Source organism: Coregonus clupeaformis, chromosome 33 (assembly GCF_020615455.1).
Source record: "Coregonus clupeaformis isolate EN_2021a chromosome 33, ASM2061545v1, whole genome shotgun sequence".
NCBI classification, from domain to species: Eukaryota; Metazoa; Chordata; class Actinopteri; order Salmoniformes; family Salmonidae; genus Coregonus; species Coregonus clupeaformis.
This window is the reverse complement of record NC_059224.1, coordinates 5,940,462-6,012,550: the sequence shown is the minus strand read 5'-3', so window position 1 is coordinate 6,012,550 and position 72,089 is coordinate 5,940,462. Positions and strand designations below refer to the sequence as shown.

The 72,089-nt window shown below is 42.6% G+C and overlaps 4 protein-coding genes across 5 annotated transcripts in view; all 4 read left to right on the top strand.

Moving 5' to 3' along the window:
• The window catches only part of LOC121548562 (homeobox protein Meis2-like), a 20,811-nt gene extending 12,767 nt beyond the window's left edge, over positions 1 to 8,044 (top strand). Inside the window, exons 8-13 of one of the 2 annotated variants that reach the window (XM_041860034.2) lie at positions 1,550 to 1,689; positions 4,251 to 4,327; positions 5,742 to 5,800; positions 6,268 to 6,357; positions 6,527 to 6,627; positions 7,698 to 8,044. In XM_041860034.2, coding sequence (XP_041715968.1) covers positions 1,550 to 1,689; positions 4,251 to 4,327; positions 5,742 to 5,800; positions 6,268 to 6,357; positions 6,527 to 6,585 — 425 coding nt within the window. In that variant the 3' untranslated portion in view covers positions 6,586 to 6,627; positions 7,698 to 8,044. Of the gene's footprint in view, positions 1 to 1,549; positions 1,690 to 4,250; positions 4,328 to 4,428; positions 4,612 to 5,741; positions 5,801 to 6,267; positions 6,358 to 6,526; positions 6,628 to 7,697 lie in introns of those variants that run through there. The other variant, XM_041860035.2, reaches the window with a different exon arrangement.
• A 24,231-nt stretch (positions 8,045 to 32,275) lies between these two features.
• Positions 32,276 to 40,469, top strand: LOC121548561 (zinc finger protein 770). The gene is made up of 2 exons (XM_041860033.2): positions 32,276 to 32,402; positions 36,305 to 40,469. The coding sequence occupies exon 2, from the start codon at positions 36,333 to 36,335 to the stop codon at positions 39,804 to 39,806; it is 3,474 nt and encodes a 1,157-aa protein (XP_041715967.2). The 5' UTR covers positions 32,276 to 32,402; positions 36,305 to 36,332; the 3' UTR covers positions 39,807 to 40,469.
• Positions 40,470 to 57,722: 17,253 nt separating this feature from the next.
• Positions 57,723 to 61,239, top strand: LOC121548560 (actin, alpha cardiac muscle 1). Its single transcript, XM_041860032.2, has 7 exons — positions 57,723 to 57,830; positions 58,513 to 58,657; positions 58,966 to 59,290; positions 59,463 to 59,624; positions 59,746 to 59,937; positions 60,201 to 60,382; positions 60,823 to 61,239. Exons 2-7 carry the CDS (start codon positions 58,529 to 58,531, stop codon positions 60,964 to 60,966), a joined length of 1,134 nt encoding a protein of 377 aa, XP_041715966.2. The 5' UTR covers positions 57,723 to 57,830; positions 58,513 to 58,528; the 3' UTR covers positions 60,967 to 61,239.
• Positions 61,240 to 61,936: 697 nt separating this feature from the next.
• LOC121549217 (gap junction delta-2 protein-like) lies at positions 61,937 to 64,687 on the top strand. Its single transcript, XM_041861069.2, has 2 exons — positions 61,937 to 62,552; positions 62,998 to 64,687. The coding sequence occupies exons 1-2, from the start codon at positions 62,476 to 62,478 to the stop codon at positions 63,851 to 63,853; spliced, it is 933 nt and encodes a 310-aa protein (XP_041717003.2). The 5' UTR covers positions 61,937 to 62,475; the 3' UTR covers positions 63,854 to 64,687.
• Positions 64,688 to 72,089: the final 7,402 nt, after the last annotated feature.

Here is a 72,089-nt window from a genome sequence, read left to right as displayed (position 1 = left end):
TTCCCATTGAAATCGAATGAGGACGCCAGGCTAATAATGCCAGTAGGAGAGAGATGCTGTGTGCATGTGTGTTGTGTGGCTGTGTGTGTGTGTGTGTGTGTCACAGTGTGAGTCAGACAATCCAACACAGACAGACTGGAGGGGGGTGTGAAGATGGAAGGGGTAGGGTGGGTCACTGAACACATGGGGGGCTTGAGGGGGAATGACCGCAACCCCGCAGCCCCATAACACCCCCCTCCATCCATCCAAACATCCTTAGCACACATAGCCCTGCTTTCAACTTCACAGGTGAGGGGGTTTGTTATGTTGTTGTGATGTCATACCTTAACCATGAGGTCACAACTGTTCTTTTCGTTATTGTGACTTTTCTTCCTTTTTTGTCTACAACTAAACCATTTGTCTATAAAAATATGAACGCAACATGTAAAGTGTTGGTCCCATGTTTCATGAGCTGCAAAAAGCTTATTTCTCTCAAATTTTGTGCACACATTTGTTTACATCCCTCTTAGTGAGCATTTCTCCTTTGCCAAGATAATACATCCACCTGACAGGTATGGCATATCAAGACACTGATTAAACAGCATGATCATTACACAGATGTGCTGCGGACAATAAAAGGCCACTCTAAAATGTGCAGTTTTGTCACACATGTCTCAAGTTTTGAGGGAGCGTGCAATTGGCATGCTGACTGCAGGAATGTCCACCAGAGCTGTTACCAGAGAATTTAATGTTCATTTCTCTACCATAAGCCGCCTCCAACATCGTTTTAGAGAATTTGGCAGTGCGTCCATCTGGCCTCACAACCACAGACCACGTATAACCACGCCAGCCCAGGACCTCCACATCTGGCTTCTTCTCCTGTGGGATCGTCTTGAGACCTGTCTGTAATAAAGCCCTTTTGTGGGGAAAAACATATTCTGATTGGCTGGGCCTGGCTCCCCAGTGGGTGGGCCTGGTTCCCAAGTGTGTGGGCTAATGCCCTCCCATGCCCACCCATGGCTGTGCCCCTGCCCAGTCATGTGAAATCCATAGATTTGGGCCTAATAAATGTATTTCAATTGACTGATTTCCTTCTATGAACTGTAACTCAGTAAAATCTTTGAAATTGTTGCATGTTGCGTTTATATTTTTGTTCAGTATGAATAAAAATTCTGCTGCCTGCACATTGTGTCCGGCCACGGCTCTAACAGTCATTACTTAATGTCAAACGTGCAGCCCTGCTCTAACAGTCATTACTCATGTCAAACGTGCAGCTCTGATTGAATTAATAGCTCAGAATTTTTTATTGAGCTCTGTCACTACAGTATATGACCCTCTACATTATCCAGAACTGTAGCAGAGTGTGGATGAGGTGGTGCAAATGTGTGAAGATGTGGAATCTTCTGTTGCTATGCTGTTGCTATGCCCTAGACCTCTGCTACCCTTTCAGTGTGTGTCTCTGGCGAATGGAGGTGGTGTGAATGGAGGTCAAGTGAATGGAGGTGACGTGAATGGAGGTGATGTGTCTAAATCAAAGAGTTCTCCTAACATATCCGTTCTCTTATCTCAGGAGACGGCCTCGACAACAGTCTGGCGTCGCCGGGCACAGGAGACGAGGACGACCAGGACAAGAAGAGGCAGAAGAAGAGAGGCATCTTCCCCAAAGTGGCCACCAATATCATGCGAGCGTGGCTCTTCCAGCACCTTACAGTAAGACAGCATGCCCAACCTAGCGTCTAGCTCCAGCCCGAACCAGTCTCCATTACTGGGGTGGTTTTGGTTCATGTACCCCAATCACGTCTTGCTCTGCGCAAAGTACACCCTCATTTGCAACCTGTCATGACTGTCATCCATTTAACCATGAAGCCTATGTTTTGTACGTATCTTGTGACTCTTCCCACGTTCCCCATGCGGGTAGGCCAAGTACTCCTGGGGGTATTAGTAATACAAGTTACTGCATCCAACACAGGGGCTTCGGTCTGTGGCTTTGTAGTCCTTCACCGAACGGTTTTCCCTGTGATGTTTTCTTTGTAAAAAAAACTGTAATTGTGGCTCTAGGGAACAGTGTGCTGTAAAAAAGACAAGTAGTGTATGTTGTCTAACTGCAGCCTCTCCGTCATACAACACTTGTTAGGAATGATACCACTTTACTGAGCGTCTGAACTACGTTTTACAAAAACAGAATAGACTACTTTCCCAGAATGCAACTCCTCTGTTCACGCTCAGAAGGACTATCTGACAGTCCAACGACTTCCAACCAATCAAGTTTCACCTTTTTATCTCCGGGCCCAATACACGGCGTCACGGTCTCTAACTCCTCCTCCTCCTCCTCCTCCTCCTCCTCCTCCTCCTCCGGTTTTCTACTTTTCTCCTCTCCCAACTCTTAGATGTTTTCATATGTCCTTATTTGTTTCCTGGGTGAACAGCTCTCACACATCTCCTGTACAGGCAGGAATCCTTTCCTCTAACAACCTTTAGATTCGACAGATAGAAAAATAAGAGGGAAAGGAGGGCTAATTGAATGATCCCCTCTCTGTTCGCTGTCTCTTTTCAGCCTTACTGGTTAAGCACAAGTGTTTGTCATGGAAGGATGTGCCTCGTGAACACGGTGTGAGGGGGACTTTGGCCCCTCAATGTCCTCTGAATGGTCCCATCGCAACATGTGTGAATTGTGAAAGGAGACGGATTATGTTTCGTCCCGACTTTACCGTCGAGGCTGGGGTCTGAGGAGGGGAAAGGGGGTCTTTCTCTAGATAGTCTTAGCCTTCAGCTTTTGTGCCCCTGTTCTGAGAAGGAACTCTAAAGATCCTCCTCTACAAAGGTACAGAGAAAGCAGCAGTGGAAGATTTAGATTCATTCTAGGATTCCTTATTGTCCCATTAGATTCATTCTAGGATTCCTTATTGTCCCATTAGATTCATTCTAGGATTCCTTATTGTCCCATTAGATTCATTCTAGGATTCCTTATTTTCCCATTAGCATGGCCAGAGAGTAACTGTTGGTTTCCATGCGAGCCATGCTGTCTGAAGACCTCCACCTACATGCTGATTGAGATAGATCTTTGTGAAGCTCTCTTAACGCCAATGTATTGAATTAGTTACAACAAACATACACTGCATTTAGCAAAAATACAGCTATAAAAAGCTGCTCTTGTTCTACCATGAGGCCCTATTGGAGCTCAAAGGAATAAGTATTGTTTAACCACAGCTCAATGACAGGTGACCTGAGTAAAGTAGCATACCTGATAAGGGTTATACATTGGAGCGAGGCCTCAATGTGACAACACTCTTTGGATTGGACTGGAGACATTAGCAGAAGGTTTTATTTAGGAAGACAGAGAGGTTCTGCTGGGTTGAGGGAGGAGCACTGAGCCATCCGTCACTAGACTGTCAGCCACCAAGCTGGGAGGTGACCATGACGATCACTTGTGGCAACAATGGCTTTTGTCACCACCATTGCGGTTTATGTGTGTCTGTGTGTGCGCTGTGTGTTTGTGTGTGTGTGTGTGTTTCGTGCGTGCGTGCATGCATGCGCTTGTGAGCTTGTATGCGTGCATGTGTGCGTGCTCTGTGTGTGACTGTGTGTGTGTGTGTGCTCTGTGTGTGACTGTGTGTTTGTGTGTGCTCTGTGTGCGCCTGTGTGTGTGTGCTCTGTGTGTGACTGTGTGTGTGTGTGTGTCTGAAAGGCCTGTTTAAAAATGATGTGCTTGGGAGCTCATCCCTCACCCGGTGACCACAGGAGGTGGCTGAGGCCCTGACAGCGCCCACCACCCTGTACCCTGTAAATGGGCAAACTCTGTCTGCAATCTGCCGCCCTCCTCCCTCTGACACACCGCCAGCAGCGAGGCAGGGGACAGGGAGACAGGGGGACAGGAGCCGGGCCCTATTCAGGCCCTAACAAAGGTGGCCATTGTGTTCCTTTGTATCACATCTGATCATTTGTCAAATCATGTCAAATAATGCCACACGCTTTGAGCCCAAAGTGGTTGGGGGCCAATCAGTGGTCAGTCTTGGTTGTTCACTTGTGCTTATGCTAACTAGAGAGATAGACTTGTGTGTATATTAGCCAAGGGTCACTGTGGATGTGAGTCAGTCACTGGGCGTGATTACATTTCCTGAGTTTGACTTTCCCTTAGGGTGTGAATGGAAAGACCCTGGTCGTATGTGCGGTGTGTTTCTGTCTAGACATGATCATTCTAAATGAATGCAAGCTGGGTGTTTATTTATTTTTTGACTGAAGATGTTGTTTTTCCTGTCCTCCATCTACCACAGCACCCTTACCCTTCAGAGGAACAGAAGAAGCAGCTAGCACAGGACACAGGCCTCACCATCCTGCAAGTGAACAACTGGTGAGTAGCTAACCCCCAAGGCCCCACGCTAACCCTAACCCTTGTGCTTCATTCTCTCCTTTCTTTCTTCCTTTTCTTCTTTCCTTCTTACCTCCTCCCAGGACTGGCTCATAGTCTCCTGTCTAAATCTATGCTACAGCCATGTTTTTGGAGAAGCCAGCACATTCTAAACTCAGCTCTTTGGAATTGGAACTAAAATGGAAGTGTTATACATACTCAATCTATCTTCACCGTCTGGTGGACACTCTGAAACATTAACAGGGAGATGTATCCCCCCTCCCCCCCCTCCCCCCTCCCCCCCCCCCCTCCCCCTCCCCTCCCCTCCCTCCCTCCCCCTCCCCCGCTCTCCCCCCCTTCACAATCCCTCAGCCTCATTTTACATGTATGACATGATGGATTAAAGCATCTTTAAGGCCCGACAACTCGGCCCCTTTGTAGATGGCTTAGCACATTTTGGGAAGGGGGGTGGGGTCCAATGTAATGATCACAGTGGAAAGAGGAACATATTTAGGGGAGTTTGGGATTTGGTTTCGAGGATACATTTCTGGTGTCTTATCTAAAAGGCATCGTTTTACTTGGAGCTTACACAGGGTCAGGTTTGGAATAATTGATATGACTTTGGCTTCTCACGATTAATCATCCCCCATCCCAGAGTCCATGGTAGGGTCTTCTTTAAGTGTATCGGGTTCTCAACACACCTAATTACATAGACCTGCACCTCTAATCCCGAGGAGTTAAGAATTCTATAAGTTTTATTCATGGCTCTACTTCAATACACTTATTAAAGCAGGCGAATGCTTAGCTTACCTATCTGTCTGTCCTGTTGGGTAAAGTGGTATGTCTCTGACCGAAATTGGCCAAACGTTTAGCTTTATTACAGCCTGAGGCTGAAGGGGCTAAACCCAAATCAATAGATCTGGTAAGCTATGTGGCTGTCTCCTAATACCCCAGATCATGTCAATAAGAATAAGACTGATTATAAACCTAATCCTTGAAGACACGAGAGATTGGAATGCTAGTAAAACTGGCGTAGGAAATTGTCAGATTCTGTTTGATTGTGTATAGTTATCTTTAAGGAAAACTCCACCCAAACACTATATATTTTTATTTGTTTCATTAGTCCGTTGTTGATATAGTCCCAAAATGTTTTGCATGTCAACAATCAAGTTTTCAAGATATTTAACTTTCAAAATACAGAAATCTGGCCCGTATGATGCATTTTGCATCATATGATGGACAATGGACTAATGAAACAAATACAAAAAGATAGTTTTTGGGTGGAGTTTTCCTTTAAGCAGACCAGGGAGATAAATGCAAAGGAGATCTAAAACCAAGGAGAAGCTTCATGGACTGTACATTCCATGTTGGTTTGAATTTTCTCGCCATTCTCTCTCACTTCTCTCTTCCTCTCCAGGTTTATCAACGCCAGGAGGAGAATAGTACAGCCTATGATTGACCAGTCTAACAGAGCAGGTAAACCACTATTTCAATTGGTTTATATTAATAAGATACAATGGCAATGTTTCCCATGTCATGTTTTTAATTGTACTATACTGCATGATTTTGTAATGTAGATAAGGATGTTTTGAATGCCACTTTTATTGTAATGGTTTATCTCTTCTGTCTTTTGGCTTCGACACATACTGACCCATAGAAATATAATTATAATCTAGTATTATATCTCTATACTGACCCATAGAAATATAATTATAATCTAGTATTATATCTCTATACTGACCCATAGAAATATAATTATAATCTAGTATTATATCTCTATACTGACCCATAGAAATAGAATTATAATCTAGTATTATATCTCTATACTGACCCATAGAAATATAATTATAATCTAGTATTATATCTCTATACTCACCCATAGAAATAAAAGTATAATCTAGTAGTATATACTGACCCATGTCTGGTTTATGTTACATCCACAGTGGGCCAGGGGACAGCATACAGCCCTGACGGGCAACCAATGGGAGGCTTTGTACTCGATGGACAGCAACACCTGGGGATTCGGCCTGGTGGTAACTAAGCAACCTTTATTCTCACCCTGTTATCTGTTCCTTTCTACCAATGTAGCTTAGAATCTGTTTATGTTCTGTTTGTCTATTCATGGGTTATTATTGTATATTGTTATATAAACCTGTGTTTGCACCATGTAATTAGTTCCCCTCTCTGTCACTCATTCTGCAGGACCAATGGGTGGAATGGGAATGAATATGGGGATGGATGGTCAGTGGCACTACATGTAAACCCTCTCCAACCGAGGCAAGCCTGAAGAAGAAGATGGAGAAGTAAGCACTGCCTCAATCTCGCTCCCCTGTTAAATGTTTCACCCACAAGTCCCCCTCCTCCATTGTTCCTCTATCCCTCTCCATCACTTCATCTCTCTCTCTCTCTTTCTACATTTTTCACCCTCTCACACTCATCTGCTCTCCTTCTCACCCCCTTCCTCAATCGTTCCTTGATCCCTCTCCATTCCATCTCTCTCTCTTTCTAAATGTTTCTCTCCTCTCCATCCTCCTCTCCTTCTCGGGGCCCAATCTGATTAAGTGTGGGGTTCTCAACTCCCTCGGTCCCCCTCCAGCCCTATCAGCTCTCTGGCCCTGCTGACAGTTCACAAATCAAGACGTATCGCCTGCCGGAGGCACTGGAGCTCACCAGATTTTATTTAACACCCACACTCCACTGCTCAATGAGCCACGCTATAATGACACTTACCTTGATTAATTGAGCTCTTTATATGTAAATAGGGAGTCCTGTGTTCGCCTCAATCTTCACCGGGCGCCAATTCCGCCAACACAGCTCCTTTTCCCTTCCCGACAATTCCCTGATTTTGCTAATCAAGTCCAAAGAGCATGATGGTGATAGCAGCGAGGGTGCACCACCTAAATTTATAATACAGTCCACATAGAAATATCTTATTCACTCAAGCTGAATAATAATATAATTTTGAGACTATTTCATCCAATCATTTCTCATTGAATGATCATTGACCGGTTACTGTAATGGCATAATACAGGAGGCTGTTCTCCTCCCCTAATTTAATCTGTGGTGAGACCGTATGCTGATTGTGATGGCTGTACACTTACCCAAGGGTTCCATGTGGGGTTGTTTTGCAGTAAAATGCAGTTATCCCATGCATAATGGAGTCAGAGCCATAACATTTGTCTATTAAAAGATCCCTTAAGAATTACACCACTGAACCAGCAATGTCCAAATGTATGTACATGCTGTAAGGCCTATATCTGGCTCTGTCATGTGTAGCATTGTCTTTACCTTATAAGATTTAGGTTCTGTATTTGCAGTGTGTTAGGGTATGTTTGTAAAAGAGACTGACCCAGGCTTCTTCTTTGTGTTACAGGCCTCCATGGTTTGCTCAGGGAAAATCCTGCCACTTGGTCCAATGAGCGCGTGACTCCGCCCCAGTCACACCTGTACCCGTCATCGGACTACGCCCACCTCACCTCCCCACTGGAGCATAGAGGACCACACCCACATCTGCACAAACCCTGCCCACATTGACCTTTAATAATATCATGCCTGGAGGAAGAGGAGGATCTACTAATAAACAACAACAAAAACAACAACATTTGCAGACAACAACAATCTTCCAAAATTAAAAAGACTTCTGAATGAACAACGGAAGCTAAAAGGACCTCAACAACATTTTGACACATTTTTTGTTTTGTTTTTTAAATTATTAATTTATTTTTCTACAATGGTGGACCATGGGGACAAGAACCTTTTAGTCTTTACCCAAGATATATTGGCACAGCCCGCACACACACACACACTAACACAAAAACACACACTTCATCTTATGAACACCCCATTTGAAAACAACCACTGGAATATCGTAAAACATTATGAAGAGTTTGAATAACTGTTGTGGTGTATAGACTTTTGCTTTTTCATTTGACTGTTTTATCCATGTTTGCGCTTTGTGATCATTAGTTTATAGAGTGAGAGTTTATCACTAATCCCACCCCTATGTGCTGTGGAACAGAGAGAATGAGGGAAAGAGAGCGAGAGAGAGATTGCCTCAGAGTCTGCAGCCTGGAGCTTGTCTCCGATGCTGCAGACTGCAGCTCCATCCAGCTCCCAACAAAAAACCAAGCCCTCTTTTTATTTGTATTCTGAATGTTGCCCAAATGCTTTTATTGCCCATGCACTGAATGAATATCATATATTTTTTATTACTCTGTTTTGATTTGGATTGTTCTGTGTTCTCCTGAAATCAGACTAAAGAGCTGATGGGTTGACTTCATACTGGTAAGGTGGATCCTGGACCTACTTCCATTTAGATCATATTACAATAGTTTTATAGCACACAGGAAGAAGGGAAAGGTTTCTGCACTAAATACCAAAATAAAAACTAATATTAAAAGTTGACCTCAGGAGTCTTTTTTCAGCACCTTAGAGAGAAAGAAAAGTTAGAGCTTGAGTTAATACTATAATATGATACTGTGACCTAATTCAGTTGGATAGTTTTTGGTTTGCTGTTTGGGCAATATTTGCATATTAGCTACCTCGTGCTCTACCGATAGTAGATATTTATTAAATATTGGACATCTTTGTAAAAAAAAAGTTTTCGTAATAACAAACAACAATTCGTATTCACACATGAGGTCACGTTACAGTTTTAGTCGATATAGCACGATATAGGACGACCGTTTCTTATTGATTGAGGCTGGCAGGAATGATGGATGACCGACCAGTTTTCGAAATACACTGAGATAGCCAACTCTGAATCCCAAAGCCACACTCGGTCGTTTTTATCAAGACACCATTTTAAAAGAACAATAGGCATATGCCACAAAAATAAGTGTGGGAGCTTCGAGAATTTAATATATTTTCAAATAAGTTGGTATGATGTCACTCCCCCGGCAAAAGGGAAAAAAATACATTTGAAGCTGGGTCTTATAGCCTAAAACAAAACATGGATTGAGATACATTCGTTCATATATCGATTTATTATGAGACTCGTTGATATTGCTGTATTTTTCAAGGATATATTCGTTTGTCTAGTTTGCTGTGGGCTGCTTGGATCATTTATCAATGTCAGCCAGTATACCGATCTTGTGTCCTGCTGTATTGATGAGGAGAATTACATTATTAAGAGAGGAGAGACTCATGGGCCAATGGTAAATGTGCTATTATGAGTTAGGCATACAAGTTAGGCCTATTCATTTTTATTCATATATACGTTTATACATCTATAAATGATTCTTCTTCTTCTTCTTCTTCTTCTTCTTCTTCTTCTTATTATTATTATTATTATTGTTATTATTATTGTTGTTATTGTGTTATTTGAACGGCATCTAATTATTTCAGTTGTTTTTAATATTTCTCTTAATATAGGCATAATCTGTAATAATCATGCCTTTTGAAACAGTTGCTATTTTTGGATTTAGCCTATATTTTTATCTCTCACCGAATAGAAATTCCTCCACATCAGTGAATATTTTAGATAACTCATCAAAGATACCATTGGTTTTGTAAGATTAAATGTAAGATTGCATTTAAGAGCTTTTTGCGTTTTTAAAATCTAATTAATTTCAATATTCTAGCTCTGATAACTGCATACAAAAAAAAAATATTTTCGTTTTGCAACGGTATAGCTAAAAAAGAAAACTAAGGGAACTTGTTTTCTCGAAATAATATTGGTGTCATCTAACCTGCATCGTGCGTCGCATCGCCATGGGTCGGTTGATGGCAATATTTTTTCTGTCAAATATAAAAACTGATAGTCAAAAGCAGTGGCGGCTGGCCGATAGAGGGGCGCTAGGGCGCCGCCCCTTAAATAAAATTATTATTTTTTAAAAATAAAAAATAATAATAATAATAAAAACATCAGTATGTCAATATTTGTGTGTTTGAAATATGGAATGCACACAGTAATATGTGTAAGATATGATAGAAAATCATATTCGCAACCTTTCCTCTGCCTGTCAAACGCCTCGTCAGCTCTGGGCGATACAGAAAGTGCCCCGAGGAGGCGGGTCTACGTAGCAGTTAAGCCAATTGCTAATTTAAGATATGAATGTATGACATAAAATGTAGCTAATCAGCGATTTTAATTCGAATCCAAGGAGGGCGATTATTTTATCGCCCCCAAGCTCGCCCCTGATAAAATAAGGACCGGGCTCCAGTGGCGCCATTTTTACTAGACGACAATGGCGAACGCAAAGCGTTACTCCTCCAAGACCCAACCCTAACTCGGTGAAATCTCTCCTCCAAGATCCGTTTGAGAGGAGAACTTTGTCAGAGAAAGTTCGGGTGAAAGAGCTGGGCCCAGATCAACCTGACCTCTCAATCAGACAGCAGGCTAGCGAGAAAGGGAAGCAGTATATGCGCGGCTTCTCCCGTAGCTGGTACACCAGGAAGGCTTGGCTAGCTGGGTGCACTGATGCTAATGCTTTATTTTGCTTTCCGTGCTTGCTTTTTTAAAACGACGGGGTCAGATTCAGCATGGACAGGTACCGGAGTGAGGGATATGAAGCACCTGTCAGAGAAGGTAAAGAAACATGAGAACACCAGGGCACACATGGACAACTCTGTAAAGCTAGCTGTATTAGGAAGGGGTGAACATTGCTACGCAGCTGGATGACGGCCACAGGATTGCGGTGAGGAAACACAATGAGGAGGTGGATAAAAACAGGCACATTCTATCCAAAATTATCGATTGTGTGAAGTTCTGTGGGGCTTTTGAGTTGGCCTTGCGTGGGCACGAGGAGACTGACTCCTCGGACAACCCCGGCATTTTCCGGGGCTTAGTGGATTTTGTTGCCTCCCTCGACAGTGTGCTGGAGGAGCACCTGAAGACAGCTACCGTTACACAACACTGTGTACGAGTACAGGGATGACCTCCTAACGTGTTTCCAGACCATCAGAGACTCTGGGAACGTTGATGCCCCCGACTGTCAGAGAGGCGGGGGCTTTGTGAGGATGCTCGAAGACGAGGCTTTCTGTTTTTTCCTGGCACTGTTCCACAAGATCATGCCAAATGTGGACATGCTTTTCAGCCAGCTGCAGAAGAGGAACATCGACCCTGTCTTCATTAAAGCACTTGTCCAGAGGTTCACAGAAAGCATGCTAACAATCAGGTAAATAACTATATTTACTATTGGCTGATAAAGATGCTGTTAGAAAGATGAATAGTTCACTTACAACAGTTTAAAAGCCTAAATGTGTCTGGTCATCAAAGTGAGTGATTATCATAGAGCCGTCACAATTATATTTGTTTTAGTATTTTAAAAGGAAAGAGAAGACATTTACATTACATTTTAGTCATTTAGCAGACGCTCTTATCCAGAGCGACTTACAGTTAAGAGTGCATACATTTTTTTCATACTGGCCCCCGTGGGAAACGAACCCACAACCCTGGCGTTGCAAGCGCCATGCTCTACCAACTGAGCTACACGGGACCACATTAGTTTTGGCAAGATCTGAAAAAAGAAGTTGGTGGAGTGCAACCCTCAAACATTGAAGAATTACAGCAGTTTGCTGCTGAAGAATGGGCCAAATTGCCAGCAGAAAAGGTGCAGCAAGCTCATTGATGTCTACAATAAGCATATGTTGGCAGCTATCTTGGCCAAAAGCTGTGCAACCAAGTACTAGCTCCAGGGTGCCAATAATTTAGTCCATGACATTTGTCTATATTTTCTAAATTACAATTGTAAACTTAAGTTTACAGAAATATAATTAAAGGTGTGGAGACCCATTTTTTCCTCTCATATTTCAACTGATTTTAGAAGAAATAGGGAATTATTTAAGAAAAGCCCAAGGGTGCCAATATATTTGGACACAACTGTATGCCTTCAGTCTAATTGGAATGTATGGCAGTAGAGTTGTTTGTATTTCTCCCTAACCAAAATGGCTGCCATTAGGATACCATTCAGGATTTTTTTTTCACCTGTGTTACCCACGACAATCACGCCAAATGAGCATTGCATTTGTGTGCTCCTTCAGTGTGAATGCGCAAATTTGATATGGGTCACATGTAAAACTGATACATAATTGATACAGATTTACGGTATGTTGCCTATATATTACTATATACCGGTATTGATGCACAGACCAGTTTGGGTTTTTACTTTACCTTCTATAACGGTATTTCAATGTTTGGTTTGTTAAATGTGGTAATGCCACTCCGCCATGTGTAACGTCCGTTTTTCTAGTTTACTCCGCAATTTGGGTCGTCTCTCTCCCTCTCTCACCAAGTACCACCCCGTCACTCAAGGAGCGCAGTTGTTGTTACTCGACCACGAGAACAAGTGTTTGTCCAAAAAGACACAATCAGACGTTGATAATAATGCAGGAAAGTACTACACAGTTTGTAATAATTATTCAGGTGTCCACCAGGTCAATTTCTAGAAGAGGCCTAGTTGTTATTGAAGATTAACTTTATTGCTAAGTGCACAGCAGAACAAAATTATGTTGCATCCCTCTCACAAATGTAATAGAAAAAGGCTTTAAAACGTAATAACATCAGTTAATTATGTACATCACAGGTTAAAAGCAGTTACTAGACATAGTTTGTGTGTATATACACACTATCTGTCTGTCTGTCTGTCTGTCTATATATATATATATATATATATATATATATATATAAAGTCACTGGTTGTGTGTTGAGGGGGGAATTACAGTGAGCTAAGAAGTCTGATTGCAAGTTATCAAATTAAACTTTATTTTTGGACCCAGGGCCTCAATTCCCTCTTTGTGTGGGGACAGCGCATCTGACGAGCAGCAACAGCCCATCAAGCGACGGAGGATGCTGGGACCAGGAGAACAACAGAGGTTGGCTATAGAGGTAAGTTGTGATGTAATTGTCAGTGTTTCCCCATAGAACTTTTTTCAGGCCTGGTAGTATGTAGCCAAAACCCTGAACAATCAGCACCTTGGTAATCATATACTTGAGTTGGACATAGGCATGTGTCAGTCAGGATCACTTGCATCAAAATAGCTTAATTGCAAATTAAAGCTGATGATGTATCTTTTACAGGTATGTGATACCATCCTGAGTCATGCCAAAGAGAGGTTCTCCTTCACCCAGCACCTCATCAGCGCAACACTATTGCACGGAGAGTTGTTCCCACAACACAGTGTGAAGTTCCCGATACAGCGCTTGAAACAACCGTGGAGGCGTACCCCATGTTGAACAAGGCCAAGCTCAAACCGAACTGTCCCTCATCTATGAGAACAGTGAGTTCAAGGCTTGTAGTGGTGCAGTGCCCCTGTACCAGTTCTTCATGGAGAACAACCTTCAGAGCACTTTCACAGAGACTGCCAGCCTCCTCAAGATCCTCATCACCACACCCATGACAACTGCTGAGTCAGAAAGGTGCTTCTCTACACTGAAAAGGATCAAGACCTTCCTGAGAAACAGCATGACACAGGATCGCCTGAACGCTCTGGCCATGCTCTCCATGGAGAAGAAACTTGTCAGGGACATTCCTGACTTTAATCAAAGGGTCATTGAGAGGTTTGCCACTCAGAAGGACAGACGGGGCAAAATTCCTGTACAAATAAGATGACAGACACACACACACAGAGCAGCTCTGGCCGCATGTTTCTTTGTATATAGTTGACCTTAGCATAAAAAATCCAGTTATATATGGTACTCTAGAAAGTCTTAATAGTGTCTTTGCTAATATTACTGTATATATGTTGTTTTGTATCAATTAATTGTTGCAGTTCTGGAGCACATTAACAATTAGTCACATTTAGTATGATCATAAAATACTGTATGCTATTCTTCCAGTCAAAGGTTTGAGTTCATCCACTTGATATCCATTTCTATATTATACATCCTTTTATACAGTGTAAGATTTCCTATAAACTTTATAATAATTTCATGTTATTGTCCACTTTCCACTCTGTTCTGACAGCATGCCTGTTGCGTTGCCTGTTTACTACCAATGGTAAAAAGTTCACTTTAAATGCAAATGAAAGGCTTGGGTTTGTGTAATATGTTTTTGTGTAAGAATGCCTCAACTTTTTAATATTGGCATTAAATAATTACTGAATGTTTCACTGAGCACTGCTGTCCTGCAGTTTGTGTTAAAATATATCGCGATGGTTACAGGAAAAAAAAAGTATGGCACAGCCCCACCGAGAATATTTTTCACCAGCCGCCACTGGTCAAAAGAGCAGCTTGTAAGTCTAACATTATGGATAACATTTATTGTTTTTAATTTATATGTCAATTAACATGTTCAATTGATGTATAAAACGACAACCATTTCAGACCAATGGCCTTAGGCTAGTGGTTTAATCCATGATATGGATATGTCTTTATTTGTTAGGCTATTTCATTCGTAATTTGATAGTTGTAAATTAACTTGATATAGGCCTAATTAAATTAATTTCTAAAAAGAAAAGTTCAAGCGTTGCCTCCTTTATAGTCGTGTCATTAGAATTCTTATAAACCAAACCTGCTTCTCCAACAACAAAAAAGTTTGGACGGTTGAATATTCCAAGACATTAATTATTTAAATTGAAGATGATCATGAGTTCAAAGCCACAACATAAATATAAATTTACAGTCGACATACAAGCTAAACCCATGGTGATAAATTCTCTGCATAGGTCTAGTACCCCATGCATTTTCGACATGAACTGTACACAAAAGCAAAGAGCATAGTAAAACGCATGCAGCCTTCGCCGACTGTATATAAATGCGTTTTGAAGGCTGCCGGAAACAAGCGCCTATCCACATGAAATATGGGTCATTCCTCCCGCAGAAAGCAACATCACGTGGGAGAGAACTCTAATTTTCAGAACACATCCATTCTCTGGCGCGTGGAATACTGCCAACTCTTCTGTTCCGCTAAATGGAAAGTACCTGCGCCTCTACAACCGAAATAAGTGAATAATGAATTAATTCTAATAGGCCTGATATCCAGTTAACTTATACAATATAGATACATTGACAAACATGAACGAGAAGATAGATGCATGATATGTCTGGAAAACAGTCACTCAGAAAATGAACACCATGTTTCTCTGTTCACTGTGTTTTCTCCAACAAGTTTGCATGTGCAGAACAACATTGAACAGTAGGTGCAAGCTCTGTTCAAAATGTTCTGCATGCTATAGCCACGATCTTATTGTTGCCCTCTGAAATGGCTCCCCCTCTCCTAAATGTTTTTATTCCAAATCACCAAATGTCATTTCTAATCTGAGGATCTCTCTCCCTCTTTGCCCCGCTCCTCAATCAAGTAATGGAGGGATGGTTAAAGGGTGATGCCGGCAGTTTTATTTCACCCTATGGTCACAAAATCGTAGCCTACATACCCAACTCATCTTCTCAGTCATGGCTTCATCCTGTCAAGGCAGCAGGCCAGTCACACATGTCCCAGATACAGGCTGACATCACCCAGAACAGGCTGGGGAGGTTTCCAGCCACAGGCCCTATGCTGGTAGTCATACAGCCTGGAAGATGCTGTGAGAATCTAGCCTCTGGTGGGAAATGTGGTATTATCCACAGGGGGTCAACACGTTTACTGCGGTGACCTGTAAGCAATAGAAAACAGTGCTCAGGGTTAGGGGTTATAAAATACCTGTTTTATGACCAAAAAGGTGACAGTTCTGTTTTTTTCTTCTAAATTGGTGACACTGTCATCTACCCAATATACCATAAAAATAGGTCACATTTTTATGGCAGGATATTTCAATAGATGACAGTATTTATTAATGATTGATGTATTGTATTGATTGATGTATTGATTTGAGCGGTAATTACAACATTCACCCCCTAATCATTTCATGGACTACTGGGCTAACACTAGTAGTATCCCTCCTTTTGTTAGAGGCATATAATTACTCCGCACCCCCTTGATCATTTCACAGACCCTCTGATCCCAGGTAAGGCAATATGAGTAATAGCTACAGACCCCTGAATCAGCCTTGTCAAACACAATCTCATATGTATATCTCCTCTCTCGGAATCTCCAAAGGTTTTCTTTGAGACTCCCTGCAACATTTATAGATGTTTATCCCCCGGTTCAATTCCCTGTCTGGGAACCTTGGGATTTAAATTTGGGATATTTGGGATAAGGAAAATCAGGTGGGGCAGCAGGAGGCCTCTCATCTGTTTTATTTACAGCAATACATGCCAGAGGTCAGGGGTCAAAGTTGAGAGAGGGGCCAGTAAGGCAGAAATAGGACGGTTTGGCTTGGATTTGCATAGGATGGTGGATGGTGATGTTTGATGTGTCAGCTCTTCTAAACATTCTCTCTGGTATCAACCTTGATGTGTCATGGCGCTAAGCAGGGACATACTATTACATCATTCTGTATCGAATGGCGATCTCATATCTCCGATGAAACACTTTCCCTTCAGAGGAAACACAGCTTGTCGGTAGGTTTGGGAATTTGTAACACTACTGTAATCTCTCAACAGCCATTTTATTTGAGAGAATGGTACTACAGTGACTGACTATTGATCACCATGGTTACTTGAATGTCCTGTTAACTTCGCTATTCAGTACATGCTGTTAACTTTTCCACTGGATCCGGAAAAAGGACAACAGACAGGAGTGCATAATATTGGTATTTTATTAATGTCAAATATTCTGATGAGAACACAGGTCCTCTGTAGCTCAGCTGGTAGAGCACGGCGCTTGTAACGCCAAGGTAGTGGGTTCGATCCCCGGGACCACCCATACACAAAAATGTATGCACGCATGACTGTAAGTCGCTTTGGATAAAAGCGTCTGCTAAATGGCATATTATTATTATATTATATTGATTTGCTACCTAACAACAGTGTAATGTCTCTGATGTCATATGTGTTTATGTTTATATTTACAGTATAAGTCTCTTGACATCAGCATGTTGAGCCATCAGACACCCATCCTCTCCATTTTAAATTATGTTCTAGAATTCCTCTCATCCTGTCCAGCCTCTCCCTCAAGCCCTGTCTTTCTGCGTCTGGGATCTTTGGACATGAGAGTTTTCACTTGGATTAGGGCGAGAGAGAGGAGAATTCGGACAGGCACGCTGAACAGTGATCTAGCAACACTGGACGATGCTCTGAGAATCAAAGTGACAAATGTCGTCCCAGGTTATTCACCTGACAACTTAGTTTCCACTGTTGTCCAGTCTATGTGACAGGCCTCACACTGTAGCCGGCACATCGGAACCCTACTTCATTCAGACACATTCACCACCTATTTAATTGTCCTCAGCAGCTCATGATTAGCCTGTAAAACTACAATATCTAGCTGTAAATCTAGCTGTAAATTACTATAGTTTTCATTTTGAATTAACTTCAGGTACTATCAGGTCAATGAATGTAATTAAATGATAAGCTTATAAATGTTTTACATCTCTGTTGATAATAAAAGTAAAGCCATAGTCTGCCCTTTCTGGGGTAATATTTACCTTCAGTAGTAACACTTTAATGTGATAGTATATAATGCTAATGTTAATGTAACAGAAAATAAAATACATTAGTAGCCTAATAACCGAGTCTAAAAAAAGGTTGAACATAGGTTTAAATGAGCAACCAATGTGTAACGTAATTAATCGCACATGTGGAACAGTCTGAATAAGGGAAAGCATTGACAAATGAGATATTGTATGTCAGCACAAATTAATGACAAATTAAAGGTCAGAGGTCAAAACGGGACCTCAAAACGCACACATGATTTTGATTAGCCGGCCCCTATGTTTGACTACAACTGTCACAAGCGGTCAAGTCATCGGGCAATCACTGAGAGGCAGAGAGTACAGAAGTGAGATTTGTTTAGGCATATTGTCTAAGGCACCATGACGAAAAGACAAATGAATACTACAGGGAAGGACTGTTGTTTTAAAAAGCACATTTAGACATTCAGACGTTAGGTCACTATAGGGTTTTACTGACCTGTTGAACATGATTTATTTCATACCTATATGTTCTAGCTTTCAGGTCCTTGCAGATGAAGTGTTACAAAAGTTATGTATCTGATCAGATTATAAAATAGTTGATTAAGCATGCATTAGAAGCAAAGACTTAACACTCCCACAAAAACACAATCGCACACCCTTGAACTGAGCCAGGACCCCCCCCAACACACACACCCAACAAACACACACAACCCCACCTCCCCAACAGGAGTGAGTGTGAGCACCAAGTGACCTCGCTGAGCTCATCTGGTTCTCCATTACAACAACAAAGTCTGGGTCGGGCCTGATGGATGGCCGGGGCAGACAGAGGTAAAGTGGGGCCTCTACTGGGGAACGGTCGGAGTTGAGACAGAGGACAAGGCTCCAGAGGAGGATTGAGCCACAGTGTATTTATAAACAGGAACTTATCCCTCTTAATCCACAGAGGAGTTCATTGCCACCACCATTTCACTCTGAGGTGATATTGACACTAGGAATCTGTGTATACGTATAGTGAATTATACAGTAGGTTCTTCCATTTTGGCTCAAGCTCATGCTGGTGAGTGGGGCTGTTTCCTCTCCACATTTAACATAGTAAATTATATAGCAGATTCTTCAATTTTGTCTCAAGCTTGAATTATGGATTGTTTGCCGTTTCTGTGATCCTGGATGAGTAGTGCTGTACCGCTGGGTTTGATCTCTACATCTTCTCTGGGTTACTCTGCTCCAAGACAGAGTCTCTCTGAGAGGGGTCAGGGGTGAACGACATGCTCAAAAAACATTAGTTCCCCCTCTTTTTGATAGGATGAAATCCCGCGGTGAGAATCTCTCACGGCCGTGTCCGTGTGACAAATGCCTCTGCCCTCCGCCTGCGATGGGATCTGACAGGGTCATCACAGAGAGGAAACGTGCCCAGACCACTCGCATCGCATAAATCTCCACAGGAGCCGACAACGTAGAAATGCAGAACAGTCGTTTTGCCTTTTCACAGAGAGGGCACCATAACAAAACAGGCATTTGTTCCAAAGACATGTTTCTGATTCGGTTTAGTTTAAACTTAATTTCTCAATACCCTTTTCATGTTGAATGTTAATGTTAAAAACATTTGTAACTTAAAAGTCAAGACTTGGGACTACTGAATTTACATGTTGTTATCCATTTTATTTTCAAATCATGAAAAGTATTCTTCTTCTTCTTTACATCTTGGATGTTCTGAACCTTTTGACAAAGAGTCTTTAATATAATCTAATTTATCTCATACAGGTAGTCGGAAGAGTGGAATTCTATCCAAGGACCAAAGTGAGAGTCTACAGCTGCTGAGTGAGAAAAGCAAAGAAACCACTGTAGTTCATGGGTGTGCTCCAGAATGCAGGAGCTATTGATTTGCTCTAGTCAGGCGAGGCCGTTTGATTCTGATTACATCTATCACAGTGAGCCTACTGCAATTACTCTCCAAAATAAACATGTCCGCCGGTCCTTTCGCTGTTTGTAAGGATGGTGAGGACGCTCGATCCTAACCATCGATAACTCATCACACCAATGTCCTGTTGTTATGATACTGTTTTACATGTGAGTCAGAGGTTAGATGAAATACACAGACATACACAGGCATACACAAGTACAGGTACATACAGTACATACATACGTATGCATGCACACGTAGAAACGTACAGTACGTACACACACTAACACACACACATACACACACTAATCTCCTGTGGGCAGATTCTGCATGTAGACCGAAGACTGCAGGGACTGCATGGGATACGTGAGATAGCAAGTTGCAGTAGTTCCGGTCTTTGGGTTTTTGTCACTGGTTATGGACATATCAGGATTGGGAGAAGGTGGTGCTTAAACTGCTTTGCTTCACACACACACACACACACACACACACACACACACACACACACACACACACACACACACACACACACACACACACACACACACACACACACACACACACACACACACACACACACACACACACACACACACACACACACACACACACACACACACACACACACCTACAATGCTTCTAGTAAATGTTATAGTGGGTGGACACATCTTAATTACAGTAATCTAAAGATCACAACGAACCATCAGATTACCCGAAACGGGACGAGCCCCAAACACAGCGTCAGACAGCAGGTGATGAATGAGAGGGGGCTCTGGTCAGGGTCATCCATCATCCAGCCCAGTTCGCCAGACAGCGCCGACGTGACAGGAACGGTCAAATAACATTTAGCACACGGGACCATGTGTTTGGGGGGAGATTATTACTGTCAGAGCTGTAATGGATTAGCTTGATTGCTTGGTCCGGCGCAGGTCCCAACCAATCGGCTGTTGGGCTGGTTATTAGCATAGCTATCAGAGGTCCAGCCAGGCTGCAGCAGGTTGGTGATTGACGGATGGAGGTGGCCGCCCCGGCAGACATTGAGCCAGACTCGGGCCAAACAGCCAGGAGCCAATTATATGGGGAGAAACAGGGACATTCATCATTCAGTTAGACACCTGTCCAGCCAGCACAAAGGAGAGATATAAAGAGAGGAAGACAGAGAGAGAGAGAGAGAGAGAGAGAGAGAGAGAGAGAGAGAGAGAGAGAGAGAGAGAGAGAGAGAGAGAGAGAGAGAGCGAGAGAGAGCGAGAGAGAGCGAGAGAGAGAGAGAGAGAGAGAGAGAGACAGAGAGACAGAGAGAGGAGACAGAAAGAAAGAAAGAAAGAGAAAGAAAGAAAGAAAGAAAGAAAGAAAGAAAGAAAGAAAGAAAGAAAGAAAGAAAGAAAGAAAGAAAGAAAGAAAGAAAGGGGGGGGGGGGGCTGCATCCAGGGACTGAGATGATGCTCATTAGATTGAACAGGAAAAAATAAAGGAAGACCAGGGTTCACAGTAAGAGCACACTGAACGGATTCAAGATGGAGATAGAAACCTGGAGGAGCGTGCACTTCCATAATCTGAAGGTACATAGAGAAGAGTAAAGCTTCTCTTCCGGCTGGCTGGCATGGATGGATCAGGGGCTGTAGTATTGGCTGTGGAATTGGCTTGTGACTATACATTCTCCTTGTATGATGTACTGTATACTGTAATATCATTTTCACACTAATGAGCTGAGCCGAGCCAAACCAAGCAGAGCTGTAAGTTGCTGGAACCATGCTGTACAGGACAATGTGACAGCACAGTTCAGGTTGACACAATAGTGTGAAACAGGTACATATATCTGTAACTTCTACGGCAGACCTCCTTGATTTGCTCTAAGATCCGGGGTGTGTCTGTATCTGCATAGTGTGCAGCAACTCCTCTTCAACACCCCGCCGTGAGGTCGCGCCTCATCAGCCCCTTAGCCATCGCCCCCCCTCTGTCTGACCACAGCACATAAACCCGGAGCTGCATAACACCGAAATTAACAAACGCTTGACATTTGCTCCATGTCCAATTACTCAATATCCAAGGCTGAGCACATGTTTAATCAACATTCATATCCCCCAGGGATCCGGAGGAAGCTCTCTGCATCACCACCCCGGCCACATTAGGCCCCTTCCCCTGGGCCACGACCACTACGGCAGGCAGGCTCCACTGCTTACCTTCATCCAAACACACTGGAGATACCCCTCATCCAATCACACTGGAGACACCCCTCATCCAATCACACTGGAGACACCCCTCATCCAAACACACTGGAGACACCCCTCATCCAAACACACTGGAGACACACCTCATCCAAACACACTGGAGACACCCCTCATCCAAACACACTGGAGAAACTGTCATCTTGAAGTCACCCAGCCAAATCAACCGCATGGGAGTTCAAATAAAATCTGGGGGTAGGTTTAGATTTAGGTATAGGGTTATCAATCCATCCATCTATTACAGCAGGGTCAAACATTCTATCCAAGCCCCCAAAGAGACCCCCATCCCCTGTCATGCTCCAGCAGGCCCTGGCCAGACCTATACCCTGGCGTCCTAGGAGGGTCAAGAGCAGGCTGGACATGGCTATGGAGCGGGCTGGGCAGTGGGCTGGGGAGAGAGCTGGGGAGCGGGCTGGGCAGTGGGCTGGGGAGAGAGCTGGGGAGCGGGCTGCGGAGCAGACCGGACATGGCTGGGGAGCAGATTGGACATGGCTGGGGAGCGAGGAGAGAGCAGGGGAGTGACAGCAGTGCGAAGGCTGATTTCCCCTCACCACAGGGGGGGCATGGGAGGCTGGGAGGACAGATGACTCCACAGCATCTGGGATGTGCTGGCTCAATGCATGAGAGACTTTCAAATATGCATAGATGGTAATGAGCTCTGTGCTCTGACACTAAACCAGCCAGTGTTGACACCAAACCAGAGTCGTCAGGATATTGGATGATCTTTTCTTAAAATATATAGTATATGCCATTTAGCAGATGCTTTTATCCAAAGCGACTTACAGTCATGCATGCATATATTTTTTATGTATGGGTGGTCCCAGGAATTGACCCCCCTATCCTGATATTGCAAGCGCCATGCTCTACCAACTGAGCTACAGAGGACCACCATATATTTTATGGAATCTGTTTTAAACCTTCACACACACACGTTTGTTTCACTATCCTTGTGGCGACCAAACAATTGATTCCCATTCAAGTCCTATTTTCCTTAGAGAGACGGAACACACTACAGAGACAGAAGGTATGGAGCGTAGCGCAGTGTTGCAATGGTCGTTTTTTGTCACAAAAGGGGCGGCTCCTTGTAATACGCTCCAGAATTGTACATAGTTTTGTACAACCTGAAAATTGAGACGTGCCATATAATTACTTCTGCAGCTGTGTTGTCACTTGGTTCCTTGATCTGATCTATAGGCTATATAGACTATTCATCAAAGTAGCCTATTTTGCATTGATAACCAAATATAATCTCATTAACTGTTCAAACAGTAAACCAAACAACAAGAATCCACCCAAAAAGTAATAACTAGTGATTCCAGGCTATTGTGAAATAGTATAACCTGCTGTAGCCAAAATAGCTAGCCATGTGCTATTTTCTCCATGACCAAAACATGATGACATTCTATTTTTAGCTAATATCGGAATGAATACACTAGCTTGCTAAGTTTTTAGCCAGGCTATAGCCACCTAGCCAGGCTGCCAGCTAGCTGCTACTACTACAAGGGAAGACGACTCTTCCTTGCTTTCACAAAATGAAATGACAAAAATGAAAAACCTTTGCTATCGCCCCCTTGTGAATGGGAGTGGGACTGGTGAGGATATCATGTTACCAAAAGGTGTCCGCTACAGTGTGGTAAAGTACTTAAGTATAAATACTTTAAAGTCCTACTTAAGTAGTTTTTTGGGGTATCTGTACTTTACTTTACTGTTTATATTTTTGACAACTTTTACATCACTACACTCCTAAAGAAAATAATGTACTTTTTACTCCATACATTTTCCCTGACACGTAAAAGTATTTGTTACATTATGAAAGCTTAGCATGCCAGGAAAATGGTCCAATTCACACATTTATCAAGAGAACACCCCTCATCTCTACTGCCTCTGATCTGACAGACTCACTAAACACACATGCTTCGTTTGTAAATGATGTCGGAGTGTTGGATTGTGCCCCTGGCTATCCATATATATATATATACACATGTATATATAGAGAAAATAGTACTGTCTGGTTTGCTTAATATAAGGAATTTGAAATTATTTATACTTTTACTTTTGATACTTAAGTATTATTAAAACCAAATACTTGTAGACTTTTACTCAAGTAGCATTTTACTGGGTGACTTTCACTTTTACTTGAGTAATTTTCTATTAAGGTATCTTAACTTTTACTCAAGTATGACAATTGGGTACTTTTTCCACCACTGCACGAACGCATGGACACACATAAATCAACGGAGTGAAGCTTGTAGGAACCTTAACCCCTAAACCTAAACCTAACCCGTAAGCCAAAAATAGCATTTTTCCTTATGGGGACCAGTGAAATGTCCCCACTTGTCCGTATTTTCCTTGTTTTACTATCCTTGTGAGGACTTCTGGTCCCCACAAGGATAGTAAAACCAAACACACACACACACACACACACACACACACACACACTGGAATGGGTCAATTTCAAAACACATACACCCACACACACACACAAAATGGAATGCGGAAATGAAAAACACACACACACACACACACATACAAACACACACACTCTTCCTTCCACTGAGAGCGCATTGTATAACAATAGGGCGATCCATGATTAAACAGAGGATTACATCTGTATGTATGTGGTCTGATATAAGTGGATGTGTCAGCAGGATGATGAATGACCAGGGGAATGCATTGCATCCCAGCAGCCTGATACAAGCAGCCCCCCCCCATCCATCTGAGCCTGCCCCAGCCACAGCCGCCTCATCTGTCAGAGAGAAACCATTGTCTGTGCAGCAGTGCATTGAGCTTAAGGTTATTTCATTTCTTCATTACAAACTGTGGTGATCCTAAACTTCTAGGCTAGGCTAGGCTATACACACACAGAGAGCGAGAGACAGAGAGAGAGAGAGAGAAAGAGACAGAGAGAGAGAGAGAGAGAGAGAGAGAGAGAGAGAGAGAGAGAGAGAGAGAGAGAGAGAGAGAGAGAGAGAGAGAGAGAGAGAGAGAGAGAAACGAACACAGATTGGTATACAGATCACAGTCATTGTAGCCTTGGTGTAGCCACTGTGGTTTAATAAAGGTTTGTGATAAACAAAACAAGATGTTTGGTGTAGGGGAGGATAGCAAAACCTTGACCGAATGTTGTGTGTGTTTGTTTATTAAATGTTTTATTTTATTTGCTTTATTCATTGCATACCTCACATAATCAAAATATAGGTAGCCTTAAGAGCAGCAATATATATATATATATATATAGCCTAGCCTACAAATCCAATCGTTTTTTTACATTTTTTTTTTATTAAATGGAATAGCATTATAGCCACCTTCAGTTGTGCCTTTATAACCTCAGCATTGAACTAAACAACAATCCAAGCTGTATGAGGCCTCTGTGTCCAATAGTCACATGTCATTGTGCATATTGTGAACAGATTTGTCGGGGTTAATGTCCCACTGGGCACACACTGGTTGAATCAACGTTGTTTCCATGTCATTTCAATGAAATTACGTTGAACCAACATGGAACAGATGTTGAATTGACGTGAGACGGGTCATGTTTGGGGACTGTGTTTCGCACAGGGCAGCCAAACAGAGAAACAAAGACAGGGCAATCGTTGTCATTCATTTTAGTCAGTGGCCCAATCTCTGTCGCTGGCCAGCCTGGCCTCAAGGACTAGTGGTAACATAGTAAAAGTAAATCCGTGACACTCAAATTAGTATGATATGTTACGCAATGTATGGTTACATAAGACAGAAGGTTAATTAACCCCTAAAAGTATAGGCCTTAATTGTTCTAAGATGGTCATAGCATGGACAAATGACACTATTGGAATGGGGGCGTCGCATCTCCTCGGCTTCATCTCCCGTTAATGTCACATCCATCACAGGCCAAGCCCTGTCCTGCCATGTTGGGAGAAATTAGACCGGTCGTGGACAGGAATTATTGTAGGGACAAGTGCAAGTTGATACTGTCTGGATACATGTAGGCTAGGTAGCGCCTGGACAAAACAAGTGTCCCTTGTGAAGCTGTCAACTGTTTTTTTTGGGGGGGGGTAGATCAGCTTTAATATTGCAGATAGATTGTAACTTACATCAATGTAATTGTCTGCATCCCTTCCAATCCCCCATTTGTTTTTGTCTCGCAAATATATACAGTTGAAGTCGGAAGTTTACATACACTTAGGTTGGAGTCATTAAAACTTGTTTTCCAACCACTCCAACATTTCTTGTTAACAAACTATAGTTTTGGCAAGTCGGTTAGGACATCTACTTTGTGCATGACACAAGTAATTTTTCCAACAATTGTTTACAGACAGATTATTTCACTTATAATTCACTGTATCACAATTCCAGTGGGTCAGAAGTTTGCATACACTAAGTTGACTGTGCCTTTAAACAGCTTGGAAAATTCCAGAAAATGATGTCATGGCTTTAGTAGCTTCTGATAGGATAATTGACATCATTTGAGTCAATTGGAGGTGTACCTGTGGATGTATTTCAAGGCCTACCTTCAAACTCAGTGCCTCTTTGCTTGACATCATGGGAAAATCAAAAGAAATAAGCCAAGACCTCAGAAAAAAATGGTAGACCTCCACAAGTCTGGTTCATCCTTGGGAGCAATTTCCAAACACCTGAAGGTACCACGTTCATCTGTACAAACAATAGTACACAAGTATAAACACCATGGGACCACGCAGCCGTCATACCGCTCAGGAAGGAGACGCGTTCTGTCTCCTTGAGATGAACGTACTTTGGTAAATCAATCCCAGAACAACAGCAAATGACCTTGTGAAGATGCTGGAGGAAACAGGTACAAAAGTATCTATATCCACAGTAAAACGAGTCCTATATCGACATAACCTGAAAGGCCGCTCAGCAAAGAAAAAGCCACTGCTCCAAAACCGCCATAAAAAAGCCAGACTACGGTTTGCAACTGCACATGGGGACAAAGATCATACTTTTTGGAGAAATGTCCTCTGGTCAGATGAAACAAAAATAGAACTGTTTGGCCATAATGACCATCGTAATGTTTGGAGGAAAAAGGGGGTTGCTTGCAAGCCGAAGAACACCATCCCAACCGTGAAGCACGGGGGTGGCAGCATCATGCTGTGGGGGTGCTTTGCTGCAGGAGGGACTGGTGCACGTCACAAAATAGATGGCATCATGAGGAAGGAAAATTATGTGGATATATTGAAACAAAATCTCAAGACATCAGTCAGGAAGTTAAAGCTTTGTCGCAAATGGGTCTTCCAAATGGACAATGACCCCAAGCATACTTCCAAAGTTGTGGCAAAATGGCTTAAGGACAACAAAGTCAAGGTATTGGAGTGGCCATCACAAAGCCCTGACCTCAATCCTATAGAAAATGTGTGGGCAGGCCTACAAACCTGACTCAGTTACACCAGCTCTGTCAGGAGGAATGGGTCAAAGTTCACCCAACTTATTGTGGGAAGCTTGTGGAAGGCTTCCTGAAACTTTAGACCCAAGTTAAACAATTTAAAGGCAATGCTACCAAATACTAATTGAGTGTATGTAAACTTCTGACCCACTGGGAATGTGATGAAAGAAATAAAAGCTGAAATAAATCATTCTCTCTACTATTATTCTGACATTTCACATTCTTAAAATAAAGTGGTGATCCTAACTGACCTAAAACAGGGGATTTTTACTAGGATTAAATGTCAGGAATTGTGAAAAACTGATGTAGGTCTATGTAAACTTCCGACTTCAACTGTATATATATGCATATACATACATTCACATACACATACATACATATAAATACATATACATACATATACACTGCTCAAAGAAATTAAGGGAACACTAAAATAACACATCCTAGATCTGAATGAATGAAATAATCTTATTAAATACTTTTTTCTTTACACAGTTGAATGTGCTGACAACAAAATCACACAAAAATTATCAATGGAAATCAAATATATCAACCCATGGAGGTCTGGATTTGGAGTCACCCTCAAAATTAAAGTGAAAAACCACACTACAGGCTGATCCAACTTTGATGTAATGTCCTTAAAACAAGTCAAAATGAGGCTCAGTAGTGTGTGTGGCCTCCACGTGCCTGTATGACCTCCCTACAATGCCTGGGCATGGCGTATGGTCTCCTGAGGGATCTCCTCCCAGACCTGGACTAAAGCATCCGCCAACTCCTGGACAGTCTGTGGTGCAACGTGGCGTTGGTGGATGGAGCGAGACATGATGTCCCAGATGTGTTCAATTGGATTCAGGTCTGGGGAACGGGCGGGCCAGTCCATAGCATCAATGCCTTCCTCTTGCAGGAACTGCTGACACACTCCAGCCACATGAGGTCTAGCATTGTCTTGCATTAGGAGGAACCAGGGCCAACCGCACCAGCATATGGTCTCACAAGGGGTCTGAGGATCTCATCTCGGTACCTAATGGCAGTCAGGCAACCTCAGGCGAGCAGCTGGAGGATGTTGCAGGCAGCAGAACGTTCTCCACGGCGTCTCCAGACTCTGTCACGTCTGTCACATGTGCTCAGTGTGAACCTACTTTCATCTGTGAAGAGCACAGGGCGCCAGTGGCGAATTTGCCAATCTTGGTGTTCTCTGGCAAATGCCAAACGTCCTGCACGGTGTTGGGCTGTAAGCACAACCCCCACCTGTGGACGTCGGGCCCTCATACCACCCTCATGGAGTCTGTTTCTGACCATTTGAGCAGACACATGCACATTTGTGGCCTGCTGGAGGTCATTTTGCAGGGCTCTGGCAGTGCTCCTCCTGCTCCTCCTTGCACAAAGGTGGAGGTAGCAGTCCTGCTGCTGGGTTGTTGCCCTCCTACGGCCTCCTCCACGTCTCCTGATGTACTGGTCTGTCTCCTGGTAGCGCCTCCATGCTCTGGACACTACGCTGACAGACACAGCAAACCTTCTTGCCACAGCTCGCATTGATGTGCCATCCTGGATGAGCTGCACTACCTGAGCCACTTGTGTGGGTTGTAGACTCCGTCTCATGCTACCACTAGAGTGAAAGCACCACCAGCATTCAAAAGTGACCAAAACATCAGCCAGGAAGCATAGGAACTGAGAAGTGGTCTGTGGTCACCACCTGCAAAACCAGTCCTTTATTGGGGCTGTCTTGCTAATTGCCTATAATTTCCACCTGTTGTCTATTCCATTTGCACAACAGCATGTGAAATTTATTGTCAATCAGTGTTGCTTCCTAAGTGGACAGTTTGATTTCACAGAAGTGTGATTGACTTGGAGTTACATTGTGTTGTTTAAGTGTTCCCTTAATTTTTTTGAGCAGTGTATATACATATCGTTTTTTTAAAATATATTTCCCTTTATCACTTTCCAACCCCACCACCCCTTTCCCTAATTGGAGTAAACTAGTGAACAACAATGCTCAGGCCTCTACTTCTAGCTTATACATACTATATAAATTTTATGGACACAGACAATTTTACAATAATTCTATTTTGTTTGTTTTTACTCCTGAACTTCCTCTACCCTCAACCTCTCCAATCATTTTCATGATGTCCATCCGGTTTGCTTATATATGACATATCTTTCTAACTGTTTTCTTTCACAAAAGCTCTCAACCTATAACCTATATACTTATTATGAACACAGTATGCTTAACATTAGCTGTCTTGTTGTTATTAGTTGTTGTTAGTTGTTATTAGTCCCATCCTTCAACTCCATTCAACACCTCCCATCTATCTCTTAACACCATCCATATTGGATTTCTATTTGCCATATATTTTTCAACTGTACTGTGATGTTTTACAAAAGTTCTGAACCCTTCTATTCTCATTGTTTCTACTGTCAATCCTTTGGTCCTTAAATTAAACTGGTATACTTTTTTATTTATCACAATTTTCTTTAACCAATTATGTTCTTTAATGCAGGGCTGACAGACAAGTTCCTTACTTTTTCCCCCTTCCACTTTCCTCTTCCATTTTTGCGGTAATGCTGCAATTATTTGGTTGTAATTTTGGGTAGAGCAGACATTTCCATATCTTTTGTTAGCTGCATGTGCGACATAACTCCACCAATCCTACCTATGATATCATTTACGAAGATAATACATTTCTTAAACATTTTTACACGTTTTTTATCAATTAGTATATTTGAGTTTAACCACAATATTTGTTGCATTATTCGTTCTGTTGTTTCTGGATGATTCAATTGAAATTGCAACCAACTTTCTATGGCTTGTTTTAGAAATAGTGATATTTGGGAGATTATTTCCTTTTCAAATAACTGTCTACTGTCTTGGTAGAATTGTTTCGAGACAAATTTTGAATTAGTGATTGTCTTTCCAATTACAGAATGGTCGCTGGCTATGACGGTAATCAAATACTACAAAACTGTACAATTAGTAACAGTAATAGCATCTAAAGCGATGGTTACTTTCTGTGCAAAATTCTATTGCCTCTCTCCAGTATTTTGAATGAGGCAATGCCTTTGTCTGTAATTTATCTGTGTAGCACTCACTGCTCTATGACTTACTACTGCCACCTGGTGATGAATATGTGTCCTCATCTGTGGGTTGATAAACCTGTAAAAAAAAAGACATGTTGTACATCCCTGGTTATTCTTTGAGGCAAGAGATACACATCTCATGTGTTTACTTCGATGAGATAAAATGTGACGTTAAATGTAGTAGAAAACACACACACACACACACAAACACACACACACAGATACACACACACAGAAACACACACACACACACAATAAGCTCATATCAGCAGGCCATGTCAATTACCATGTACAACCAACCACACAAGAATGTAATATGAATGGAATCGTCAAACTTATTCTGTGACAAATGGGAATAACTCTGTACCAGAGGAGCGTGGGGTTTTGGACCAGAGGAGCGTGGGGTTTTGGACCAGAGGAGCGTGGGGTTTTGGACCAGAGGAGCGTGGGGTTTTGCATCAGAGTCAATAGAACCCTGCTTGAGGAGATGGTGCAGCATGACGTAGGTCTGAGGGAGGGAGCCACTCCTCAGTGATTCAATCAGGCAGCCTGCCCCTCAGCCAAGTGCCAAGATCTGCCCATCCCTGTGTGTTATACCGATTAGCTGCACATGCATGATGAGGGATGAAGGAATTTGATATCATTTGCATCATTCCACAGAGATGCAGGCTGAGCGGGGAAAGCAATGGATCCAGGCTTGTCATGTCCCGCGGGCAGGTTGCAGAGGGAGCGGAGCAGGGAGATCTTTTTCACTGTAAACCAAAATCCCACCTTGAATGTGCCAACAACAACAACAACACAACACGAGAAAGAAAGATATGTCTGTCTGAATATACTGACTGACTGCTCATATGTCAGGTTGAAAGCAAAATTGTAAAGCTATGTGGTAAAATCATCGCTCATAAAAATAATATGGTGATGTGATGTTTAAATGGCACTTCCTGCAACATTCTGTATTTTTATTTCCCCAGAATGCTAATTAGAGTTAATTGGACCCCTCATTAGCCATGGGGTTTATGGTATTCCAAAAACAAAATTGCACAAATAAATAAAAACTATTAAAACACACACATCATCTCACCACCCCTTTACTGTTAAACACCCTGAGAACTCCAGAGGCGTTTGACTACTTACACATTCTCACACATGTTATGACTGATTTGACTTCCAGCTCATTGCAAATGTTCCACAGTAGTTAATAGTATGGCTTTGACCCCTTTAACTGTCAATGGGATAAATGGCTTCTCAACAGAAGAGCTGAAAGGCATTGGCTACATTTCAATGCTACTGTTTTGGATAGTAATACATATCTATTCTTCTGAAAATTGTAGGAAAATGGTAGCCTGGTTACCAGTCTGTCTTCGCTCTCTTGCTAACTCCTTATGGAGTTGTCCTGCCAAACATTTAGCTTGAAAATGGACAACGGAGTAGGCAAAAGCACAAACAGATCTGGGACCAGGCTAGGAAAATGGTGCATGCATCACCCAAGGCATGCTTCTAATATATTATACTTTATTGTCACTGTGAACTTTCAGGAGTAAATCAGATTAGTCTACTGAATATTTTATAGTGCTGTCACAACAACAAAGGCAGGACTTGGGGACACCATGCTCTGCCTTTGTATCATTTATGAGAGATAAGGCCAAAAGGTTTTTAGAGCCACCCTTTTAGATTGCTTTTCTTGTTTTTTCTATTCTAACCTATTATGTTATATTCTATATAATATTTAGAGTAGAAGAATAGAATATAATATTATGTTACATATTATGTTAATATTATGTTAAAACATTTTTTAAATACCTACCATTAAATCGGCACCATGCCTACCAAGATTATTGCATACAATCAGAGAATCTGATCACATTTTAATTTTAAGAGAAATTCCCCATGCATTCCGCGATGGATGGTAAACCTAGGAACCAACAACTGCGGTAACGTTTCCGCCCGTGCACTTATAATATACGTCATTTGAAGGCTTGTTTTGTAGGAAGTGAACGTTTTAGCATAGCTAGAAAGCAAGCTAAATGCTTCTTTTGTAAAATAATAACGGTATTTGTTACTTAATAGCTTGTGAAGCGTGATTTAGCCATTTATAACGGTTGCCATAAGGTGAGTTGGCAGAAATGAATCGAATGATTTTTGTTTCATAGCTACATTTGTGGGTAGCTAACGTTAGCTAGCTAGCTTAGCTAGCTCTGTTTCAAAAGTAACCAGCCTCCCTTGTTGGCTAGCTAGCTAGCTAATGTTATTCTGTTGGATATTATTTGGTAACGCTTCATTTTAAGGGGTCCTTATTACAATGTAATTACATGTGTAACTACACTGTAACAAGTATAGTAGTTGATCGTAATAACTCATAGTTACACTGTAATAACACGATGTAACTGGTGGTAATTGCAGTCTGTAATTACAGAGGTTTAACAACAAATAAATGATTGTTACCATGTTTGTTACAAATGAACAAGTTTCCACTAAATTCACCAAATTAGTGTCTAGTTTCTTCTCAGCTGCATCCGATTCAGTAATAACTGTCACAAGGTTGTAATCTCTTGTGGACAAATGCGCTGGGTGTCGCGAGATTTAAAAAATGTGAGGCTCAATAGGATCTAATTACCTACCCGTGAATGCGCACACTTCAAAATCTCCACTCAATGTTGTTGCTAACATTTGCCCCCAAAAAGTATACCATCTGGGTTAACATGGTCGAGTTTACAAAAACAGATCAGATATAGATAGGTCAACCTCACTGACTGGGGTCTACAATACGGGTGTCATCCCAGATGGCGGCAGGTAGCCTAGTGGTTAGCCAGTAACCGAAAGATTGCTGGTACGAATCCCCGAGCCGACTGTGAAAAATCTGCCAATGTGCCCTTCAGCAAGACACTTAACCCTGTAAGTCACGCTGGATAAGAGTGTCTGCAATATGATTTAAAATTATAATAACTCATAATGAATGCGTATGTTACCCATTATGATAAACCCATAAGTACAACACAGAGTACATGATATATCTGCATAAGTACAATGTAATTACTAGTTGTTACACAGGATTTAGCTAGTTAAAATGAAGTGTATCTTGAGGGGCACTTGTAATTAACGTGTACTTATACACTGAGTGTACAAAACATTAGGAACACCTGCGCTTTTCATGACTGACCAGGTGAATCCAGGTGAAAGTTATAATCCCTTATTTATGTCACTTGTAAATCGACTTAAATCAGTGTAGATCAAGAGGAGGAGACGGGTTAAAGAAGGATTTTTAAGCCTTGAGACAATTGAGACATGCATTGTGTATGTGTGCCATTCAGAGGGTGAATGGCCAAGACAAGAGATTTAAGTGCCTTTGAACTGAGTATTGTAGTAGGTGCCAGGCACACTGGTTTGAGTGTGTCAAGAACTGCACCACTGCTGGGTTTTTCGCGCTCAACAGTTTCTTGTGTGTATCAAGAATGGTCCACCACCCAAAGGACATCCAGCCAACTTGACACAACTGTGGGAAGCATTGGAGTCAACATGGGCCAGCATCCCTGCGGAACGCTTTTGACACCTTGTAGAGTCCATGACCTAACTAATTGAGGCTGTTCTGAGGGCAAAAGGGAGTGCAACTCAATATTAGGAAGTTGTTCCTAATGGTCCTGACAACCTGGTCCTTATTTTAAGGCTTCTGGAAGTGCCATCCAAGTGGGAGGGTAAACACACTAGTACACCACAGAGGACATGTGATATCTGCATATGTACAATGTAATTACTCGGTGTTACACAGGATTTAGCTAGTTAAAATGAAGTGTATGTTGGTGTACTTACTTGTAATTATTGGGTACCTACAAAGTGTGTTACCCATTCTGACAATCTAATCGTCCAAATTAGAAAATAAACACACTAATACACCACAGAGTACATATATGTAGTATCTGCATAAGTACAAGGTTGTCACTAGATGTTACACAGGATTTAGCTATTTAAAGTGAAGTGTAACTTTATAGTTACCTATGAGCAATTTCTATATAATTACTTATTACTCCTTACCAAGAGAAAATACCTACGAACAAAAGATGAGCTTCTACTTATGTTAACTTTATTGCAACATGTAAAAAGACCTTAAGTTCCTTACAAAATAGTAAGGATTGTTATTGTTAGATTAATTACATGATTAATTAGATTAAACAAAGATAAATGCCTACTCAATAACATAAAAATAACTATTTTAGTGGTGGCTCAAATCTGTAGCTATAGTATGGTGAGTAGCCTAGATAGCTAATTTAGAAAATGTTGATTGTCTTTTTCTTCCCTTTCTAACATTACAATTAGGCCTCACAATGGAAATCGACAACTCTGTCTCTGACTTCATCTGTTTCTTTGTTGTAAGCATTTTCCCATCCTGGAGTCTGAGACCTTGTGGGAATATGCATGACAATTTACATTACCCCTAGTTACAGTATCATCGTCATGATTTCTATAGTTTAGGCATATAGCTAGCTAGGCATAGTTAGCTACCTAGCTAGTTGTTGTATTATCCAGCTAACAATAATAATGTTTGCTAACACTAATTAGTTAGTTAGTGTTTAGCTACATTGAAAAGGAACTAACGTTACTCATAGTGTGTTGACACAAGTTAGTAGCTAGCTAGCTAATGTTGACATGATGGGTGTCTCTCACGTAATACCCTGAGAACAAGGTCCAGGGAAGATAAGACCATTGAGCCCAGCTAACATTAGCTGGCTAGTTAGCTAGTGAGTAGCGACCATAGCATATTTGCTAGCTAGCTAGTCAAGGTTAGAAAACTAGCTAGCTAGCGTGCTAACTAATCCCAAAAAACAGAGTCCATGGAATGTCTATTCTGTAGATGGTAACTAGCTAGCCTAAGTGGTAGGCCCAACAAAATCGCCAGCTACCATTTGCTAGCTAGCTAATGTTAGCTAGCTAGCCAACACTAGGCTAGCTAGCAAATGCTAGCTAACTACCTATGCTAAATCGTCCAGCAGAATTAATGTATTCCAAAAAGTAAAACAAATTGCATGGAAAACGTACTTTCTCTGTACTGACGTTTTTAACCTACAACACTTTGTATCTTTTGCAGCAATCTTTCACGTCTGGATTTTGTACACTGACCTTCTTGATCCCGTTCTATGCGCACTGTATCAACACGTGGGCACGTACTTGGTCGTTGTTATTTTGAGCGTATTGCGCAGATGGATAGATCTTGCAATGATGTACAGTATATATAAATCATTGAGATCTTGACATGATGCCTTAATTCCTGGGATAAATAAATAATTGCTCCAATGCATCCCATCCCAAAGTGAGAATGTTCCTCAACAGTGAAACCCTTGCAAGGTTACATGATGGAATAAGAGTTTGCCTTATGACCATTTAAAGTTAATTTATAAACCATTATTCAACTAAGCATAATAGGCTTAGAATTTGGCAAGCATAAATGACTATCTCACAACTTTAAACGTAACTTTGTATTAATGTGTCTAAAAATGTTTAATTGACGGTTAATAACCTTTTACTGCAGTGGGCTTAATCAAGGTCACATAGAGTGTTTCTTGGTAATCTTAAACGTACTTTGAAACAAAAGTATACACCTCACACACATGGTTATGGGCATTAAAGAAAAAAAGACGCCTGTACCATGTCAGATATTTTTGTTAAGACGTTTTTGCCATCGGGTGTGGGCATTATCTGACTCCAGAGCCCTTTATTGCAGAGTTGTGTCAATGAGGTGGTTGGTTTTCAATTGGCTAACCCTTATCATGTGGTTTGTGCAGGCTGAAATATGGTGCATTGGGAAGATATCGGAAACTTGAACATTTGTAACAAGCATGGTAACAAGTTACCACCAGTTACATGTTGTTATTACAGTGTAACTATGAATTATTACAATTAATTACAATACTTGTTACAGTGTAATGACATATGTAATTACACTGTAATAAGGACCCCTTAGTTTACATACACTATAATACATAACAATATTTGTAAATGACTAAATGATTTGTTCACTACAGATGTTGCCCTCCCATATTGGCAGCTGGGATGTGCCACGGTGGAACTAGAATGATGTTAGTGGACACAATGCTAGCCAGGCAACATGGACCACAGGAGGCCTTTGGTGTTATGGAGAAGACACCACAGGGCAGGAATTATCAGTGTGTCACATGCTTGAAATATTTTTCCGCCCCATCCAAACTACAGAGGCACATCCTTTCACACACAGGACAACGACCATTTGGGTGTCACCTCTGTGAAAAGGCATTTCGGCAACTAGCACATCTGAAACTCCATCTTAACACACATCTTTATCCAAAACAAACTGAACAGAAGAAGATGAATGTAAAGTCTAGCTTGCATCCAAGTGGATATGAAAATACCCCTCCTGTAAAGATAGAGAACTCAAAAGCATGTTTGCAGACAGGCTCCTTGGATGCAGTCGGTGCAGAGGACACATTGGAGGTAAACATCAGGCCTACTGCACCTGTCCACAGAGTTGAGGAAAACTCTCTCTGTTCCTCTCACTGTATCGCTGAAGTCTATCCCCCACACTCCGAGTTCGAGAGGTTTGAGAAGCACCACACAAAAGAGGAGGTACTGAGGAACCACGATGACTGGAGTGAACCTGAGAAACAGACACTGGATGAGGATAGATCCTCCGTAGATGAAACCGTGGACAAACATACAAAAATAATTGAGAATTCAAACTCTCATAAATGCCCTGAGTGCTTTAAGTGCTTCAGCGCCCCGTCCAAATTAAAGCGGCACTGCCTGATTCACACAGGCCAGAAACCATTTCAGTGCTACCTATGCCGGCGTGCTTTTAGGCAGCTAGCCCATCTAAAGGTACACTACAGCATTCACTCAGGGGCCGCCAAGTCTAGAAACTCCTCACTTCCACAACAAAGTCTAAAATCTTTCTCCCAACCCCAGAGGTCAAAAACCTGGCCAAGGAACTATCCATGTAACATGTGTGGCAGGAAATTTAAACAGAAGAGACATTTGATAGTTCACCAGCGAACTCATCAAGTTCCAGAGACTGCTGTGCACCCTGATAGGTTAGATAATACGAGTAAGGCCTACCTTCCACCTCACACTGACCATGCTTCACAAGTAGATCTCTCAAACTCTGAAAATGCTATAGCGTACAACACAGAGCTGAATGAAAAGAGTCAAATACATGTTGTTGAAGGTTTAGACAACTTATCTGAAGAATGGCATAACAGTGCAAAGCATGCGTCACAGGACATTGACCTCGCTCGCCCCTCAGACAGAAACAATAAGTCATCTGTGTCTAATCGCACTGAACGTACAAACACAGGTAAGTTAAGGGAAAATCTGTGCATGCTATGCCTGAAGAAATTTGACTATCCCTCCAAACTCTCCCGACATCTATTGGTCCACATGGACATCAAGCCGTTCGGATGCACCGTCTGTAGTAAGTCTTTCAGACAGCTCTGCCACTTACAGAATCACATGAAAGCCCACCATGTAAAAAGCAACAATGTTGTGAGAAGCATAGAAGATGCTCCCAACCAACCAGGGGTTATTCTATTAAAGGACACGTCTGTTTCTGAGGTGAGGAGAAATCAAAGTGAACATTTAGACCAAGTTTCTCAACCTCAGGAAGCCAGCAGAGACCTCAGTGAAGTTGGTTGTTTCCTAAGCCAGTATGTTCTACCTGTCAGACCTACCTTCAGTCATTGCTCCACTGACAGTCTCTACAACTATGGTGCTCAACAACCTGCATGGAACACCAGTGGGAAGCTGCCACCTGGATTGGACTGTGATACAGTAAACAGTAAGTCTTCAGCGGACCCAGTGTCTCTCAGACAAGGATATAACACAGACTACACAAATACCAGTGATGTGTTTGACAGCGCACCAACACACCATTCACTAATAGGCATTACTAAACAAAGGAGTTGCATCTTTCAAAACAAACCCACAATCCATGGCAGAGGGCGTTATTGTTGCCCAGTTTGTTCAAAGCGCTTTGATGCTCCATCCAAGCTACAGCGACATTCCCTGATCCATACAGGACAGAGGTCCTATCAGTGCCCCACTTGTCCCAAAACATTCCGACAAAAAGCTCATCTGAAAGTGCACCAGTCTGTTCATGAACAAGGAAGAGAGGCTAAACCCTCTACTAGTCATAGTGAAGACCGAGAGACCAAGTCTTTCTCAAGACCAAAAAGGACCCCGTCTTCAAATGAAAAGGACGTAGTCTTCTGTAATAGGAGTCAAAAGACATCAAGTGGCAGTGATCTCTCTGCTGTCCCTCCAACTCAATCCGACTGCCCCCTGACAAACAACGTTAACAGCCAACCACCGCCTTCTGTTGCACCTAGGAAATCGGGGGGGTACCAGTGCATGGCCTGTCTGAAGAAGTTTGACTATCCTTCTAAACTCTCCCGACATCTATTGGTCCACATGGGCATCAAGCCTTTCAGATGTACCGTCTGTAGTAAGTCCTTCAGACAGCTCTGCCACCTACAGTCTCACATGAAGGTCCACAATAGTAAGACCACAATGCATGAGGATGGTCAACAGAAGAACATCAACTTGGCTCAACTGGACAACATTCCCCCTGAGGGTGGGGTTGTTTCGGAGGGACACATCTTTGTAGCAAGTCTTCATCAAGATGAACCAGGCCCAAGTCAAACTTTTGGAAATGACGTACAAAATAGTCATGGTGGTGAATCCTACACTCACTACTCTTTAACAGAAAGCACAAACCAATCAACAGAAATCATCAGAAAACATGAAACAACCCCAACCCCTGAACAGTTGGAAGACATTAAAAGCATGAAGTCAGAAAATAACTGCCTAGTGGAGCAGAAATGTATCTCGCCTCCTCAACTGGCAAAGAGCACTTGGAATATTGCGGAAGAGAAACATGTGGACAAGTTTCCCTCAGATGAATATTATGGGCAGCAAAACCACCCCCAGCTTCCCAACTGGTTAAACCCCTATCCATATCACCAAGAAACCACAAATAACAAACAGACATATCCAATTGCTACTCACCGTGTTCCTTACCTGGAGGAACCAGGACCCAGCCATAGTGACCAACCGGAAATACCAGGTGATGTGAATCACAAGTTAAATCTATATCAATCCCCTTTAGAATCTTCTAGCACTAATTCACAATATGGAGCTAAAGAGGAGGAAAGGTCAGAGGTTGGGCTTAGGTCAGAGGTTGGGCTTAGGTCAGAGTTTAATATTACATACAAGTCAGAACCTCCCAACGACCTTCACGTCTGCTCAGACTGTAGTCAGTGTTTTACCACCAAGGGGAAACTGAATCATCACAGGTGTTCTTCGAGACATTCAGTTGAAGAGAGGCAGGCGAGCTCATATCGTTGCGCTATCTGTTTCAAAAGCTTCGAGGCGCCTTCGAAATTGAAAAGACACTATGTTATCCACACAGGCCAAAGGCCATTTCACTGTACAGTGTGTGGAAAGTCTTTCACCCAGGCAGGCCATTTGAAGACACACCTGCAAATCCACAGGTAAAAGACTTGGAACATTCACCTACTGTATAACGACTCTAATCACAGATCTCCACACACTCGTATCTTACATATATTTACCATTCTCCTCTACTCTCCAACATTAGCGTTTTGGATTGCAGAATATACCTTTTTATGATGTTTATTTTTGTGCCTTTCTATTCTGTCTTATTGTCTTGAAGTGGCTTTTATAGATGGTGTTATATGGTTTACTGAGTTTGTACTATACAGTAATGTACTTGTGGTGTATTCATTGGTTTTAACAATCTGCCTATTTACAGTGTGATAATACATGTTTATGTGTTGCCTACATTATGAATATGTAAATATGACCAGTCGGTACTCCTGTTTCACACACATGAAGTATACGCTAATACAAATGTGTCTTTAGTGCAATACTCTGGCTGGCCATGTCATTATGGTGCTAGGTGGTTATAACTGAAACAATGTACATTTTGGGTAGGACTTGTTTTTGGCACTGAGGTAGGCATAATTTCTTTTGATCACCACCATCAGATACAACTGTTACTTGGCAAGTCATTTCATTGTGGTTTGCAGTACCACCTGTTCACACAAGATGGCACCATGTCTATGTGTTTTGGTTTGTTGAGAGGGAGAGAGAGAGTAGAGAGAGAAGGGGAGAGAGAGTAGAGAGAGAGAGAGGGGGAGAGAGAGAGTAGAGAGAGAAGGGGAGAGAGAGAGAGGGGGAGAGAGAGTAGAGAGAGAGAGAGGGGGAGAGAGAGAGACTTCTAATGGCCGATGTTATTCGTGGGACACTTCAGTGTGAAATAAAGTAGTTTTTACATGGTACACAAAATACTGAGTTAGGTTTTATGTGAATTATTGATGTTTTCTGCTCACATGCAGGGTTATAAATTAGACATTTTCTGTTTGACATTTAGATACAACATCTTACTGATTTATGAATGTGTACTCATTGGGAGTTTTCAAACTGTCTTTAATCCTGATGTAAAGGTTCTGAAAAATGTTGAGGATCTTAAAGAGTAGACTACCTAAGCTGGCAGTTCATGACAAGATAAAAATCTCATTGACCTGTTACGGATTTGCGGAGTACGGATTACGGGGATTATTTTTCTCCTAAAACCATTCAAGATTCAAGCTGTTTCTTCTTTAAGAGTTTCACAAGATGTTATATTATGTGAAGTATATTATATTGTATGCAGTTCTACTGTATATGCAAATACATCGGAGCAGTTTTGTCCAAGTGTGTTACAGTAGTTAATTGATGTAAGGATAAATCAATATTGCTTGTGGGTGAGTTTTTGAATGTGAAAAAATGTCAAAGGGATGTTCTTCATTGTTTGCACTCCCTGCCATCACGCTATGGGGATGTGGGGAGTCATTCATTCATTATGTACATCTAAATTAAAATCTCCATAAATGAAACGTTTTGGTCTTTACTGAGGGCCCCCCTCAAAAAAATTAAATCCCAATTATAGTAATGGATCAGGTCAGATATTTTTGGAGTTCCCTGTCCACGTAAAAATATCTCAAAAAGCCTCAATGTGTTGGCTAGGTGTAATTGACCAACAGCTTAAAACATAGAAGATGCTACCCTGAACCATGGCCTTACCCTCACCCTGACAGAATGGTTTTAGTTGCTGGAAGACACAGTTGGACATTATGTGCGTCTTCCTGTTGCTCAGCGCAGAGGCAACAGAACGTCATATTTTATAGGTCAGGTTGTGATTACAGGGCAGTGTATTAATCTCTGACATGTCTCTGGTGTGCAGACATGGGATCTAATCCTACCAGTAGTAGGCAGTCCTGACCTGTTGCTACCTCATGTCCCCATTTGATTGGATTAGGTAGTTTTACAGTAGACTGAGACCTCCAACCCAATAGAGATTTGTTAGGATTTGATAGATCATAACAATTAATGTAACTTTTATAGCACTATTCATTACATAAATAATCTCAAAGCAACAACAACAAAAACCAAGCAATTGAAAAAAATAATTGGCTAATCATCATGGGGCCGATTCAGACATAGGAAATGTATGCCTTTCCTACGCACGCCGTTCCTATGCACTTCTCAGTAGTTGGTATTCAGACTTACCTTATGCAGGTGCGTAACGGGCTTTGCAGATGCGGGCTGAATACATTTCGGCCACTGAAAACCCTCCCACTTGCTGGCCAACAGATTTTCTCATGGAGTTCTCATTCATTTATCTTAAGCCATCCCTTTAAATACAGTGTACAGACTAACTGGACAGTTTTATCTCCATCTCTTCATTCAAAGACTCAATCATGGACACTCTTACTGACAGCTGTGGCTGCTTTGCGTGATGTATTGTTGTCGCTACCTTCTTGCCCTTTGCGCTGTTGTCTGTGCCCAATAATGTTTATACCATGTTTTGTGCTGCTACATTTACATTTACATTTTAATAATTTAGCAGACACTCTTATCCAGAGCGACTTACAGGAGCAATTAGGGTTAAGTGCCTTGCTTAAGGGCAAATCGACAGATTTTTCACCTAGTCGGCTCGGGGATTAGAACCAGCGACCTTTCGGTAACTGGCACAACACTCTTAACCACTAAGCTACCTGCCGCCCATGTTGTGCTGCTGCCATGTTGTGCTGCTGCCATGTTGTGTTGCTACCATGTTGTTGTCATGTTGTGTTGCTACCATGCTGTGTTGTCATGTTGTGTTGCTACCATGCTGTGTTGTCGTGTTGCTGCCATGCTATGTTGTTGTCTTAGGTCTCTCTTTATGTCGTGTTGTGGTGTCGCTCTTGTCGTGATGTGTGCTTTGTTCTATATATATATGTTTTTTTTATCCCAGCCCCCGGCCCCGCAGGAGGCCTTTTGCCTTTTGGTAGGCCGTCATTGTAAATAAGAATTTGTTCTTAACTGACTTGCCTAGTTAAATAAAGGTAAAATAAGAAAAAAAAAATAGAATACATCAAGAGAAAGGCTTCAGAATATTAGGGATCAATGAAAGGAAGCCATCTAAATATATGCATATTCGTCTCCGTTTCATCACCAACTGGTGTAGCCCTTTCCTGCAGTCAAATGAGCTCATGGATGGAATGTTATTAACATTTTTCATAATGAATAACCGATTTTTTTTAATAACGCCGAAAATCCAGTGTTTCTATGTCAAACAGTTTTGTTATATTTCAGTCTTCTGTGATGTATATGAAGTTTAATATTGGGATGCAAACAAAAAATGTAAGACATTTCAACTCTATATCTGACATGGTACAGGTGTCTTCTTTTTTTTTAAGCCCATAACCATGTGTGTGAGGTGTATACTTTGGTTTTAAAGTAGATTTGTTTAAGACTACCAAGAAACTATGTGTGGCCCTGATTTAGCCCACTGCAGTAAAAGGTCAAAATTACTCAGATTTTGTAGATTATTTAGGCACATTTAAAGTTTAGGAAAGTATATTTGACTCATAAAAAAACCAGTTTGGAGAGCCTATACGCACAAAATATATTGATGAATAAAAAATACAGTGGTTTGATTCATCCTGAAAGTTGTCATATTCAAGTTCAAACCATGAAATATTGGAAGGTGAAAAAAGCGTACAATTGGGGTTGAACAATAGGCTAGTTCTATGAATCTACCCTAATCATCACTAATCGTGGAACTGTAATGACAACGGTCCAGTCATCGTGAACCGTGCGCCAGGCTCCAGGCTTAAACTGCTACAGTATGTGTGGTCTGAGTTCCATAATGATTCAAATAAACTACATGTCCCAAATGATTACTCATCGTTAGCCTAATATGATCCACTATTGCTAGCGACCCTCAGAAACAACTACATGGACGTGACAGAAATAGAAAGGTAAAAGGAATGGAATGATGCAAAACGTAGGCTCCAAATTACACTAGAGTTACAGTTATAAATGTATGTAGGTATTACTGACGTGGCTCCCGATAGTGGCTAATATTTAACATGATACAAATTGTCAAATAAAACGGAGAAAAGCCTGGGCATATAATTATAACATTAGAAACCGCATAAATCAACTTGATAGGTTTGGCCTTACAGAAGCCTATAGCTTGGGGTCTCCACATTTCATCCCTGCAAATTATGAGGGCATAGAATTAGAAATGTTAATAAAGGCACAGCTATTTATAGCCTACATCACTGTGGAAAAGGGGCCGCAATACATGTCATGTTGCAATGATTTTTAGTTTGTTTCCATATGACTGGTTTCACATTTGTCTCCAGGGATCATAAGGAAAAATCTCTAAAACAATTGCTATGTGTATTTACAATCCCCTTCTCCAAAGGTATTACTCATTTACCTAGCTCTTATCATTAGATATTATCTCATTTATAAAATACAGTACATTGAGAATGCTGAATATTTCTATAGAAAAATGAAAGTATATGCTTTTTTCCATTTGGAACCGGTAGGTTCGCTCAACCTTAATTTTAAGTCCTTCATGTTTACACAGTTACCAGTTAATGTCTGACAGTCTTCATATAAAGACGGGAGTACCAACCAACCAACCAAATCGCAGGTTCTCCCATCCTGTTCCCATCAGCCATTAGCCTAGCAGCGCTGCATGAGGCTCCAAGACGGTTCTAAAATAGCCTTAGTCGGATGTGAAAGGGGGACTTATGTATTTATTATGAGCCCAGAAAAAAATGTCACTCTGGCAGCATCAGCGGTAGGCAGGTGGATGGCTCTGTGGGCTGTGGGTTCAGATGAAGTGCACTGCTCAGCAGGTCTGAAACCACGTTGGGGTTTAAACAGTGCCGATGATGTCAAAACCCCTGGGGTGGCTGAATCTTAAAGCTTGATCCCTTTTTTGTTAACATGTGAAGCGATGTGAAGCTCGGTGCTCATGGCCCTCTAATCTCAAACATTAAATATGCAGACAGGAGAACCATGCCTCTGTGATTATTTTACTTAGAGGAACTGTTAAATAGTCTCACACTGGGCTGTGTGTGTGTGTGTGTGTGTGTGTTTGTGTGTTTGTGTGTGTGTGTCAGAGAGGTACTTTTAAGAACTAGAGTGTGAATCAGAATTTTTAAAGATGGGGTTAGAGCCGAAATGTGTGTTTCAGTGACTCAGCTACCCGTTGTGTGTTGCGAGGAACATAATTGTCTCTGTGAAACATGTCCTCTATCTACCCAGTGTGTCTCCAACAAAGACTCCTAGTTAAGTCAATGGACATCCAAGCATTATATAGCCTGTAAGAAACGTTCTTGTACGTCACGACCCAATCAGTTTTTGTAAGAAGTGTTGACATGCTGAATGCACCGAGGTATCTGTTTAAACTACTAGCACACAGCTCGGACACCCATCCATACCCCACAAGACATGCCACCAGAGGTCTCATCACAATCCCCAAGTCCAGAACAGACTATGGGAGGCACACAGTACTACATAGAGCCATGACTACATGGAACTCTATTCCACATCAGATAACTGATGCAAGCAGTAGAATCAGATTTTAAAAAACAGATAAAAATACACCTTATGGAACAGCGGGGATGTGAAGAGACACACACAGGCACAGACACACATACACATGATAAGACACGTACTCTACACACACGTACACATGGATTTTGTATTGTAGATATGTGGTAGTAGAGTAGTGGCCTGAGGGAACACACTTAATGTGTTGTGAAAAGTGTTATGAAATGTAATATCATGTAATATTAATGTTGCTGGACCCCAGGAAGAGTAGCTGCTGCCTTGGCAGGAACTAATGGACCCCAGGAAGAGTAGCTGCTGCCTTGGCAGGAACTAATGGACCCCAGGAAGAGTAGCTGCTGCCTTGGCAGGAACTAATGGACCCCAGGAAGAGTAGCTGCTGCCTTGGTAGGAACTAATGGACCCCAGGAAGAGTAGCTGCTGCCTTGGCAGGAACTAATGGACCCCAGGAAGAGTAGCTGCTGCCTTGGCAGGAACTAATGGACCCCAGGAAGAGTAGCTGCTGCTTTAGCAGGAACTAATGGACCCCAGGAAGAGTAGCTGCTGCCTTGGTAGGAACTAATGGACCCCAGGAAGAGTAGCTGCTGCCTTGGCAGGAACTAATGGACCCCAGGAAGAGTAGCTGCTGCCTTGGCAGGAACTAATGGACCCTAGGAAGAGTAGCTGTTGCCTTGGCAGCAGCTAATGGGGATCCTTAATAAATACAAATACAAATCAGTGTCTGACGTACCTCCCATCCCGACTAACCTTGTCCCAGTGCCCAGTCCCTGAACCCTAAGCCTGAACATGGATGAAGTTTCACACCCAGACAGTCCTTACATCAGGGCCTCCCCTCTCAGCCTCTCCCACAGCGGAGCTCCAGCGTGGGGCCTCTGTTTTTATATTTGTGTAGTAGGTATTTGTCTCTGTGAAACTTCATCCCCAGGAACAGGATGAGAATGAGAGGCATTTCTAAGGGTATTTCGGAAGGGGCTTGGGGGGCCATGAGCTTGGGCTTGGGGGTCTTTGGTTTCAAGGCCACTGCAGCCACCTAGTAGAGAAATGTGTCACCGTGTTAGTGATGGACTGTGGCCAACTCATAACTTATCCCCATCATCACCAAAGTGGGTTATGTTTGGAGGGCTTCTTGCTTGCTAACCATGTTGCTCATTACCATACCGAGCCCTCCTATAGGTCAGTGTGCCAAGTGGGGCTCTTTAATTATGTTAATGACTCATTTATAAGCCTACTATACAGCATGCCATCAATTAAAGCCAAAAAGCCTACACTATAATTTTTTTTTTTTTAATAAACACCCACAAATCTAGTTGTTTCAACTAATTCTTTTTTTTGTTCCAAAGCCTTTTTTTTTTGTTTACTCAACTTTTCATTCAAAGTGTTACCTGAACAAAACAAAAAAATACATTGGCCCAAACTTCGCTCTAACTTGAGAAAACGTTTGAAATAATTCAGTCATTTTAAAATGTGTTTGCTCAACTTGTCTCATACAGTATGTTCATTCAACAATAAATTATTATTTGGGCACCTTAACTAAAAAAGGCTGTGCAACTGGTTACACACACAGTGTTTTTAACATAATCTTTTCAGCTACATATTGGACACACATTGACATACATGATTACATTGTGCATGTTCATTTATACAGTTATTACTATTATTCAACATGTCCTCCCCTGGGATTTGAACTCACAATCTCTTGGTTGATGTTATTCTGATCTTCCTGCTACGCCACCATGTCTGGAGGTGTTATGGTGTGGGGGTGCTTTGCGGGTGACACTGTCTGTGATTTATTTAGAATTCAAGGCACACTTAACCAGCATGGCTACTACAGCATTCTGCAGCGATACGCCATCCCATCTGGGCTTTGTAGGACTATCATTTGTTTATTTATTTATTATTCTAATTTACAATGTAGAAAATAGTAAAAAAAAAAAAAAAACCCTTGAATGAGTAGGTGTTCTAAAACTTTTGACCGGTAGTGTACATGTATGAGACAATTTGAGCAAACACATCATTTTAAATATTCTGAATTTGCCTACATTTTCTCATGTAACACTTTAACCAAAACGTTGAGTAAACAACAACTAAAAAAGGTTGTGGAAACAGTTACTTAATAATCTTTTTTTTTTTTTTTTTACTGTGTACTGCAATACAAATCAGATTTAAACATGTACTCTGAAAACAAATATCATATCTCTTTAGAAATATTTGTCTTTCTATGGTGATGTTTTCCATATGTCCCATCTACAGTATAATTGGAGAAAAAGGTAGAAATGTAAGACCTATGTTCTTGTGAACATGTCAACTCATGTCAACCTGAATACAAAAATCATGGACGATTACTAAACATATCTCCCTGTATGAATGATTCTTATATAATGTGATGGTGTCTTCACTCAAAATGAATCCATCTCAGGTTTCAGTTTGCATTTAAAGAGACATGCAATGCCTAGACAGAAATGCTTTGTAGTAGGTGTAGTAGGTTTTAAGGGAAATAATTACCTCTCAGCATACTGTACTATCCCTTCCCTACACACCTCCCTTCCCAACACCCTCCCACCTCTCTCTGTCAGAAGTGCTCCTCCTCTGCCTGTCCAAGTAGGGAATTGCCTTCCACTTTGCGGTCTTTGGCAGATAACTTACCAAACTAGGCCTGTCCGGTGTCAGAGCCCCTCTCCTTCTGAATCATTCCTACCGTCTGTCTGCCTGCACAGGGGCTGGCAGCTGCTGGTAGAGAGGTCCATAACCCCCCAGGTTCTCCTGTCTCTGTCACTCTAGTCTAGTACTCCACAGCAGCTGCCCCAGAGGAGTACCCCCACCAACACCTCCCCCACACACAAAGGCACACAGAGACAGACACCACCACCACTCTGACCTTCAGCCACAGTTGACAGCAGCAGGACACTGAAGGAAGCAAACAATAAGAAGACAGGTGATCATTGCTAGGGTCTGTTTATTTTCACACAAACACAATCAAGAACCTCCATACAGGACCATACACTCTGGTTTGAACGAACAAACACACAATCACAGTAGCACAAATAACTCAAGTCTTCTTTAAAGTAGCCTGTGGGCCAGTGAAGACCCCCTACACATAGAAGTTATATTTCTCATAATACTGCACAATCTGTTTCATGAAAGATCATTCATCAGGAGGAAATGCACCCGTTATGTGTCTGTAAGGCTTGAGGGTTGTGTCTCAGTAAAAGAGAGAGCAAGAGAGAGAGATGGGTGAGAGAGAGAGAGAGAGAGAGAGAGAGAGAGAGAGAGAGAGAGATGGGTGAGAGAGAGAGAGAGAGAGAGAGAGAGAGAGCGAGCAAGAAGAGAGAGATGGGCAAGAGAGAGAGAGAGAGAGAGAGAGCGAGCGAGCAAGAAGAGAGAGATGGGCAAGAGAGAGAGAGAGAGAGAGAGAGGGGCAAAGAGAAATAGAGGGGTTATAGGGAGAGAGAGAGAACATTGAGAGAGACAGATCGAAACACAAGAGGGAGAGAGAGCGAGAAAGAAAGAGGGAGAGAGAAAGAGAGAGAAAGAGGGAGAGAGAGAGAAAGAGAGAGAGAGAAAGAGGGAGAGAGAGAGAGGGGGAGAGAGAAAGAGAGAGAGAGAGAGAGAAAGAAAGAGGGAGAGAGAGAGAAAGAGAGAGAGAGAGGGGGGAGAGAGGGAGAGAGAGAGAGAGAGAGGGTGTGGTGACATGGCACCTCTATCTTCTCTGGTAACGTAGATATAAGATTATAGATCTGGCACTGGCATGATGTTCTACACCTCGCCCTGACATGCCTGGCTCGGGGCCAGAGAGGACTTTATACAGAGCACACTTAGGAATAAGAGGGTATTCATAGAGGGATATACTGTAGTAGCCTTTACACCGTGTCAACAACAAGTCACCAACCAATCATGTTTGACAAGTTTTCCTTACATACTGTTTGTCAGGATGATGATGATGATGATGATGATGACCCAATTGTGCCTTATTATCTTATGAATAGCTATCAATAGCAATAGTCCAACCATGCATTTGCACATCATTTGCACATCATTTGGAAATAATTTCAAAATTAAAAGGGTTGTTTTGTTGCTTTAAAAATGCTCATGCACTGTGGGATATCCTTGTTGTGTCTCTCCTGTCCAAATGTAGGCCTTTGAAGATAGACAGAATTCTGCAGTGCATGTACAGTGGCTTGCGAAAGTATTCACCCCCCTTGGCATTTTTCCTATTTTGTTGCCTTGCAACCTGGAATTAAAATTGATTTTTGGGGGGGGTTTGTATCATTTGATTTACACAACATGCCTACCACTTCTTCAAGGCAAAACTGCTCCAGCTCCTTCAAGTTGGATGGGTTCCGCTGGTGTACAGCAATCTTTAAGTCATACCACAGATTCTCAATTGGATTGAGGTCTGGGCTTTGACTAGGCCATTCCAAGACATGTAAATGTTTCCCCTTAAACCACTCGATTGTTGCTTTAGCAGTATGCTTAGGGTCATTGTCCTGCTGGAAGGTGAACCTCCGTCCCAGTCTCAAATCTCTGGAAGACTGAAACAGGTTTCCCTCAAGAATTTCCGTGTATTTAGCGCCATCCATCATTCCTCCAATTCTGACCAGTTTCCCAGTCCCTGCCGATGAAAAACATCCCCACAGCATGATGCCGCCACCACCATGCTTCACTGTGGGGATGGTGTTCTCGGGTGATGAGAGGTGATGAGAGGTGTTGGGTTTGCACCAGACATAGCGCTTTCCTTGATGGCCAAAAAGCTCAATTTTAGTCTCATCTGACCAGAGTACCTTCTTCCATATGTTTGGGGAGTCTCCCACATGCCTTTTGGCGAACACCAAACGTGTTTGCTTATTTTGTTCTTTAAGCAATGGCTTTTTTCTGGCCACTCTTCTGTAAAGCCCAGCTCTGTGGAGTGTACGGTTTAAAGTGGTCCTATGGACAGATACTCCAATCTCCACTGTGGAGCTTTGCAGCTCCTTCAGGGTTATCTTTGGTTTCTTTGTTGCCTCTCTGATTAATGCCCTCCTTGCCTGGTCCGTGAGTTTTGGTGGGCGGCCCTCTCTTGGCAGGTTTGTTGTGGTGCCATATTCTTTCCATTTTTTAATAATGGATTTAATGGTGCTCCGTGGGATGTTCAACGTTTCTGATATTTTTTTATAATCCAACCCTGATCTGTACTTCTCCACAACTTTGTCCCTGACCTGTTTGGAGAACTCCTTGGTCTTCATGGTGCCGCTTGCTTGGTGGTGCCCCTTGCTTAGTGGTGTTGCAGACTCTGGGGCCTTTCAGAACAGGTGTATATATACTGAGATCATGTGACACTTAGATTGCCCACAGGTGGACTTTATTTAACTAATTATGTGACATCTGAAGGTAATTGGTTGCACCAGATGTTATTTAGGGGCTTCATAGCAAAGGGGGTGAATACATATGCACGCACCACTTTTCCGTTATTCTTTTTTTAGAATGATTTGAAACAAGTTATTTTTTTCATTTCACTTCACCAATTTGGACTATTTTGTGTATATCCATTACATGAAATCCAAATAAAAATCAATTTAAATTACAGGTTGTAATGCAACAAAATAGGAAAAACACCAAAGGGGATGAATACTTTTGCAGCACTGTACTTGACTTCAATTCTCTCCATACACTCTTTAAATATTTCACTAAAAAAGGAAACAAACACGGTTGTGTATCCTGTTGAGGGACTAAATGCTTTCACCGTGAACAATAACTAAACTCTGGCTAAAATGCCCCATAAATGTTGCATTTTGCTACAAGCAAAAATAGAACATCAACTATTCATATCTATGTGCTTATGTCTCGCATCTTTGGCTGTTAACAGCCAGAACAGTTTGATGAAATCCTCAGACTCTCTGTATGGATTTAGAATACTGCAAGACGCACCTCTGAGGAAAACGGTTGGATCAAACTAATGTATCTATTTCAGGGAGCTGAATGTGAGGAAATCTGCTTGGAAGTGTACTACTCCAGGCTTCTTGTATCGACCAAAAAACGACATTCTCAATGGCGGACAGGTCATAAATAGAGAAACTATTGTGTTTCTAACTTATTTTCAAGCAGCAAAGAATAAGCAGGCTATATTTCAGCAACAGACATTGAGGAACTCATACAGTGTTGCTTAAGCAGCTGAGCTAAAACCAGAAAAGTATCCAGGGTAGGGGGTAAAATTATATATTAATTGTTTGTATTTTTTATTTAAATTTGCAAAGTGTGTTGAGACTTTGTTAAATGCACTTTAAATAAATTGTGATTTGATTGTGATTTGAATTGTGCTATATTAGCCTGATCCCAGATCTGTTTATACTGTCTGGCATAACAACCGCCAAAGGAGATGGCTATACAGCACAAACAGATCTACGACCAGGCTAGTAAGATCTGACCCATGTTGTTCAAAATATGTCTTCCAAAGAAAAGCAGAATATGGACGATGAGAATGCATGGTAAGATTGCCACTAAGCAACATTGAAATGTTGGGTAACTGAACACAGTGAAGGTCTGAAGTGTCCTCAACGCCAACTTGGTTTACTGAACCCAGGCGTTGGGTGGAATTAAATTGGCATTGATGGAATCCTTAACGATGGCAGCAGATCAATCTCAGCTGTTTAATATGTACAGGGCAGACAGCAGAGGGCTAGAGGGAGAGATCCTCTTCCTCCCTAAGGATTCACAAAGGATCTCCTCGCATGTCCTGAAACTATGGTACAGTTACAGATCTGTAACTGTATCTATCTAAATAAAAACTGATGTAAAAATATATATATTTACAGTAACACTAGCTGTACTGTACAGTTTGTGGCCTATACAGTATATTAAATACAGTGTCTTAAATACAGTATATTAAATACAGTATCTGCAGGTTGTTTATGGTTGGTGAGTCTAAATAAGGGCTCGATTCAATCCGTATTGTGAGAGTTCAGCGCTATAGCGCATATGTAGCATTTACCGTGAATGCAGTCTTCACGAAGGAGGGAACACTGCCTTTAAATTCCAATCGCGCTATAGTGCTGAACTTTCACAATACGGATTGAATCGAGCCCTAAATGTCCAAATATAGCTGGATACAGTGAGAGGTGCAGGAAGAGGACGGACCAGACTGCAGACAGGAGGAGGACGGACCAGACTGCAGACAGGAGGAGGACGGACCAGACTGCAGACAGGAGGAGGACGGACCAGACTGCAGACAGGAGGAGGACGGACCAGACTGTAGACAGGAGGAGGACGGACCAGACTGCAGACAGGAGGAGGACGGACCAGACTGCAGACAGGAGGAGGACGGACCAGACTGCAGACAGGAGGAGGACGGACCAGACTGTAGACAGGAGGAGGACGGACCAGACTGCAGACAGGAGGAGGACGGACCAGACTGCAGACAGGAGGAGGATGGACCAGACTGTAGACAGGAGGAGGACGGACCAGACTGCAGACAGGAGGAGGACGGACCAGACTGCAGACAGGAGGAGGACGGACCAGACTGCAGACAGGAGGAGGACGGACCAGACTGTAGACAGGAGGAGGACGGACCAGACTGCAGACAGGAGGAGGACGGACCAGACTGCAGACAGGAGTGTGTTTACAGTATAAGAGAAACAAAACAAACAAACTCTTACCTGCCGTTCAGGTATAGGCTTAGATAATATATGAGTTTTTAGGCAACAAAGGAACACCTACACTTGTGCATAATCCATGCTTTATGAATATGGATATGCCTAAGTTAATACCAAAGGCTAATACATAAATGTATGCAGATCCCACCACAGCATGCAAAGCAGAGCAGGTGTTTTTTCTGGAACTACTTATTCAAGTGTATTCTAACATGACTAATATGCATAAACATTATTGATCACAAAACGTTGGTTTCAAACTGTAGTTTACACTTGCAGACTATGATATCTCCTGTTGAGTCATCCTCGACATGTATCAAAAACCCAGAACCTAAAGTAATCCCAGTAAAGAGTTGGAACAAATTGTACTGTGGAAATGACACCATACACAGTTGCTTGGAGCCAGTGAAGTTACAAATATAAGAACGATTTACATAAGGCTACCAATAAGAGATTAAAATGAAGCCTACAGTATGAAATATATATATATATTTTTTAAGTTAGCACATAGGAGAGGATTAAGAAACATAAATAAATGTAATCCTTACTTCATAGAGTAATAGGAACATTCAGAATGAAATCTTCTTTTAAAGAAATGAAGTTTAATGCTGATACGGTTTAAGAAGTTCACACAAGGGAATCATTACAAATGACTAGAACCACTAAGGGCATAGATTACTGTAAATTGGTATCCTCTGCATGCCCATCCTTAATACACATGTTTATGCTTTCATCAGTACAGTGAAAGCTGCGAGTTTTAAATGTACTGTAACTTTTAACTTTTTCAAATTGTGCGCTAAAGGTTTTGCCTTTCTAAATCAATTTTAGAAACTGACACTTCATAGGCTAGTTATTGTGCATCCAAAATACAATAAAACAAGCATATCATAAATCTGACATTTTATCAGCATAGCAAAACCCATCTCAGTTATTTCTAACCACGACCCCACTCTTCATAACCCCCAACCATTTATCCCAGCCCTGAAGACCCGAGGCCAGCTGACAGATGCTCAGACAGAGAATGTGGGTGGGATTATGGGTAAAGCACTACTGGCTGTCTGTTATATCATCTAGTCACATGACTTCCCCCAGTGTCAGAGGATATGAAGAGGCCGATCTGGCTGCGATAGCCACGGTACCAAAAACCCATTTACACCTAAAGAAAATACACATACAGAGTTCAGGGACTCAGAAAAAACATACACAGCTCAAATGGATAGCTCATTGTTGCCATGATGTACTTACTGCAGTAAAATAGCACTGTTAGAGAGTGATAATGTAACTTGTGAGGAAGGGAGAGTCTCGTACCAGACTAGAAACCCTAGTGGCCTTACTATTTATCCCATTCTGGGCATTGGACAATTGCTCTCACCATAGGAAGTCACAGCTCTGTTTATTTGAATGTTAATAGCATCTTTTGCAGATATGGTGTGTGGGTGTGTTGTATTGTACACTGAACAAAAATATAAACGCAACATGTAAAGTGTTGGTCCCATGTTTCATGAGCTGAAATAAAAGATCCCCAAAAAAATTCCATGCGCACAAAAAGCGTATTTCTCTCAAATGTGCAAAATTTGTTTACATCCCTGTTAGTGAGCGTTTAAACTTTGCCAAGATAATGCATCCACCTGACAGGTGTGGCATATCATGAAGCTGATTAAACAGCATGATTATTACACAGGTGCACCTTGTGCTGGGGATAATAAAAGGTCACTAAAATGTGCAGTTTTGTCACAGAACACAATGCCACAGATGTCTTAAGTTTTGAGGGAGCGTGCAATTGGCATGCTGACTACAGGAATGTTCACCAGAGCTGTTGCCAGATCACTTAATGTTCATTTCTCTACCATAAGCCGACTCCAACGCCGTTTTAGAGAATTTGGCAGTACGTCCAACCGGCCTCACAACCGCAGACCACGTGTATGGCGTCGTGTGGGCGAGCAGTTTGCTGATGTCAACGTTTTAAACAGAGTGCCCTATGGTGGCGGTGGGGTTATGGTATGGGCAGGCATAAACTACGGACAACGAACACAAATGCATTTGACCAATTTTTGTTCAGTATATGTGGGACAGTGGGAGTAGGGTGAAGTTTCCCCTAGGTTGCCCCTAGATGCTGATCTTGGGTCCGTATTACATTTCTCCACTAAATGGCAAAGGTTGGGATTGGGGGAGAGAAAGCTGATCCTAGATCTGTACCTAGGGGAAACTTCACCCCGGAGCTGTATGCTGTATGTGTATGCGAAGTTGGAATGGGATGGGAGAGATGTTGTATGACTAAGGAACTGATCACTTGGATTGAAGTGAAGCTATCCTGCCCACTCAATCACCCAACACTAACCCAACGCCAAGGTACCCCATAGCTACAATACATATTCAAATGTAGCTCTATGACTCGTCCCAAGGGAACATAAAGATGTCCGATGATGCACCACTAATATGGCGGATTCATCATTTCCTATCTATTTCAATTGGATGTCACAACAGCATCATAAATTGTCCACTTTTAGGTCTTTCTAATTCCAGATTTGTTTATACACTGCTCAAAAAAATAAAGGGAACACTTAAACAACACAATGTAACTCCAAGTCAATCACACTTCTGTGAAATCAAACTGTCCACTTAGGAAGCAACACTGATTGACAATACATTTCACATGCTGTTGTGCAAATGGAATAGACAATAGGTGGAAATTATAGGCAATTAGCAAGACACCCCCAATAAAGGACTGGTTTTGCAGGTGGTGACCACAGACCACTTCTCAGTTCCTATGCTTCCTGGCTGATGTTTTGGTCACTTTTGAATGCTGGCGGTGCTTTCACTCTAGTGGTAGCATGAGACGGAGTCTACAACCCACACAAGTGGCTCAGGTAGTGCAGCTCATCCAGGATGGCACATCAATGCGATCTGTGGCAAGAAGGTTTGCTGTGTCTGTCAGCGTAGTGTCCAGAGCATGGAGGCGCTACCAGGAGACAGGCCAGTACATCAGGAGACGTGGAGGAGGCCGTAGGAGGGCAACAACCCAGCAGCAGGACTGCTACCCCCGCCTTTGTGCAAGGAGGAGCAGGAGGAGCACTGCCAGAGCCCTGCAAAATGACCTCCAGCAGGCCACAAATGTGCATGTGTCTGCTCAAACGGTCAGAAACAGACTCCATGAGGGTGGTATGAGGGCCCGACGTCCACAGGTGGGGTTTGTGCTTACAGCCCAACACCGTGCAGGACGTTTGGCATTTGCCAGAGAACAACAAGATTGGCAAATTCGCCACTGGCGCCCTGTGCTCTTCACAGATGAAAGCAGGTTCACACTGTGACAGACGTGACAGAGTCTGGAGACGCCGTGGAGAACGTTCTGCTGCCTGCAACATCCTCCAGCATGACCGGTTTGGCGGTGGGTCAATCATGGTGTGGGGTGGCATTTCTTTGGGGGGCCGCACAGCCCTCCATGTGCTCGCCAGAGGTAGCCTGACTGCCATTAGGTACCGAGATGAGATCCTCAGACCCCTTGTGAGACCATATAATGGTGTGGTTGGCCCTGGGTTCCTCCTAATGCAAGACAATGCTAGACCTCATGTGGCTGGAGTGTGTCAGCCACATGAGGAAGGCATTGATGCTATGGACTGGCCCGCCCGTTCCCCAGACCTGAATCCAATTGAACACATCTGGGACATCATGTCTCGCTCCATCCACCAACGCCACGTTGCACCACAGACTGTCCAGGAGTTGGCGGATGCTTTAGTCCAGGTCTGGGAGGAGATCCCTCAGGAGACCATCCGCCACCTCATCAGGAGCATGCCCAGGCGTTGTAGGGAGGTCATACAGGCACGTGGAGGCCACACACACTACTGAGCCTCATTTTGACTTGTTTTAAGGACATTACATCAAAGTTGGATTTTAAAAGAGATAAGTGGTTTTCCACTTTAATTTTGAGGGTGACTCCAAATCCAGACCTCCATAGGTTGATAAATTTGATTTCCATTGATACATTTTGTGTGATTTTGTTGTCAGCACATTCAACTATGTAAAGAAAAAAGTATTTAATAAGATTATTTCATTCATTCAGATCTAGGATGTGTTATTTTAGTGTTCCCTTTATTTTTTTGAGCAGTGTATATGGCAGCATGCATATAGATAAAGCCAATGGATTTCATCTATCTCCGAAGTCTCCCCGGGCTCAAAGGCTCACTATAAGAAAAAAGCATATTGAACTCATAACACACGAAGGGCAAACATACAGATCAAAATAATTTCATATGACAGAAATTCAAGTTAATCTAACTTTACAATGACATGTATACACATATGTGACATTACATGACATTATGTCCTACATGAAGAGGAATCACCACCAACAGTCAACTGGATGGATGACACAAGCCCTCAACCATGCTCTCCTTATCACACATATTAGTCACAGAGTGACACAAACACACACACCCTCACACACACACACACACACACACACACAGTAGAAGGGATGGAGTCTTAAATTGACTGAACAATAACGTCATTGTTCTTCATAGAAGGCATTTCTAAGAGCTACAATTTTTAACCCTCACATCACATAACCCCTGAAAATATAGACCCTATATGCCTGTTAAAATCCATGGCATGCTCAAGTCTATAAGAGGGAATGACGTCTGCTGCTGAAACCTAAGCCATCAAATACCATTATTCTTTATGTCTACTCACTGTGACGTGTTGAAGATAGAGGTAATACCTCCAGACATCGTCACACCCTCATACTTCACAGCTGTCTGTCCGCGCGGGTCCCCATCCATACATGGACGTTCAGGAGTCAACGCGCGAGCCTCCGCGCTCTTCTTCCCGCCCTTCCTCTCCGCTCATAGCGGGGCATGGCAACCAAATAAGGAGAAACGGGCGGCCGGGCGTAGTGGCACTTCTAGAGTAGTCCTATAAATTGGGGTCTGCCCTCACCACACTACCGCTGCTCATTCATAGGAACAGGATACTCGGTACTGATCTGGTGAGTATCTGACAACTTGTCATTCTAATACGGGAAACAGACAGAACTTATTTACTAAGCCAAGAAGAAAACTTTCAGCATATGGACCTAGACTTAAGCCACTTGAAATATGTTGAATTGGACTTATCTAGTTCGCAACCAGACAACTGGGTTTAAATGGGCTTCAATTTAAATTTTGACAGCTTTCATTTTCAAGATAACGTTACACTTCTTTTGTTGATGGATATTGCTAAAATATATAGCTGTTGTATAGCCTAAATGTTGCACAAATGTCTATTTTATTTCGGTTAGTCTGTTTTCCATCAGGTTCAGACCAAAAAGCGAAATTGATGATTAATCATATTGAATAATGATCTGCAGTTCATTATTATTATTATTATTATTATTATTATTATTATTATTATAATTATTATTATATGAATAATACGTTATTTGACATTGTGGTGCTCTCTATAGGGTTTTAAAAGAGATAAATAATTACTTAAAACAAGTTTGTTAGACTTGTATGGCCTGTATACTGTGAACTGTAGCCTATACTGTATAGCCTACCAGTGTTTCGCGGGGCCACAACAAAAAGAGGTAGGCTACTGTTGGGGCTACTCTAGGACCGGAGTTGGGAAACACTGTTGTATATGACCTGTAGCCTATACTACTTAGCCTAATGTGCGTTTTATCACAACAGAAACCCAGCTGACATCATGTGTGATGACGACGAGACTACCGCCCTTGTGTGCGACAACGGCTCCGGTCTGGTGAAGGCTGGCTTTGCCGGAGATGACGCACCTCGCGCTGTGTTCCCTTCCATCGTTGGTCGCCCCCGTCATCAGGTAAACTTCACAGCATGAAAGTCAATGAAACATTTATGAGGATATATCATACATACATCAAACTAGGCGTTTTTCCAGACTTAATTGTCTATACATGATGCATTAACCTTGATTATCTGCTCACAATTATATTTTACCTAACCACTAGACCATTGAATTGTGAAAGAAAGAAAGAAGAAAGACACAAAGAAAGAACAATTATGAATGAATGAATGTCCTATGCTATTGTAGCTTACAACTAACTATCTGGCCCTCTGTTTGACTTTGGGGAATTGTGTTTTGACTAAGTTTCCTTTCTTCCCCTGCAGGGCGTGATGGTGGGCATGGGACAGAAGGACTCATACGTGGGAGACGAGGCCCAGAGCAAGAGAGGTATCCTGACCCTCAAGTACCCCATCGAGCACGGCATCATCACCAACTGGGATGACATGGAGAAGATCTGGCACCACACCTTCTACAACGAGCTGCGTGTGGCCCCTGAGGAGCACCCCACCCTGCTCACTGAGGCCCCCCTCAACCCCAAGGCCAACAGGGAGAAGATGACCCAGATCATGTTTGAGACCTTCAACGTCCCCGCCATGTACGTGGCCATCCAGGCCGTGCTGTCCCTCTACGCCTCCGGCCGTACCACAGGTGAGAGCAGAGGAGAAAGGCTCCATGCATTAACATTCAATTCAGATCCAGTGCATTATTGAGTCCTGTGCAACCTTTCATTACATGAATCGTAGTTTACACCATTAAGATAAACATAAAGCTGTTCTATTGTATTTCCATGGTTTACAGAGTATTCTACCTCATGTTCTAGGTATCGTGCTGGACTCTGGTGATGGTGTGACCCACAACGTGCCCATCTATGAGGGTTACGCTCTGCCCCACGCCATCATGCGTCTGGATCTGGCCGGTCGCGACCTCACTGACTACCTGATGAAGATCCTGACAGAGCGTGGCTACTCCTTCGTTACCACTGGTGAGTCCATAATTCCTGAGAATAAATGTATTTGCTATGTTTGATATTGAATGGTACAGTCATAATTCGTTATACACCTTCTCGACCAAACTGCTAAACTTTGAATCTTCTATTCTAACAGCCGAGCGTGAGATTGTGCGTGACATCAAGGAGAAGCTTTGCTACGTGGCCCTGGACTTTGAGAATGAGATGGCCACCGCTGCCTCCTCCTCCTCTCTAGAGAAGAGCTATGAGCTGCCCGACGGTCAGGTCATCACCATCGGCAACGAGCGTTTCCGCTGCCCTGAGACCCTCTTCCAGCCTTCCTTCATCGGTAGGTATCTTAGAAGCATTGTGCATCTCATTGTCCAATCAAACCCATTTGTACTTCTTTAAGAGACGAGAAAATATCCCCTGTGTGATCTTATATAGCCTTTATAGCAGCTACATAAGACATTATACCAACTACTGCCAAACAGACTGTATGTTTATATTGAAGCGGTGAGGGAGCTGTCCATTTCAGCACCAGTTAGGCCTACATGGGTGACTTCTCATCCAGAGCATTCGCTTACAACATTTTCTCTTCTATCTCACCAGGCATGGAGTCTGCTGGTATCCATGAGACCACCTACAACAGCATCATGAAGTGCGACATTGACATCCGTAAGGACCTGTACGCCAACAACGTCCTGTCCGGCGGTACCACCATGTACCCTGGTATTGCTGACCGTATGCAGAAGGAGATCACTGCCCTGGCCCCCAGCACTATGAAGATAAAGGTAAATATTATTCTCACTGAAGACCACAAACTGAACATCTAAGACCAACCTGACCACAGTCTCACAGTGTGAGCCTACTAATGACCAATCACAGCCTACTAATGACCAATCACAGCCTACTAATGACCAATCACAGCCTACTAATGACCAATCACAGCCTACTAATGACCAATCACAGCCTACGAATGACCAATCACAGCCTACTAATGACCAATCACAGCCTACGAATGACCAATCACAGCCTACGAATGACCAATCACAGCCTACGAATGACCAATCACAGCCTACTAATGACCAATCACAGCCTATGAATGACCAATCACAGTAACACCTATATTCTCCTTATAATGCATTATATGCACATTTCAACAAGTTCTGTACTGTATGATGCATTATAATGCACTACATATTGAGGGGTTATCCTCTTCCCCCTTCTCTAGATCATCGCTCCCCCCGAGCGTAAGTACTCGGTCTGGATCGGCGGCTCCATCCTGGCCTCTCTCTCCACCTTCCAGCAGATGTGGATCAGCAAGCAGGAGTACGACGAGGCTGGCCCCTCCATCGTCCACAGGAAGTGCTTCTAAGCTCCCCACTGGCCCACCGCTCCCCCCTGAGACAGTCAGACGCCCACGGATGCAAAAACTGTTTACATTACCTCCGCCTATGGATATGTAGTTTATAACCCATATGGAAGTTCCAAATCCAGACAGGCCTCTGTTTTATGTTTTGTCAATGATGTACAGTTTGTTTACACCCAAGTGCAATTTATATGTGGATATTTTACTGGTTCATGAATTAATTTAATAATATGTGGATATTTATTTGCTTTATAAAAAGACCCGGGATCTTGAATAATACCGCACTTTGTCATCTCGTCTATCCTCTGCACTTATAACCTGAGGGAGTATATTGGTATTTGTTGTATTATAATTCAGGAAAATGACACACTGTATCTGTTTACCCATAGGCTATCCATTCACAATACAGGTTTAACTCATTCCTACTAGTCAGATTAGTAGGCTACATGTTAAGTCCAGTCACACACACTGTACAGTACAGTACAATGTGGTGTGTTAAAAAATAACTACTAGAGGCAGTCCACTAAGTTGTTTCTATCTTTAGACCCTCTGAGGCAACCCTTTAAAGAGATGACTCAACCCAGATAGATCAACTTGTCTGGGAGAGTATAGGCTAAGGAATTATCGCGGCTTTGAATACAAACAAATGCTTAGGCTACTGTAAGGTAATGTATTGTTGCTTTGCCTGATAGACTGTAACATCTGTTTTTATACAGACACTATAGCCATCAGTAAAGATCAAGGTTCAGCAACCGATTAATGGCTTAGCCCTGCAGGCATGTTTCAATATAGTCTCTCCACAACAGAAGCAGTTTTAACATTGTGGACCTCCATCATGACAACAATAATAGTCTACAGAATAGGCTTACAGAGAATACAGACCAGAACAATAGGCTCTCTCTCTCTCTCTCTCTCTCTCTCTCTCTCTCTCTCTCTCTCTCTCTCTCTCTCTCTCTCTCTCTCTCTCTCTCTCTCAAATTCTCTGAAAGCGGTCACTACTCGTTCTGTCACTGTCATGTGGTTGTCTTACAGGCGACAGACATCCCCCGTGATTTCAGCTTATAACCAATCATTTGTATTACATATTAATATGCTACATTCCCGCCGTATACTTGGAGAACAATGAAAGTAAAAAAAAGTCTGGTGTTTCTCTCTGCCTCTCTCCACCAACCTGTCCGCGCGTGACGCAAGGAGAGTATACTTAAAGCAGGATTAGCTCTCTATGGACATTAAACTCAACTGCCCTCCGTTCAAGCACCGCGCGACATACCGTCCGGCGCGCGCGATCGAAAATAGGAGGGCTTTCAGCACTCAGGCTCGCACGAGCAAAAGTGCTTGGGTTGTCGAGTGAGCTTTTAGCAGAGGCGCAGAAGGTAGAAGGCAAGAGCGAACGCAGCAGCGGTGCGTTACCAATGCATTCTCCAGATATTGGAGCATCTGGAGAGTAAAACACGGGAAACAATAGATTCCACAGGAATTTTGCACGGTGCACGGTGTGCTATTGTCTCCGAATGAATGACCATGGGGGAGTGGACAATATTAGAACGTCTCTTGGAGGCGGCTGTCCAACAGCATTCTACTATGATCGGAAGGTAAGAGGGAAAGTGAGGATAGCTTTGTAAAAGTGTTAGAAGGAGAGTGTGTTGAAGTCAAGTGCTGAAAGTGATTGGGCATAAAGAACTGTACAAAAAAAAAAACGCCAAAATAAAATTCATGACAATATGCTAAAAATGTGAACCAATATGGAATCATGACATAAACATAACATTCACGAAAAATGTTTTTGATAACACATTTTGTGACAAGAGAGCTGTCACTTGAGGTGAAACACTGTGGCGCTTTCCTTTTAGAACAGAACTGGCTGGTGGCTTTCAGCACTGGACAGCTCCCATTTAGCGCTCGCTTAGTAGCCTACACTAGAGTCAGCTTTACTTTGCAATCGCTAATTGTGTCTATCTTGTTTGTTTAACGATTAAGCCTATCATATCTCCACATCTAAACAGCAACATTTTGTTTTCGTGCTTGTTTGTTTTGTAGGATCCTCCTAACTGTGGTGGTGATCTTCCGGATTCTAATCGTTGCGATCGTTGGAGAGACTGTCTATGATGACGAGCAGTCCATGTTTGTGTGCAACACCCTGCAGCCCGGCTGTAACCAGGCCTGTTACGACAAGGCGTTCCCCATTTCCCATATCAGATATTGGGTGTTTCAGATTATTCTGGTGTGTACCCCCAGTCTCTGTTTCATCACCTACTCCGTGCACCAGTCCGCCAAGCAGAAGGAGCGCTTGGAGCGGGGGTACTCCACGGTGTTCCTCTCCTTGGACAAGCGCCAAGATTCCATCAAAAGAGACGACAGCAAAAAGATAAAAAACACCATTGTGAATGGAGTACTTCAGAACACGGAGAACTCAACGAAAGAAGCCGAGCCCGACTGCTTGGAGGTGAAGGACATCCCAAATTCGGCCATGAGAACTAGTGGAAAGTCTAAAATGAGGAGGCAGGAGGGAATCTCAAGATTCTACATCATCCAAGTGGTTTTCCGAAACGCGCTAGAGATAGGGTTCCTGGTGGGTCAATATTTCCTGTATGGATTCAATGTCCCCGCGGTATATGAGTGTGATCGATACCCCTGCATCAAAGATGTAGAATGCTACGTTTCAAGGCCCACGGAAAAGACAGTGTTTCTGGTCTTCATGTTTGCAGTCAGTGGCGTCTGTGTTCTTCTGAACTTGGCTGAACTCAATCATCTTGGATGGAAGAAGATCAAAGTAGCTGTCAAAGGCGTGCAGGCCAGGAGGAAGTCCATCTACGAGATCCGTAACAAAGACTTGCCTAGAATGAGCATGCCCAATTTCGGCCGCACTCAATCAAGTGACTCTGCCTATGTGTAGCTGTCGATTTCAGCACAACTGAATGGAACAATTGTAGCCTACAAAGAATTCTAATATATTTAATAAGAATGTGGTAGACCTTTTATCTCACCGACTTCGTTTGCGAAGTAGGTCGGGTAGATCGAATTTATTTGTCTTTTATGGGTAAGTAAAAAACAAACGGACCAAAACGTTTGTTTGTCATTATATATATATATATATATACGAGAAGGCACTGATGCAACTTTTTAGTATGGTTTATCCTATATTTTGTAAAATGCTTAAAAGCATATAATATATGTGTGTTCACATATTCACTCGTCGTTCACTTCAGCGGTTGAACATGGAGTAAATACCTGCACTAAATATGAATAATGAGCCAAAATATATCCGATTTGTGCTGTGACAGTCTTTTAATGACATTCCACCGGTTTTAACCTCCACATATCATTATAGGAAGGAAACACACACATTATTTGGCAGTTTTGTGGTCAATATTCCTCAAATGTACACAAATGCTTCTAGTAGCCTATTTCACTCATTTCACATATTTGCCAGATAGATAAATTACATTAGCACTGTCAGTTGTTGTGGTTGCCTGAGTTTGCACCATTGACCTTAACCTAGCTGATCACTCCATTGGGGCGTGGGGAGGGGGTGCTGCAAATGCTTTTTTATTAATTTTTTCTTTACACCCAAGAAAGAGCCCATTGCTTTTATTTGCGGGGAAATGTATTTTCTTGATTTTATGTCGTCAAGTGCCATATATGTAATTAAATATAAACATGACATATCAATAGAGTATTCTCTTCATCATGAAAGCTACATTCCAGTAAATGCTGTTGTCAACTTTGATTTGAATCGTTGTGGTTTCTATGGAAATGATATGCTCCTACATTATCATTTCTGGTTTCATTTTGCAACATACAAAAAAAAAAAAACTTTGCGTTTTCAAAAAGTATTGATGAGCAATTAGTCAAATAGACCACACATCTAAGTTGAAATCAATAAGATAAAGGGTAATAGATGTTTGCCCCTGGTGCTACCATTTTCCAAAGCAATGATTTAAACTTAAAGTATCAATGTACACTACATGGCCAAAAGTAGCAGCCTTCAAATTAGTGGATTGGGCTATTTCAGTCACGCCCGTAGCTAAAAGGTGTATAAAATCGAGCACACCGCCATGCAATCTCCATAGACAAACATTGGCAGTAGAATGGCCCGTACTGAAGAGCTCAGTAACTTTCAACATGGCACTGTCATAGGATGCCACCTTTCCAACAAGTCAGTTCGTCAAATTTCTGCCCTGCTAGAGCTGCCCTGGTCAACTGCAAGTGCTTTTATCGTGAAGTGGAAACATCTAGGCGCAACAACTGCTCAGCCGCAAAGTGGTAGGTCACACAAGCTCACAGAACAGGACCGCCAAGTGCTGAAGCACGTAGCGCATAAAAGTCGTCTGTCCTCGGTTACAACACTCACTACCGAGTTCCAAACTGCCTCTGGAAGCAACGTCAGCACAACAACTGTTCGTCGGGAGCTTCATGAAATGGGTTTTCATGGCAGAGCAGCCGCACACAAACCTAAGATTACCATGTGCAATGCCAAGCATCAGCTGGAGTGGCGAAAACCTCGCCACCATTAGACTCAGGAGCAGTGGAAATGCATTCTCTGGAGTGATGAATCACGCTTCACCATCTGGCAGTCCGACGGATGTATCTGGGTTTGGCGGATGCCAGGAGAACGCTACCTGCCCGAATGCATAGTGCCAACTGTAAAGTTAGGTGGAGGAGGGGCTCTATTTCATGGTTCGAGCTAGACCCATTAGCTCCAGTGAAGGGAAATCTTAACGCTACAGCATACAATGATATTCTAGACGATTCTGTCCTTCCAACTATGTGGCAACAGCTTGGGGAAGGCCCTTTCCTGTTTCAGCATGACAATGCCCCTGTGCACAAAGCGAGGTCCATACAGAAATGGTTTGTCGAGATCAGTGTGGAAGAACTTGACTGGCCTGCACAGAGCCCTGACCTCAACCCCATCGAACACCTTTGGGATGAATTGGAAAGCCGGCTGCGAGCCAGGCCTAATCGCCCAACATCAGTGCCCGACCTCACTAATGCTCTTGTGGCTGAACGGAAGCAAGTTCCAACAGCAAATTTCCAACATCTAGTGGAAATCCTTCCCAGAAGAGTGGTGGCTGTTATAGCAGCAAAAGGGGGACCAACTCCATATTAATGCCCATGATTTTGGAATGAGATGTTCGACGAGCAGGTGTCCACATACTTTTGGCCATTTAGTGTAAGACCAAACTGAAAGGTGATCCTATCCAAAAAAGTAACATTGAATTAATGTATACAAGTTGTGTGTGTAATGTGTGATGCTTTCAAATTGTACAGTAGATTCACTGCAAAGCACAGTAAATACCATCAGTACAATTATATCCTGTTTGCCTTTGGGCCATTGCACTCCTTAGGGCCAAATGTTTCAAAAAGTAACAGATTCCCTGTCTACATCCACTTCATCCTCCTTGGCTTCTGGGGCCGTAGAGCAGGGATCATCAACTAGATTCAACCGCGGGCCGATTTTTTCTGGAGTGGATGGTTGCAAGGCTGGAACTAATTTCAAATAATTTGTAGAATGCAAATTGACCACAAGAAGCCCAAACATATATAATGTTTGACTAAAACATTATCATTTCAAACCTTGCTTACATTTGTACACGATCATGTGTCTCTCTACTATGCATGGGAATACTTGGGAACAGATTTCAATTCACTTGGAGCTGATTTCCTGGTGTTTTTTACAGTCTTTTATGTCCAACAATGAAAATTCCACACAAAAAAATTATTATTTATTTATTTGCTCAGAAAACTTGGGGGGGGGCAAATAAAACCACCCGTGGGCCAAATGCGCCTTGCGGGCCGCCAGTTGGAGAACTCTGCCGTAGAGAATGAGCGGGTTCAGCTCTGTCGGAAGCCGAGAGGTTGCCTCCTGCACTCCATCAAGGACACAGAGAAAAGTGCTGAACGCTGAAACCCGTTGCCCCAGAGAGTCGGAGTCTCCCCAGCTGACGAATCATGATGCGGGATGCAAGAGTGGGGAGGGGCTGGGGTGTTGGTGGACAGGTACGGCTGCCAAGATGACTCGGCAACCCTGAGGAGCGGAAATGGAAGCGCCAAGGCCCTGACAGATCAATGTCAAATTCAGCAGCGACTTTAGATGCTCCTCCAACTCTCCGACATGAAACAAGCTCCGCTCGGTTGGATCGGCTGGCTACTGGTCTATCTCTGCTTCCTGTCTGTCTGTCAGTCTGTCAGTCTGTCAGTCTGTCTGTCAGACAGATGCAGCTTAGCACTTGGTGGATTGGATTAGTGGTTTCTAATATTTCCCTTTGTAACCTTCATGAAAGGCTATCTGAGAACACAGGACAGGCTCCGACTGGTAACAGGAAGTACTTAGCTTCGGCTAAATATAGCTACACTGAACCTCAGTCTGATCATACACTGGCTGCATAATGTTCTTGTATTTTCGGATTGTCTATCTAGCAAATATGAATCTCCAATACACAGCCTTCATAGAATTGTCTTACAGTTTTTTATACATATCTACAAAGACATGCCTTGTTTACACTCTAAACAGTGCATTTTTTCATTCAGATATGCATGACAAATACTAAGGAAAATGAATAAAGATTCATTCGGCAAGTCTTATTTTAGTAATCATGTTATGCTTCCAACAGTGAACTGTTTATCTAGAGGCATAGTGATGATGTATGTTAATATCCACATTCATGTCGATGCGGCTCATAAATATGTAATAAAGTCGTCATCATCTGACTGCTTTCGATCATGGGGTGCCACTTTTAGCGCCGATGCTATCAAAATAAAATATTTAGAGCTGCTGTGATTGTAAAGACAAGTGTGTGTTTCTATTACAACATACAGTGTGTGTGTGTGTGTGTGTGTGTGTGTGTGTGTGTTTGTTTAACTATCCTTGTGGGGACCAGAAGTCCTCAGAAGGATAGTAAAACAAGAACAATTCAGACAAGTGGGGACATTTCGCCACTCCCCATGAGGAAAAATGTTATTTTAGCCTTAGGGGCTAGGTTTAGGGTTACAAATAGGGTTAGGGTTAGAATTAAGTTTAGGGTTAGGAGTTATGGTTAGGTTTAAGGTTAGGAATTAGGGTTAGGTATAGTTTTAGGGTTTGGGGTTAAGGTTAAGCTTAGGGTTAAGGTTAGGGTTATGGTTAGGTTAAGGATTAAGGTTAGGGAAAATAGGATTTTGGATGGGAATCAATTCTTTGGTCCCCACAAGGATAGCAATACAAAACTGTGTGCGTGCGTGTGTTTCCTCCGGAGAGTACACAACCCAGCAGGAAACACTCAGAGCTCCTTCAGATACATAGCCACTCACCATAAATATCCATACTAAACTTACTTACAGCACACACTAGTGATCCATGGACTGTCTTTCATAGAGGCCTTCTCTGAAAACGTATGAATTCAGATCATTCTTCCGAAATAAACTGTTGACCATCAACCATCTTTAAAAAATCACTATGCCCATTTCTGAAAATAGCTTTTTATCATGACAACGTTTTTATCTGAATCACATCCTGAATTGTATCATGATGTCCTTGGCCTTGTACAGTATGTTAGAATATGTTGTGAATGTGTTATGATCCTACAATCATCACTGATCTTGTGAGCTTCCAAGATTAGAAACCCAACCAATCTGCATATACTCTTAGAAAAAAAGGTGCTATCTATAACGTAAAAGGGTTCTTCGGCTGTCCCCATAGGTGTACCCTTTGACGAAACCTTTTTGGTTCCAGGTAGAACTATTTTGGGGTCCATGTAGAACCCTTTCTACAGAGGGTTCTACATGGAACCAAAAAGGGTTCTACCTGGAACCAAAAAGGGTAATTACAAAGAACCCATTTGGAACCCTTTTTTCCAAGAGTGTACCATTTCCTCAAACGTACATCGAAACATCAAAGATAGTACATGTATCCTCTCTAAGAGTGTTCCATGTGTCTAGTATTCTACCTGTCACTATTTGTCCAACACTGAGAGGGTCTCTGGTTTGGAGCAGATTAAGACATCAAAGCAGCCATGGGAAGAGATGACAGATCTGATGATGAAGTGCCTGAGGCCTGGTCACATGCATAAATACTGTGTGTGTGTTTCACTTCTGCACCTCACTGTCTAAAAGGGGCTATTCCTCTAATAGAGAGGGAACACTAGAGAAGAACAACAGCTCTTCTTTCATATTCATAATGTCTTATGGTAATTTTGTAACTATATTTCCTACAGAGAGCTGCTTCAGTATACGTTTAGAGTGCAATTCATAATAACACAAAGACTTGAAAGAGAGTGGTTGTCTTTCTGCATTTGTTCCCACATCTAGTGTGAATGTACACACTGTTCTGAAGTAAGCAGGACCATCTCAGACATCTCATCAGTATATATATATATATCAATGAACGGGTGATGATGGCCAGGTAAGAGGGAAGGAGAGGGAAGGAAAGGAAGGAGAGTGAGGTTCTGCTGGCGCTGCCAGGACTTGGAGCTCTCTGTGTGGGCAGGGTGCCCACTGGAGTCATTACCACGGCCCTGGGCACGGTGCCCATGACATTAAGGATTCATGAGGTCATAGGGGTTCACGGAGTTTGAGCCCAAACGAGGCGGAGCAGCAAAGACAATAATGATAATGCAATGTAATGGAAATCAAACAACGTCATACTGTCACCTCGGCCCACCCAACACATCACTACCACCTAGGCTGGCTGGCAGCGGGACCACACTTCAAAGACAGTCAAGTGGGTGTTAGAAGAGAGTGTGTGTGTGTGTACACTTTTAGCAGTGCTCAGTTGTTTGAATAAGCAGCCAGCTCATCGGAATCTGACATTAACATCCTTTATGTCTACAGGAAGTGTTGTCAAAGCAGAGATAGGTATTTCTGTGTTGTCAACATTTTCATTTCAGTCAGACACATTTTAGAATCCTGTGTTGTGGCATTCGCGTCACTCAAGAAGAAGACATCAAAGGACATGCTGGCCAGCTCTGTGCTTTATGATGGCCAGCTCAGTGCTTTTTGATGGACAGCTCAGTGCTGCACAAGACCGAAATGCTGTGATGGCAATAAAGTCATTAAGGAATTACCTAAGCTCCCTCTGTTAGATTGTTTACCAGTATTCATGCCAAACATTGTCAAAGAGAACACGACGCGTTAGTTTCTCATAAAACACTAAAGCCATTGCAATGGATCACTTGGATCAGTTTCTGATTTCATGAGTTTGGGCTATGGAGAGGTTTCAAAGACTTCAAAGGCAGACAGATCTGCCCGGTAACACCTGATCACAATCCCCTAAGTAAGTCTCATCTCAGCTTAAACTTCCATTCCCCCCCAACAGACTACCAGGCCAGCCAGGCAGAAAGGACTAGAGTCTCCCAGCTGTGGCCTCCTCCATGGCTCTCTCCTTTCTCCTCTCCTCACCCTCGGATTACCAGTGGGGGGTTCTACAGTACTATCCTCAAAGAGAAGCTTTCCAAGCACATAACCTCTCCCTCTGTATTCTAAATCACAAGGATGACGTCCGTGTCACAGCTGAAGCACCCGATTGGAATTTTGAGGAATGCTGACGAAATCAGAAATTCCTATTCTCTTTGATGGTTGTCGTTCAGGCAGTGTTTTTCATTCTCTCCTTAAATATCTCTCTTCCTCTAAGACCATCTTTCAAAAAGACATGAGATGGGAGATGTTCAGGGCCCGTATTCATAAAGCATCTCAGAGTAGGAGTGAGGATTTAGGATCAGGTGTCCCCCCTCTTATTCATTATTATCCAACAGGGGGCACCTGTTCCTAGATCAGCACTCCTACTCTGAGGCGCTTTATGAATACGGACCCAGTGCATGTTTTGTTGTCCCCCACCCACACCAGCATAATGCACCAAATAACATGACCCTTTTCCATTCCATTTCCCCCCCTGTGGTGCACTGATTCATAGGAGATCCAAACTCCCATCTTTCGCTTTCTCTGCCCGGAAGTACAGATGAATCATTGCGATTTTACACTTCTTTCAATGATCTGAGATTAGAGGACCCACGGGTGGTAGACTCCAGAGGTGAATGGGTGGAGTCCATTCAAGAATACAATCACTAGTTCATTTTCATTGGAAATCCACTTCATATACTGTACCACCCAGCGTGTATTGGATAATACCAATAGTTTTTCCCAACCACAAGACCTGACCAGGTGAACTCCAGGCCCTAGTGATAAACAATGGACATCTACAGTATGTGCCTGAATCGAAAAGCCTATACACTGTTAGGATGGCCTTCATGCCATGCCCTCTAGATCCAAAGATGGTGTCCGGTTTCCACAGAGTCACTGGGAACGCACATTAGTGTCTGGTTACTGATGCTTCTGTGACCTCAGAGCCCCAGGGCTCTGCTCTGACCTGACCGTGTGACCCCTACTGCGTCCAGTGTACTGTGGACCTCTGGGGAAATTATAGGAAGTGGTGCCCATGTGATATTGCTAGGTAGCTGTCACTCTGGATGTCAGCCTTCACTCTGGATATCAACCGTCACTCTGTATGTCAACCGTCACTCTGTATGTCAACCGTCACTCTGGTGTCAACTTTCACTCTGGTGTCAGCAAGCATTCACTCAGCTGCTCCTCCAACTCTCTAATCCATGTATGTGTGTGTGTGTGTGTGTGTATGTATGTATGTATGTGTGTGTGTGTGTGTGTGTGTGTGTGTGTGTCTACGTGTGTCTGACAGATGGTGAGAGAGAGACCGAGGGATAGTGATAGAGAGAGAATGTGCAAGAGAGAGCGAGAGATCAAAGGCACACTACTGAATATTAACTCTTGATTTATAACCATGATCATATTACAGAATATTTTGCTGATGTCTGATCACTTACTGCTCCCCTGCAGTGATCTGTCCCAATACCTTCCCCTTCAGTGATCTGTCCCTATACCTTCCCCTTCAGTGATCTGTCCCTACCTTTCCCTGCAGTGATCTGTCCCAATACCTTCCCCTGCAGTGATCTGTCCCTACCTCCCCCTGCAGTGATCTATCCCTACCTTCCCCTGCAGTGATCTGTCCCAATACCTTCCCCTTCAGTGATCTGTCCCTACCTTCCCCTGCAGTGATCTGTCCCAATACCTTCCCCTGCAGTGATCTATCCCTACCTTCCCCTGCAGTGATCTGTCCCAATACCTTCCCCTTCAGTGATCTGTCC

Excerpts from the sequence above, each read along its gene's own strand:
- LOC121548561 (XM_041860033.2), top strand. The coding sequence starts at position 36,333 with ATGTGCCACGGTGGAACTAGAATGATGTTAGTGGACACAATGCTAGCC.
- LOC121549217 (XM_041861069.2), top strand. The coding sequence starts at position 62,476 with ATGACCATGGGGGAGTGGACAATATTAGAACGTCTCTTGGAGGCGGCT. Across the intron at positions 62,553-62,997 it reads CATTCTACTATGATCGGAAG|GATCCTCCTAACTGTGGTGG; the intron begins GTAAGAGGGAAA and ends TTTGTTTTGTAG.
- LOC121548560 (XM_041860032.2), top strand. The coding sequence starts at position 58,529 with ATGTGTGATGACGACGAGACTACCGCCCTTGTGTGCGACAACGGCTCC. Across the intron at positions 58,658-58,965 it reads TTGGTCGCCCCCGTCATCAG|GGCGTGATGGTGGGCATGGG; the intron begins GTAAACTTCACA and ends CTTCCCCTGCAG. Across the intron at positions 60,383-60,822 it reads CCAGCACTATGAAGATAAAG|ATCATCGCTCCCCCCGAGCG; the intron begins GTAAATATTATT and ends CCCCTTCTCTAG.